The 72,089-nt window shown below is 41.6% G+C and overlaps 1 long non-coding RNA gene across 1 annotated transcript; it reads right to left on the reverse strand.

The window, feature by feature from the left end:
* Positions 1-13,074: 13,074 nt before the first annotated feature.
* On the reverse strand, positions 13,075-42,961 carry LOC128834565 (uncharacterized). Its single transcript, XR_008444450.1, has 3 exons — positions 42,793-42,961; positions 18,203-18,453; positions 13,075-13,148 (listed from the first exon to the last, which is right to left on the reverse strand). It is a non-coding gene; the product is annotated as an uncharacterized LOC128834565 (long non-coding RNA).
* Between the last annotated feature and the right edge of the window lie 29,128 nt (positions 42,962-72,089).

Consider the following 72,089-nt stretch of genomic DNA (forward strand, 5'->3'; position numbering starts at 1 on the left):
CACAATTTTGTACATTAAGATGGTCTTAAAACAAATCTGCCTTCTCAGGCCAAAAAAATATGCTTTTTTATTTAAAGTTATTTTGTTGGCATTAAATAATAATAAATATTTCCAGAAATTGAAGGCCCCACATCTATTATGAGATGCTGTAATTGGTTAAGTATCCTCTGTTATATAGAAAAAAAATACATTTTTCTTGGCATCATCATCATCATCATTGTTAACTAAGAGGCAAAAAAAAAATCACACTAGGACATTACATGTATTCATAGATGTGTAATTATTTGCTTTTTTTATTTATTGGCATTTCTATGGCATTCATCACCATAGTATCTGTGTCCAGTGCTTGCAATCCTACTGCATTCTGTAAATATGTCAAAGTTGACTCTGAAAAGAACTGAATATAGAGTTATATGCAAAAAACTGCAGTTAAATATAAACCAGAGACCTTGTTGTTCTTCCAAAAAAGAGGAAGGGAAAAACAACTCTTTTCACTAATGCAGTTCTTTACAGTTTCATAAGAAAATCCCTAAAGTATACATCATTTAATATTTGAATAGAAATTTTAAGAATAAAAATCCTAATCCTACAAACACATATGCACAGGAGTAACTTTACTCCTGTGAGTAGCCCCACTGAAGCCAGGAACTGGCCCAAATTCATAGTGATAGGAGTATATCAATAGGGTTGACGAAGCACATCAGAACTAGGATGCTCCTTGGGATCCACAAAACCGGGTTGGAAATCTCAAGAAACTAGCCTCCCTTTCTTTGATGTTAGTATTCTTTATATCATGATTCTTATGATTATTATCCTTATGATGCTTCAACTGAGACTGGAGCCCCATTGTGCGAGGTGCTGTACAAACATTAAGAGACTGTCCCTGCCCCGAAAGAGATTAGGGTCATTCTCCTTCCAGTAGGAATTAGACTGGAAAGTATTTTTACATGTTTTACAGTTGTGATATGGTATCCACCCCACACAAGGCAGAGCAGGTTAAGTTAGGTCAATTAACCTCATATGCATCTGGCGGGGAGCCAAGGATCTATAAAGCCTAATGGAAGATGAAGTTCAGCTGGGAAGGAGCAGGTTGGGCCTGTATAAAGAGATGAAGTTGAGAACAAAAAGGGGCTATAGAAGTAGTAGTCTGCAGTCACTCCCTGGGAGGAGGAAGTTTGGGGTGGAAAACCAAGAGGAGTGACCCAGAAGAGAGAGAAGGGAGTAGAAAGGGGCCCAGGGAAATAGCAACAGGATCTGGGAAGCAAGCAGACCATAGTTGCTGGACATAGGGTCCCTGGGCTGGAACTTGAAGTAGTGGGTGAGCCTGGGTTCTCCCACCAGCAGCTGGGAAAGTGGCACAGGACCTGGCCTTGGACTGGAAGACTGTCTGGAATGGCATGTGGACAGCTGACCCAGTGGGACTTTGATACCCCAGAAGGGGAGGACTATACAGCAGCCTGTCCAGAAGGCTGAGTCACGAATAGGGAGAACTGCTAGTCCTGGAGAGTGAGGAGAGACGTGTGAGCAACTCTCAGAAGGGGGATGACTGACCTGAAAGGAGCCAATCTGCCACAAGGAGATGCCCCAATGATGAATGAAACCCATTACAATAGTATAGTCTGTTGTATCTTTACTAGATCAATATGGAGATGGAAATGAAGGTCTGAGGAAACCGGGAAGCTACTGTGACACATTGACTGTGTGGCTGTCTCATCCCAGTCTCATATTGTTGACATTGGGAATGATTTGCAGTCACTGAACAATCCTGTCAATGCTGAAGTCAATGGGATTTTTTCTATGGCTGATTCTACCATACACAGCCCTGTCCTAGTGTAACCCACACACCTTCTGGGTGTGGTGCTCTGTCCCATCTAGTGGCACTGAGACCACTTAGAGAGCGAGATTAATGAGTCTGCTCTACAGCCTTAGCTAACAATGAGTTGGCTTTTAGCTCATGCAGTAGAGGCTCGTGCACTAAGCTCCAGAGATCCCAGGTTCAATCCTGCCTGCCGACAACCGGGGCTTGTCCGTGTTACATTAGCTACCCATCCCCAAATAACACAGAATTCCCAGCTAGGAGTAGTAATGTGGCTGTGGAATCAGGCATGTGGAGACCAGATAGGTAATATAGGCTTAAAATCATAACTACCAGTACTATTGGTCCCTCAATTTCATGAGAACTACATTTACTCACACACTGAAAAAAGCTTCAGGGCATTGACCATTGAATTTCTCAAGTATATCACCATTCCTGAAACACCTGAGCTAAATAACTTTGTGTTAAGCCCCTGTAAAAATTCAATAGTGTTCATTATACCTCAAAATTTCTCATTTCCTATTTGTGGTGAAGTGCTGGTTGCACACTGGGTTGCAGTCTGGAACATGTAATGACAATGGTTCAAGGCCTGTTAAAGGATTTTTTTTTTTTTTTTTTTTTTGGTGTTCTTTTTTACAATGCCAGCAAGGTAGTGGCAGTAAAAGAAAAAGCTGAATGCATAACAAGATTGTTGAATGAGAAGCATATGTGCTGACAGAGAAGTGAGTTCTATTTGAATCACTGAGACTTTAAATATGTTTACAGAAGGAACAGGGAAATCAAGGCAGGAGAAGGGTGACAGGAAACAGCAGTAAGAATGAATGTTTTATGAGCAAAAGGGTATATTACTGTTTTTGGCTAATACAGCAGGGACTATTTTGGGTTCAAATTCAGGGTAAAAAAGGGGAGCAGAGGTGGGGAGAGGTGATGCTTGTTGCTCTGGAATTCTTGGACTCTACATAAACTAGACTAGGGGTAACATTTTCAAAAGAGCCTAAGTGATTTAGAAACCTACATCCTATTTTCAAAAGTGACTTAAGCAATGAAGAGTCTGATCCTACTGAGTTTCAATGAGACTTAGGCTTCTAAGTACTTTAGAAAATTTGACTATATAATTTAAAAAAATAATAATAAAGCAGGCCCATGAAAAGCCCAGTAGAATTGTTACCCAAATACCAGTTACAAAAGCTAAAGGGAAAGGGGTTTGTCTTCATGGAAATAGTATGGGGTGGTTTACTTAGACCAGTGGTTCTCAACAAGTGACCCAGGGCTCCCTGGGGAGCCGTAAACAAGTTTCAGACGGTCCACCAAGCAGAACTAGCATTAGACTCGCTGGGGCCCTGGGCAATTGCCCGGCTTGCTACCCCCTAATGCCGCCCTGGCTTTTATATGCAGAAAACCAGTTATTGTGGCACAGGTGGGCCATGGAGTTTTTATAGTATTTTGCGGGGCCTCAGAAAGAAAAAGGTTCAGAACCCCTGACTTAGACAACAGACTAAACAACCAAAGAATTCTGTGATTGCTTGAAATAAGACAGGTGTGGTATATGGGGACCAGGTTAGAAATTACCAGGGGGACTATTAAGTCCTCATACCATCTTTTAGAAAACATCCTGGAGTCGCCATAATGAAAAAGGTAAAAGTTTTAGAAATACTATAAACCACCAAAGTCAGAACTCACAGGTATTGTTTGTATGTAACAACCTGACATTTCCATTTTTGAGCACAGATACACAAAATGATGAATGAGAACAGAGTAGAAAGATTTGAAAAAATATTTGATTAGATAGGAAAGATTAGATTAAATCATTTGAGATTAGATACAATAGATTACATTACATTTAATACATTAGGTTAGACTAAACCAGATTAGATAGGTTAGGTTAAATTAATTTTTATGGCAATCACATGAATAATCCTTACACCATCAAACATTCCCACCATTCTGGTCATGTTTCCCTCCTACTCTACTTGAGCTTTTGCATTAGTCTCCACCCTTCACCTGAGTACAGTCCCCTTCCTTTCAGAACCCTCCAGTACTTAACTTTTGCTTATATTTCTCCCCTTGTTTCCTTTCTCCTCTTCCCTGTGCCATGCAAATTTCATGCCTTCAGCTCAGTTCCCATTCCTGACTTCTCAATTCCTTTTCACACTACATGGTAATTTCAGAGCAACACCGTGGGCAATATATGCTAAATTTCCCCATTTCGGTTTCTCTTTTTCAAATGACTTCTAAAAATACACTTGCTCCAGAAAACAGTCTCAGAATAACATCCACGTGATGCTCTTTGTTTACTGTGCGGTACCCAGTCACACCTCTGGACGGTAAATTCTTCAGGCCATGGAGCTTTCTTTGAGATTTTGCTGGGCATATTCTACCTATTATAAAATCCATGTACAACTTTGAGACTATTTGTCTGTCTAGCAATATAGATCCAATTCATCCCCATGGTGTCTGTCTTACATCATTACACAAATCCATTAGGTAGTCTAAACATAGTGTATCTTAGACACTCACTTTGATTCTCTCCCCCACTTTCATTTCTTATTAGATGTCTGCACAATGCAAACAACTATTCGTGTTTGAAAATAGTTACTACTCTGTTACTAGGACTACCAAAAGACTACTCATTTTGCCTTTGTGAAACAGGACTTAAAACAAGATTTTCAAGTTCTACTCTCAATCTAGAGCAGGGATCGGCAACCTTTGGCATGCAGCCCATCAAGGAAATCCGCTGGCAGGCCGGGACAGTTTGTTGACCTGTGGCATTTGCAGGTTCGGCCGATCACAGCTCCCACTGGCCGCAGTTCGCCGTTCCAGGCCAATGGGGGCTGCGGGAAGCGGTGGCCAGCACATCCCTTGGCCCGCGCCGCTTCCCGCAGCCCCCATTGGCCTGGAACTCATCTCCATATTCTCCTGAGCATCTTTTGGTCCCAGATAGCTGTAGGTATCATGCTGCTGACATATGTCACAGAGAAGATACCTTTTGAACTGGCATACTTAGAGCTCAAGTTCAGAGGTGCTGAGCATCTACAAATCCAGCTGTAGTCAATAGGACCTACTTTTAATGGAAAATTGGGGTTTCTTCTATGGAAAATGAGGATTTTGACTAAACAAATTTTCATAGAAAGTGTCTGCTTTCCTTGAAAATTCCCAGATTTTGGCTACCAACAATGAAAAAAAAATATTTTGATGAAAAGTCAAAATTCTGTTAAAAATTACACAAATACAATGTTTTGTTTTAACAAAATATTCTGGGGGGCGGGGGGAGAAATAGTTTTCCAAACTGCTCTAGAGGATACTCTTTACAATGAGTTAGTGGCTAGAAGGAGCTAGAGAGCTGGTGGAGAAGCCAAAAAGGTATACCAACCACTGTGCTTTCAGTCACCCTAAGAACATGGACCTCAACTGAGCAAGGCACTTAAGCATGTAAGACTACTCAGATGCTTACAGATGAACACAGGCTTAATGCTTAAGTGTTTTGCTGAATCCGGTCAATGGGTAGCACCTGGTTCTCTCACTAAGGAGATCAAGGAGAAAGGGGAACTCAATAGTAGTTGTTCTAGCATCTCCGAACTTTTTTCTTCCTGTGCTACACCCCTGTCCTTACACGTTATGGTTAGCTAATAACTTTTATGTCAAACTCATGGTTTTTTGGTCTGTCTTCATATTTCTATGGCAATGCTGGGAATGCTTAGATCCCAGAGAGAATAGCAAAGTGTATGAGAACTGCCTTTTTTTTTCAGCCACATTTTTCCAGTGTGCAAATGGAGCTTTTATTTGGAGCACCAGGGAATAAAAGCTGTTAAACAGTCATTTTCCCTTTGTCTTAGAGGAAGAAGGTGGGGTGACGCTCTGACTAAGCTATGGATCAATTTTCCAGAGACAAAGGAAAGCCAGATAGTATACAGTTGAAACCAGAATTTATTAAAAATGTTTTCATGAGCTTTAATAAAAGTCATGAAATTAACATGACATTCTTAGAAAGGAGGGGACATGCCTGATGATTAGAAAGTGGCAAATAAAACTCCATTAGCTTAAAAAGGGTCAAGAGATTAAAGGCCAAGAAACTAGAGACCAGTGAGTTTAACATCTGTTGTAGGGTATGCCTTGGAAACTTTAAAGTATGTGGTGGGAAGAACACCTGGGAAAGCAGTTTGGTTAAGTGTCAGCAGCATGGAATCAGGCAGGTTATGTTTAACTATAAAGTCCTATATTAAATAAATGATAGACCTGATCTGCTGGAGTTCCTTGAAGGCATCACAAGCATGGTAGGAAAAGGGAAACATAGTTAATGTTCACAGCAAAAATGAATGAAACAGAAGGCAAAATAGGATGGTGTACAAAAAATTGGCTTATGAATATGAAAAAGGGTTGTAGGCTGCAAAGGGTCTACAAGTAGGGAAGCTCTTGTGTTTTAGGTGGTCTTCTATGTACAATATAGCTATGACATATTATTAGAATGAAGTTATTTAAAATGAAGGTCCCAATGTTAACTGAATCTAAGGCTGGGTCTACACTACCCGCCTGAATCAGCGGGTAGAAATCGACCTCTCGGGGATCGATTTATCGCGTCCTGTCGGGTCGCGACAATCGATCCCCGAATCGATGCTCTTACTCCACCAGCGGAGGTGGGAGTAAGCGCCGTCGACGGGAAGCCGCAGAGGTCGATTTTGCTGCCGTCCCTACAGCGGGGTAAGTCGGCTGTGATATGTCGAATTCAGCTACGCTATTTGCATAGCTGAATTTGCGTATCTTAAATCGACCCCCCCCCCCCCCGGCCCCGTAGTGAAGATGTAGCCTAAGTGGAGTGTAAGCTGGTATTACTAGTACCTTCCCATCATAATGTGATGTAATGTATTACACCAACCTAGCTCATTTCATTCATTTTTAAAATATAAGTTGACCTGGAACCATCAAGCTGAGCAAGAACAAACATACGTGAGCAAATGTTCTTACTTCCACAACCCACAGGCACCCTTCCCGCTTCCCTCCTTCTGAGTTTTATCTCAGTATAGGCTGTAAGCTTTTTGGACCAGGGACTGTATCTAGCTATGTGTTTGTACAGAGCACATTGGGCCTATTCAGGAGTGGGGCCTCTGTAAACCATTATAGTACAAATAATAAAACTCAGACACACTCTAGAGTTCCTTGGACTTCCTCACTTAGACTCATTTTCAATGCTTAACTCATACTCTCACACACACCCTTATACCTCACAACCTGAATGCGGTCCATAGCTAACTGACCAAGGGAGTCTAAGATGGTGTAACTCACAACAGACTTCCATTGGTTTTAACAAGCTTTAGATGAGGCAGTAAGTGGTCAGGTCTAAGGGAATGTATCTTGTGCCACATAACATATTGTGGTCCACATTCTTAGCTCCATTGAAGTCAATGGAACCATGTTAATTGACACCAGCTGATGATCTGACCCCAGCTCTGAATTTTGCCTCCTATTTCTTTGGAAGATCAGTTCCTGTAAGTGCTTCATGAACAAATCTCCAATGAATTAATGGGAGTTCTTTACAGAGCACTAACCAAATCGAGTTAGTTTTCAGAAAATATTGAAAACAGAGGCGGAAAACACAATGAGGAGGGGGAAAAAATCAACCATATTCAGAAGACTGTGAATTATTTAGGTAAGAAGCCAGTAGATGACAAACACAGTTCAGTGATGACAAATATAAATGTATTGGTCTGGGAGTGAGTAACCAGTCAAGGGAGTTTGTGCTTACTGTAATAGTCCCTCAACACTGCTAATCAGAGGGGGGGGGGGGGGAATCAGGGGATTATGTGGAAAATGTACTGAAAAAAATCAACACAGTAAACAGCTGTGGATTTTTAACAAAGCTTGCAGTGAACAGATACAAAAAATACATAGGGGTTGAACTGAAATACTGAAAACTAAATAGGTCATACTGGAGGCATTTCACAATAATATAAAGATAATCTTCCTTCTTTGGCAGCCAAAATATGCTTTTCTGGGAATTCCATAACATTCCTTCTTTAGAACAGACTTGCTGGGCCCGATTCACCTTTCAAACTGGTATAATGCCTGATTTAAATGTTGATCTAACTCTTATTGAAGTCCATGGAAAGACTTCCCTTTCACTGTTAGAAGGACTAGGGTTTTATACTACTGAGACATTTGGGCCCTTGGACTGTCAGGTCCAATTTCCAGGTATGCCAGTTGCAGTGTTTGAGCATAATGGTGAGGGAACCTAATGGGTGACTGGGCTTTCCCTAACTGGCTTAACATTGAGGCCAATGGAACCTCAATATGCCAACTAGACCTGGTTGGGAAAAAGTCTGACAAAACCCTTTTCTGTCTGAATGTATCAGTGTTGACAACAATTTTGTTTAAGTTTTCTCAGGTGCAAGTATAACCCACACACCTTCTGGGTGTGGTGTTGTGTCCCATCTAGTGGCACCGAGACCACTTAGAGAGAGATAAAAAGAGTTTGCTCTAGAGCCTTTGCTAACAGCCAGCTGGCTTTTAGCTCATGCAATAAAGCAGGGATCGGCAACCTTTGGCACGCGGCCAACCAGGGTAAGCACCCTGGCGGGCCGGGCCGGTTTGTTTACCTGCTGCGTCCGCAGGTTCAGCCGATCGTGACGCCCACTGGCCACGGTTCGCCACTCCAGGCCAATGGGGGCTGCAGGAAGCAGCGCGGGCCGAGGGATGTGCTGGCCAGTGGGAGTCGCGATCGGCTGAACCTGCGGATGCGGCAGATAAAGAAACCGGCCTGGTCCACCAGGGTGTTTACCCTGGCGAGCCACGTGCCAAAGGTTGCCGATTCCTGCAATAGAGGCTCATGCACTAAGCTCCAGAGGTCCCCGGTTTGATCCCACCCAACAACAACCGGAGTCTGTCGGTGTTACACGAGCAAAAATAGTGTAACTACAAGCTGCTGGTTAGGACTTTGCTCAAGGAGGTTTCAGACTCTGGTTCAAGCCACTACTCCAGAGCAGGGTGTGCAACCAGTGCTGGTTGGGAAAGTGTCTTTTCTTACAGAAAATGTTGATGAAAATGAAAAAAAAAATCCCTTGTCTACATTTTCCATGGAAAAAAAATGTTTCTTTTTCAACAAAAATTTGAAAATTCTACTATTCTGGTCCCAAAAGGAGGGCTGTTCTGCCTGATTTGGAGCAGGCATTTAAACCTGGGTCTCTTACATCCCCAGCCAGTGCCCTAACTGCCAGGCTATAGGGAGTCTCTTTTGCTTTGTGATCCCTTCTGGAAGATCCCTTTTTGTTCTGCAATAAAATAAAAGCAAATTTCAAAACTTTAAAGTATTCCGTGAAACAGAATTGTTGTTTTCCAACCAGACCTAACGCCAACCATTTGTTTCCCCTACTGTCAATAGGATAAGAAGTGAAAAGTGTCAATCTTAATTGGTATTCATTTGTTGATTTCAATAATGTTCCTATTAACAATGATAAAAACATTAAGGGTTCAAACATGATCCAAAAACAGATTCCTTCCTAACTCTTGTTATAAATTGGCATATGCCCTTAAGCATGAGCAGCCCCATTACCTATGTAATATGGATGGGCAGAAATTCTCAACAAAAATGGACTTTTTTTAATTAAAACCAGCTCTAAATATAACTATGAATACACTGATGGTCCACTGCTATTGAGATTTCCTTCTGTAGCCCAGTAGGCTAGAAATATTTCTTGCTGGATAATACTTTACTCTTCTCTAGTACCTTACAGCCCCGGCTTTCAAAGCACTTCACAAATCTTAATTAGCCTCACAAAAAACCCACTGTTTAATTATACCCATGTTGCAGAGTGAGAAATGGAAACAAAGAGATTAAGAAACTTGTTCATAGTCTGACAGGGCTGGGAACAGAACCCAGCTCCTTTGAGTCCCAAGTCATTCACAAGATAATCCTTCTCACTACATTTGCTAGGAGGAAATTTTAAGAAATTAGTCTCATTGGAGAAAAGGAGAATTACCAGTGATGTTTGGGAAATAGGGTGTATGTTTTGGTTTTTTCCCCTAGAAACAAAAAAATTTCCACAGAAAATTTTTATTTTTTTCAGCAAAAAATTGAGAACATTTGAGAATTTGACAAATTGAGAAACTGTCTGAAAACCAAAATATTTTGATTTAGAAATATTTCTGCAGTGCCTCACAGGAGTTGTAGTTCTGATGCCTCATGCTCCCATTCTCTCATATAGACTGGGTTTTCTGGTTAGACTCCAAAACTCACCATGGCCGTTGACACCCATAATGTATGTGGGTCCCCCCATGTTGGGAAAAGGAAAGCAGTGCATCAAAGGAGATGTAGTCCAGCTGGGGAGATCAGCCCATATAGGAAAATGGGGACATGAGACAACGGAATTACAACTCCCATGAGACATTGCAGCAGCATAGCCAAATAAAGATATTATGTCTTTTTCACTTTTTTTAAATCAAAATTTTGATGCAAAATGGAAAAAATTATACAGATGTAAACCCAATTTTTTACTGAAAAAAACAGTTTAGACAGAAAAATTTTGACCAGCTCTAGGAGAAACCCAATAGAAATGTTTTAAATGATGTGAGTGATTGATAAAGCTGATGGACAAAGGTTAAGTGCTCAGAAGGGGTTGAATTCTGTACTCACTTACTGTTATACACTGGTGTAAGTCAAATGTTTTCAATGGCATTACTCCTGATTTACAACAGAATAAGAAGAGAATCAGGCCCAAAGAGTGCAGACACTATGGACTGGCTGTTGACCTTGTAGTTGCTACTCTGTACTACTGTAAAAGAGACCCACATTTTATTTCTACATCTGGTTATTTGATCTCTGAGTCTCTGGAGGAGGCAGTGGCAAAGGAGCAGGAGGAGTAAGTGGGTAACTGTGAAGTGACTCTCCTGCTTCAGCAGGATTCGCATGAGGACGGTGCTGTTTTTAAAACACCCTACATCTATTAACAAAAAGAAGACATGGTAAAGTAAACTTCAGGGAGTTCTTAAACTTATTGGGCAAGATCCTCCCCTGGGGTGGGGAGGCTTCAATGGAGCTATGCTGATTTACAGGAGCTAAGAATCTGGTCCATTATACAGAAAGTAAAACTTGTGACAGTCTGAGCACAAGATTAGAAACCAGGAACTCCTAAGTTGGGCAAATCATGGACTCTTCATGCCTCAGTTTCCCAACCTGTGAAATGGGGAGGATAACACCTATGAACCTCAAAGTAGTGTTGTAAGGATTTTAAGTCAGTATCTACAGACAAACTAATCAGCATGTCTGCTGAGAAATTTTTTACATTTCTTATTAAAGAAAGTAGTGAAATAACACCCAGAAGCTGTTTAGCTTCTAGTGGTTCAGTATTTCTTAGGAACAACCACAGGGGGAAAAAAAAATCAGAGGTTTGAAAGGCTAGACTACTAAATTTCCTGAAGACATTACGCCACTTACCCAGTGAAATAATCACCCAGAATAAGCATTACCTTACCAATTTGTATGTTGTTATATAGCCAAATAATGAAAATTTGATAAAACACAATTTTAAAAAAAATCTAATTTACATTCCAGATGTCAAAATCTGAGAAAATGGGCAATGAAATGGTAGAAGAGGGGTGAGACCAGCCAAAGCCTTACTTGTTCTTCCAAGACTGAGCTAGAGTTTTTTTAAAAAGTGTGATTCAAACATTTGTAGACACAGAAACACTCAAACAGAATTAATGCTTCTCAAATTTGGCAAGCCAAAAAAGAAGAGGGTTAGTGTGTAAATAACAGCCAGACTTTTTATTAGTTGTCTCCAAATTTTCCAGTTTTCAGGAATTATAAATTGAGATTTGTTTTTTTAGGTGTTAATGAAAATAAGATCCTGCTCCTGATTATTTCTAAGGGGAAATTTAAAACTCAAAACATAACTATATATTTTCAAAATATAATATATCCAAAGTTTGTCCTGATTTCAATGCCCTTTGATTCCATTGGGGAATGTAAATCAGGACAGAATTAGATTCCTTTTATTCATAATGCTCAAGGAAAGATTGTGTGGGAAGGGGAGCTAGTTGACATTCTTAAAGTTTGAAGAATCATTAGCTGTCTTAGTGTCTGTTGTGAGCTGTTCCAGACAGTATTTATTGCATGGCATTTCCATACGGTTGTGGGAAAAACCAGAATTGCATTACAGTTACTGCAAGCAACACAACACTTGACCTAACAGCACATGGCAAATATAGTAGAGGACAAATACAGTTCAGTGTAGACAAATGTCACCTAGTTTGTATGGGAGTAAGGAGCCGCAAGTACTCCTCGTTCTTTTTGAGAATTTGTGCTAACAGCCATCTGCAGGGGAAAGACATGGGGATTAGACTTGCATGCTGAAGATCATAAGGGAAATGAATATCACACTTCTGTTTACTGCATTCGGTGTACAGGGAGGTGAGATGGGACCTGCATGACTTGTTTGCAACCAATCAATATTAGACTTGTATGCAAGTCTCCAAGGAAGGATAGGAGAGCCACGCCAGAGGATTCAGAAGGGAAGCTGCTGTCTATGGACAAGCAACAATCTGTAAGAGATTGTTAGGATCTGGGTTTCTCTGAGTATGTAGTGTTAGTTCATCTATGTGCACATTTTATTGCAAGACACAGGCACATATATTCAAATAATCTGAACAGGACTCTTAACCTGCTAGACAAAAAACCTCAAGATGGTGAATATACTACAGCTCCATTCTTTTTTGACAGTTCTGCAAATCTAGCAGCAAATTTTAGATTGATTTTTATTTGATCTTCACATCCAATGATAAATTCGTGCCAGCACAGACTCCAAAGTAAGGATTATTTGCTTCCTTTTCAGATCAAGAGACATTAAATTCCACATATATCACACATTTAGAGCAGATGTTCCTGAAGACAAACCAGGTGCTAAACATATTTTATTCTGATGGGCAATTTTTGAAATTATTGCAATCAATGAGCTAATAATAATGATGGTAATGATGAAGCCAAGTTATTATTACCCATTACATTTAATCATTGACAGCAAGTTAATTGGACCGAATTAGAGAAATCATCGTAAATAACAGAGCAGATGGCAGACGTTTGTTTTTCCACTTCTAAATCTATGTAACAGAGTTATAGATAAAAATGAAGTGAACCAATGTTGAAATATGACTATCCAATACACTTGTCCATATATAGCAGTTTAAATTCACACTTGGAATTTTCTAAATCTACTACCCACAGACAACAATGATATGGATGGAGTGAGTAAACTCATCTTGCTAACCTTTGAGCACGGGTCTCAGTCCTTTTATTCACTGTGCATTGCCTGGAGTCACCTTGGTCACAGCAGTGCAGGTTCAGGCGTTACTGGTGTAAAACAGGTGTAAATGAAAGAAGGTTTGTTGCATACCAAGGAATGCAAAGCCTTGTTTCTAGAGGAACAAATTGTACATCTCTTTTCTTGCGTATCCTTCATAATATATCTTTTAATTCATGAACATCAACTCCATGTTTATCATGCCACTTCAGCTCCTCTTCCTTTCCATCAACTGTTCCCTGCTTGTGGTCTTTAAATGGGAACATTCTTTCCTACTTACGATTTCTAAAGTTACAAGTAAAACATCAGTATAACATTGTGAGATGACTGCATTATGAACTAAGACCCATTATTGTACCTCTTACAACAGCAATATTATTTTTTCTACTTATTTCGGTGCTCTTGCCAATGCACATGGCTGTAGTGTAAGATACCTCCATGTAAAAACTACCTTGTAGAGGGCCATGTGCTATCTTCAGTCCACATTCAGAACTGCCGTTAAAGTCAATAGTAAGATATGCCAAAGCTGCTGACAGGATACGTGCTTCTGCTTCTATAATTTAATCAGATGCAACTTTAAAACTTATTTTCCACCTGTAAAATCTGCCAAATATAAATGCCATAAAACGAACATGGTGTCTTCTTGGACAATGCATGGCTTACTTACGCTGATAAGAATACATACAGGCCAGTATCTTGCTTCCAGCAGTGGACAGTACCAATTGCTTCAGGAAAAAGGGTAAGAAACCCTGTAACAGGCACTTATGGGAAAACTTTACCTTTTACCCCCAATAGTTTAAAAGAGAACTGGATAAATTCATGGAGGTTAAGTCCATTAATAGCTATTAGCCACAATGGGTAAGGAATGGTGTCCGTAGCCTCTGTTTGTCAGAGGGTGGTGATGGACGGCAGGAGAGAGATTACTTGATCATTACCTGTTAGGTTCACTCCCTCTGGGGCACCTGGCATTGGCCTCTGTCAGTAGACAGGATACTGGGCTGGATGGACCTTTGGTCTGACCCAGTATGGCCACTCTTATGGTCTTATGTTCTAGTTGAAGGGTTATGCAATAGTTTAATGTCCAATCACTAGACTACACTTAGAAGGTGAAATATTTTGAAGACTATTGAACACTGAAGTTTTCTTAGTAACTCAGTCCAAGGCTATTTGGCACATCAAACTGCGAGTTTATTATTAAAAAAGGTATCCAAATAACTCATGAAACCATTTTAAAATTTAGAGTGGTTAATATAAAAAATAGGAACAAATACAATAAATTAAGGTTATTTTTTCCATTCCCTACAAGCGTATGTCAAACTATATTCTCCTTTCCCCAGACAACTGCCTCCAGCTTTATTCTTCTCCAGTTCTCTAACCCAAATATCCTTTTGATCCAAACATAATATCTTATCTTTAATCTAGCTCTCCCAGTTCAATCTCCACTGTGTTCTGCTCTTTAGCCTGTGCTCAGGCATCCTCAACTCCTCCCCACTGCAAAATACACTCCACTTTTTCATGATCGTCTCCTGTTCCTTATGATCAGTCTTAATCGGAATCCAAATGTATGCAGGTTTACTTACACATTTACTTAGCTTCAAGTTCTACTGAGGGGTTATGAACCCATCATTATATTTAAAACAAGTACCATTGTAATGGATTGGAAAAGTTTGAAGCTTCAGACATGCAATCTGCTTGTTTTTTCCAGTTTGAGTGGGTTTGGTATTTGCATTTACACATAGCATATTTTATAAAGAGAAAACTAGTTTTTACAAACTGAGTTTTGAACTTGCAAATCGTTCACATTATAATGAAAAGGATTGGAATCCCTACCCTTGGACATATTTCATCCTAGATGAAATTCACCTATCAGGGAAGATAGTCAGACTCGGAAGCATACTAGGGGACCCATTCATCCTAATGTACTCTGCGTCTATTTGGGTTGCTAACATGTCAGTCAAAGGTACGCTATAAAAGCCAGGAGTACTTGTGGCACCTTAGAGACTAACAAATTTATTTGAGCATAAGCTTTCATGGGCTACAGCCCACTTCATCAGATGCATAGAATGGAACATATTGTGAGGAGATATATATACATATAGAGAACATGAAAAGGTGGGAGTTCCCCTGCCAACTCTAAGAGGCTAATTAATTAAGATGAGCTATTGTCAGCAGGAGAAAAAAACTTTTGTAGTGATAATCAAGATAGCCCATTTAAGACAGTTTGACAAGAAGATGTGAGGATACTTAACATGGGGAAATAGATTCAATGTGTGTAATGGCTCAGCCATTCCCAGTCTCTATTTAAGCCTAAGTACATAGTATCTAGTTTGCATATTAATTCAAGTTCAGCCAGGCACTAAAATGTGAATGCAAGACCTGCAAAGACAGCTCAGCATCCACAACAGAGTCATGTAGCACCTGCTACATATTTAAGAATGTTTTATTGTAGTGTCAACATAGGGGTATTTTATTTAATAAAATAAGAATCCACCCCAATTCCCACTCTTCACCTGCTCTTACAGTCAAATGCAAATCAAAACCTTTTTTGAAATTTTTGGATACCTGTTTTTCCACTTCCAAGTTCCAATCAGGAACAGAACTGAGGAACCTGAGTTCCCACAACAGCAGACGCTCTCATGGCATTTCCAGTTGGGACCAGAAGAAGTAGTGCTGGAAAATTAATTAGAAATCTTGTTCTTACAAGATTGCTATCCAAAACTTGTAGACTCTAGAGACTCAGATACTTTGGATAGTTGCCCCATGGACCCCAAGCTCTACCTTTTGAAGGTTCAATCATCCACACTTTAAGAATATGTTCAAAAAATGAGGATCTTTCTCTCTTGAAGACAATAAAACAGGCTTGAATAAGACAGGTTTGAAATAGGCTTTAACCTAGAGATGAAGTGCACTCCAGAAGTAGACATTATAGAAAGTATATAACTAGAACTGAAACCAGTTCATTTTACATAGAACATAGGCTAAACAACTGTCATATGGTAGCAACTTTGATCACAAAGACAGACCAATAGATAACCTAGAAGTGAGAGTTCATATCTAATTATGTCTTCCAAGCCATCCAGAGACTACAATTTAATTTCTTTAAAAGGCAGTTTTTTTAAAAACTCAGTAGCATTTGCCTAGGTGGAGCTTTCACTAATGCTTCAGCTGCACTTTCAGACATTTTTACTTTCTCTTTTTTACAAGGAACACTAAATGGAAAGCTTTAATCAGCTGCCAATTTATTTATTTAATTTTCATAAAAACTAAAGTGAAGTGTGAACAGGCCACTGGTAAAGCGCTATTAGTCGATATTAAGGAAAGAAACCAGAGACCGGATGAGTTTTGGAAGGAAAAGACAGTTGGGAATCCTAGACTAATAGAAATCAGATATGGAAAAGATCTATTAAGTCATCCAATCAATGCCCCAGCCAATAAAAAATTGTTCCCTGCAGTGCATTTTGTAGTGCTCTGTCCAGTCTCGTTTTAAATGTCACAAGCAATGGGGCTCCTTCCACTTCCCCACAGTCCTGTATATCTCACTGCCAGGATATTTTTCCATGATATTCAGCCTATGTTTGTCTTTTCTTGCTGTTCTGTGTACATTAACAATTTCCAAGTATTCCCTTGCTTCCTTTTTATCGGTAGCTATTTTTACAAGCTTTTCATTAGTCTTAATTGTCCAAACTGCTTCTCTTTATTTTTCCTGTTAAAACAGATTTAATAGGAAAAATAGAGACAGGGCTATATACTCCTCAATTCAGGGCAGCTTGGAATCTAAATCCAACTCTGGATCTGAATTTCACAACTAGTCTGTAATGGGTTGAACCAACCCCCCTTGAGCCAAACCTTTGGGGGTGTTTAATTCTTTAGCTGGGCTTGAATTTTACAGTGTTTGAACTTTTAGTGGACATTAATCACATTCCCCATTTTGTTTGCTTTCTTATAGTTCCTGATTTTCTCTGATAGTATTGGTGAAATATTCCTGGTGAACATTCCTGTTACAATTAACCCCTTTGGCTAGTGTTAACTTAATATGCGTCTTTGCTGTTCTTTATCCCTTTCCCATCAAGGCTTAGCCAAGTCTTAATATTCTTCTTCGGTTTCCTCCCTACTACTCTTTTCCAGAAAATATATTTTGGGGGGCAAAGGGTGAGACCCTATCTTTCTTTGAATAGTCCCTTATTTGACCACCTTGGCAATTTCTTGAGCCTTTGCTTTCTTCTTTTCCACAGGAACTGAGATCTGTTTCACCTTAATTAGGATGTCCCTTAGATTCTTCCATGCCAATAGATCTACTTCTTCCCATTGCCTCAATACTGCAATCAGAGATGTGCAGGTGGACACATGCACATGAATGAAGCCCATTGAAGTCAATGGGCCCAAGGGTCTTGTTACACAGATACAGTTGCAGGATCAGGTCAAGATTTTTAAAAATGGGGGCCCAAAGTAAGGTTCCTATATCATAAGAACATAAGAACAGCCGTACTTGGTCAGACCAAAGGTCCATCTAGCCCAGAATCCTGTCCACCAATAGTGGCTAATGCCAGGTGCCCCAGAGGGAGTGAACCTAACAGGTAGTGATCAAGTGATCTCTCTCCTGCCATCCATCTCCACCCTCTGACAGAGGCTAGGGACACCATTCCTTACCCATTGTGGCTAATAGCCATTAATGGACTTAACCTCCATGAATTTATCCAGTTCTCTTTTAAACGCTGTTATAGTCCAAGCCAAATTTACACACATATACAAGAACCTGATTTTCAAAGGTCTTGGGCACTTGGCAACTCACATGGACTTCAACCCTGCAAGGTGCTGTCCCTTTGCAAGCAAAGAAGGCCCAATCATTTACTATTTTGTTTAATGCGCTTGAAATCTGGACTGTGGGATAGAAAGCCTTAGATTTTTAAAGTCTCCTATTATCCAATGCCATACGTGACTGAGAGGGAGTCCCAACTATATAGTCTTATAATAGATGTCTTGTTAATCCAACAGAATAAGGCATAATGAGAGCCAATAAGTAGAAGATGAAGCTAGACAAAGTTCAAACTAGAAATAAAGTGCCAATTTTTAACAGTGAAGGTAATTAACTATTGGAACAACTTACCTTGGGATGTGGTGAGGTTTTTTATATCAAGACTGGATGTCTTTCAAGACGAGATGATGTAACTCAATCAGAAATCATAGGCTTCTTCCAGAGTACATGTTATAGTCTGTATTATGCATATTTTGACATGGAATTTTGACAATTTGTATTTGAATGGTTACAAAGCTTTAACTGTTTGAATCTCAACATCTACTGCCATTAAAAAAGAATTGTCGACGCCTATGTTTTCTTTCAACTGTGAAAATATAAACCTATAAAAATGAGAAAATGCTTAGAACCCATAATTTTGCATGATTGTGAACATTTAAATTGATGATTTAAAAAACGCTTAAAATAAACCGATATTATCTGTCAAAATTATATATAAAAAAATTACATTCTGCCAAGTTGAGTTGTGCAGGAGGTCAGCCTAGATGATCAGAATGGTCCCTTCTGGCCTTAAGATCTATGAAGCTATGAATAAATTATTACTTATATCAAAGCCTGGAGTAGCTAACAAAACAAACAAAATGCAGGAAGAATAAGTAGGCCTATCCAATCTCCATAACGTCTAACCAGATGGCAGCCTTCATGCTTAAGAAAGGTAAAAGAGTCTGGTTACTCTAACCATGTACCCTAAAATTTTACCTTGACTTTACATCAGCAATGCATGATAAATCAATCTGTTTCCACTAGGTAAGCCTGAAGCAGTTGTACAGCTTGTTCCAATGAAAAGTTGTCTTGGCCTGGTGGCAGATTACCATTGCAAATTATCTGCCAGGTGCAGGACACAGGAAAGGTGGGTTCAAAGTTCCATGCATCTCAGAATACAACAATATAACATTTCAGCAAAGATAAACACTGGCACTTTCCAGCAGCCTGGAAATATACTCTGATTTAATAACATTTTGCCTTGAAATAAACTAATTGTTTCTTTATATGTAAAGAGTAATAAAATTTACCTTGCACTTCTGAAAACTAATTTTTGATCACCTCATGCCAAATGAAAACAACAGAGTTAAGGGACTACCACAGCCTGTGGGGAGAATGCTGTACATTTAAGACAATTTATTGACTTCTGACAGTCCCCTCTAGGGTTGGAACAATTGTGCATATGGCTTAAACAGACAATGTCAGATTTTATATCTATTGAAACAACACATACACACATAGCATCCCCTGGCCCCAGCGCTGAGTAGGGAAGATCCCTGCACACACCCTGCTAATCTGGGGGCACTGGGAGCCAGGTGGGTGCCTCCTTTCCCTCCCTCCTGAGTCCCCAGTGTGGCTTTTGGGGAGAACTGCAGAAAAGAGCCAGCCAGAGATGTCAATGGATTCCAGAAGCAGCAGAACAGGGACCGCTGGACATTTGGAGAACTGTCTACGGTTTTTGAGTGGACTTTCTCTGTCCTTTGCTGATTGGCTGCTTGCTCGAAACCTCCCCCTCCCTCAGACTCTTCACCTTAGTTTTACTCCACACCTGCCCCTCTTCTCCTTTGCCCTGTCCCCTCCCTTTTCTTTCCATTCAGCTTATCTCCTCCTAACAACCTTGCTCCAACCAAAACAATAATAATTAATGGAGATATCCCATCTCCTAGAGCTGGAAGGGACCTTGCAAGGTCATCAAGTCCAGCCCCCTGCCTTCACTAGCAGGACCAAGTGCTGATTTTTGCCCCCGATCCCTAAGTGGCCCCCTCAAGGATTGAACTCACAACACTGGGTTTAGCAGGCCAATACTCAAACCACTGAGCTATCTCTCCCCCTATAGAAATAGTGTAATAGTTGCTGCCTTCACATTGTTCATTCTGCTTTTGTGTTATACCCCTTTCCCCCAACCCAGTGCCTCTCTTGTCTACTTAGGCCTGGTCTACACTAGGGGGGAGATCGAGCTAAGTTACAACTTAAGCTACGTGAACAACGTAGCTGAAGTCGACATACTTAGATAGACTTACCATGGTGTCTTCACTGCAGTGAGTCGACTGCTGCCACTCCCCATCGAGTCCGCCTGCGCCTCTCGCGGCGGTGGCATACAGGAGTCGACAGGAGAGCGCTCGGGGGTTGATTTATCGCGTCTAGACTAGACACGATAAATCGACCCCCGCTGGATCGATTGTTGCCTGCCGATCAGGCAGGTAGTGTAGACATACCCTCAGATTGTCAGTTCTTTGGGATGGGGTCATCTACTACTCCATTTGCGCAGTGCCTAGCACAGTGGGGCCCTATTCTTGTTTGGCCTATAGGCACTACCATAATAAACATGATAACTATTATTACTAATCAACACGGATTGCCTCACTGGTGCTACTTTAGATTAATACTGAAATAACTTTAAAGTGTAGCTTACTGTACCAGGAAAAAAAGGATTTTGGTGATAGCACTAAACAGACTTGGGAAAGCGTGGGTTCAGTTCCTGGCTCTGACACAGACTTCCTGGGTAACCTCATGCTAGTCACTTAAACTCCCAATACCTCGGATCCCTGTGATAGAAATGCTTCCTTTCTCCAAACCGTTGTTTGTCTTTGCAGGCTTGAAGCAGAGGCCATCTGCTGCCACATGTTCATATAGTACCTAGTGCAATGGGGTCTCTGTCTGGGGTGGGCATTGTAGGCACTAGAGGAATATTAGTAACAATAAATATTTCACTAGACTTAGGGCTTGGCTACACTTGCGAGTTACAGCGCAATAAAGGAGTTCCGGCCACCCTAGCTCACTCCCCATCCACACGGCAAGGCACGTAGAGCGCTCTGACTCCGCGGCTACAGCTCTGCTGGTACTCCACCTCGGCGAGTGGAATAACGTTTGCTGCGCCCCCGCTGGAGCGCTGCGGCGCCAGTGTGGATAAGGTGTTGCATTACTGCACTGTGATCGACCTCTGGAAACATCCCATAATCCCCTTAAGTTAAGTGGCCACTCTTGTCATTGTTTTGAATCACTGTAGGAATGCGGATATGCTGTTTGAAAGCTCTGTTTCTGACAGCTGAGAATGCTGTGTGTGTGAGAGAGAGAGAGAGAGAGAGGCGGAGGGGAGGGGGAGGTCTGCTGCTGTCTGAACTTACAAGACAGCATGCTGACATGCTCTCAGCCCCCCAAAAACCCACTCTCTCTCCCTCCACATACACACAACACATTCCCTGTCACACTCCACCCCACCCCACCCACCCCATTTGAAAAACACATTGCAGTCACTTGCATGCTGGGATAGTTGGCCATAATACACCGCTCCCAATGCTGCTGCAAGTGCCACAAATGTGGCCACGCCAGTGTGCAAACAGCTGTCAGTGTGGACAGACTGCAGCGCTTTCCCTACTGCGCTCTCCGAAGGCGGGTTTAACGCACAGCGCTGTACAGCTGCAAGTGTAGCCATGCCCTTACTTTTTATACTTTACTCAGCTTGAACAATGAACACTTTACTCAACTGCACATTTTGTAATTAGTTTCAGTTTCCTATTCTTATACACCAGCAAAATTCTGCAACATTTTAGTTGCAAATCTAGCTGTGGCAATGGGACCACTTATATAAGCCTTTCTCTCTTTCTGCACTTCAATCTAACTCTTACCTAGAACTCCTATGGCAAAAGCCTACTGAATTTAATATAAAGTAAGCAATTTCAACAGAAGTATTAAACCAACCTCCAGAATTCTATTAATTGTTTTAGGCTAGAGTAAAATGCTATAGAAATCCAGTAACTGCTAACAAGGGAACACAAACTTTCAGTTCTTTCCAATGGGTCTTCAAGTACAGTATATGCTATAAACATTCCCCATTACGACTTTCATAAGCACCTCTCATTCTCTTTCCATTTTTCAAACATTTCACCGTCTCTAACTAGGATAATGTTAACAAATATTGACTTAACGCACTATTAAACAAAGTATCCAAAGCACTTTAAACAAAGAGAGAAAACATAATAAGTTATCTCAGTGGCTTTCAACCTTTCCAGACTACTGTACCCCTTTCAGGAGTCTGATTTGTCCTGTGTAACCCCAAGTTACTTAAAAACTACCTGCTTACAAAATCAGACATAAAAATACAAAAGTGTCATAGAACACTATTACTGAAGAATTGCTTACTTTCTCATTTTTACCATATAATTATAAAAATAAATCAATTGGAATATAAATATTGTACTTACATTTCAGTGTATAGTATATAGAGCAGTATAAACAAGTCATTGTCTGTATGAAATTTTAGTTTGTACTGACTTTGCTAATGCTTTTTATGTAGGCGGTTGTAAAACTAAGCAAATATCTAGATGAGTTGCTATATACCGTGGAAGACCTCTGTGTACCCCCAGGGGTACGTGTACCCCATTGAGAACAACTGACCTATCTGACTTGAGGATTCAGGTAGACTGTCATTCTCTATGTTAAACAAAATTATTCTGGTCTGCCCCCACTTGTAAGTCTCTATGATGGTCTGGTTTTCCTGACCACTTTTCTGGTTTTGGTCTCAGGACTTGAAGAATAATCAGTTACTGTCAATCCTCTGATGATCGTGAGACATTTGCAAAACTGTCTGTATGGCTGATTCTGTCTTTTAGCTCTAGTGTAATAGGGGGCCAATTATCTCATTAGTTATAAGCATGGAACTCTGATTAAAGCCAATGGCAGTTGCACACACACACACGTACCACCACAGGGGTAAGTGTCCACTAACTCGTTTGGCTGCTCTCACACAGTTCTCTGGTCACATTCCTTTTATCAGAGTGAGATTTTTAATTGCATCTTTGTCAGCCCTTCCCCCCCCTTTTTTTTTTAAGGTCTGGCTATCTAGGAAATAATTTACATTCCCAAGCAGCATTTGAGCACATCCCCAGTTGTTTCAAAATCAACTGCAACTGATATGGGTTGCACAATATGGTATATTTTTGGAGTGGTGCTATAAATAAGCAAAGTCAGCTTGTTTCAGGAAATTTTTCAGACTGTACATTCCTCTGAGCCTCCCCATTAGTCTGAGGATAGCATAGCCTAGTTGCAATGTGTTAAAAACTTATATTTGTCCATAAATTAAATATATTCTTCCCTGTCAAATAGTGGGCCTCCAACTGTGATATTTTCATCTGGACTGATCCACTTGATCACCATATTCTTTGGCTGATTTATGACACTTGAGCTATAAGTGTGTGATCTCTAAATAGCTGGCCAAGTAGCCAACTGCAACCAAGTACCTTCTTCATTTATCTCACAGACATCAGTCTCTACTTTCTTAAGGGTCTGAGTGGTTATTAATGGTTGCTTATGTTGGGTTGCTTGACAAAACTCACAACTGGCTATAATCATCTAATAAATGTTTTCCAGTCCCTGGCCACAAAATAGACACCTTTGCGTCATAACACTTAGTAGTACCCAAATACCCATCTTGAGGTCTCAGAAAAAGATATTGTGATGCATTTCTGTTGGGGAAAATGAACTAATCTCAAAATAACTTTGCATTAGGCTCTATAAGACTTTATCTCTAAGAAGTTCAGATTCTCTTATGTACATTTTAACATATTTAGGCCAGGATTTTTCCATGTATTATGACACTCTCTGGACAGCTAATTCTTCATCAGTGGTCTGTCTCATAGTGTAATAATACTAGACATTGCCTTTGTGGTTTGCACAACTCTTTCAAGGTTCTATTTCCTCAGTCACTGTCAAATTTCATGGTATCAGCCATCACCAAGACCTTACCAAGCACACAGTCTGACCTCAGATTGTACCCCACCATTCATAGCAGTAGTTTTGACATCTTACTGGCATATGAGTGTCTGCTATTTATCAGGTGTACAAACATTTAGTGGTTAGTGAAAAGTTTAAAGTTGATTTTTTTTCATATGCCCTGACAGCAATATAAGAAGGCATAGCATTAGTATATATCCTGGAATGGTATGCAATGGATTTCAGCTGACCATCATCATAATACTCTCTTTACTGGCATAGAAGTACTGGGGCTTTGGAGAGGAGTTTGTTCTTTCTGTTGTCTGCCTATTTTTGTGCCTTCCTTCCACACCAGGAGCTTTCACTTTTCAGACTGTAGTATTTCTGGCAGGATTGTTATATATTTGCTTAGATGCTGAATGAAACCTACAATTTTTTTCTAATTCTGGAATGGATTTAGAAACCTGTACTTCCTAATGTCTTACTTTCTCAAATCCAGGCATGGGGCTTATCTGTTTATAATGTGTACAAGTAGTCTATCCACCTCTGACACAGCAGGCACTTCTCTTAATATTGAACTTTATCTGCAGACTTGATTACTGGAATAATGGATCGTTATGTTCCTCTGAGTGGACACTATTTTTATTGTTTATTTTATTTTTACCTTCATGTGCCAGCAATGCCACTCTGCCATGTACATTGGCCAAACCAGACAGTCCTTATGTAAAAGAATAAATGGACACAAATCGGACATCAGGAATGGTAACATACAAAAGCCAGTAGGTGAACACTTCAATCTCCCTGGACATTCTATAACAGATTTAAAAGTAACTATCCTTGAACAAAAAAACTTCAGAAACAGACTTCAAAGAGAAACAGCAGAACTAAAATTCATTTACAAATTTAACACCAATAATCTGGGCTTGAATAGGGACTGGGAGTGGCTGGCTCATTACAAAAGCAGCTTTGCCTCTCCTGGAATTGACACCTCCTCATCTATTATTGGGAGTGGACTACATCCACCCTGATCGAATTGGCCCTGTCAACACTGGTTCTCCACTTGCAAACTAACTCCCTGCTCTCCATGTGTCAGTATATAATGCCTGCATCTGTAACTTTCACTCCATGCATCTGAAGAAGTGAGGTTTTTTACCCACAAAAGCTTATGCCCAAATAAATCTATTAGTCTTTAAGGTGCCACCGGACTCCTTGTTGTTTTTGTGGATACAGACTAACACGGCTACCCCCGATACTATTTTTATTATTTATCAAGAGCTGATATTGTGATCAATGCTGCACAAGACAGTCACTGCCCCACACAGGCTACCATTTAGAAGACAGACACAGAACAACAAGATGCACTGGGAGATCCAGAGGAAGGAGTCACCTTAGATATATTTTCCCCCTCTTCATCTGGTAATTATTCATTCATTACTTCTATGGACATTGAGGAGGGATTTGAATCAAGAGAGAATGGAGGCCAGATGTTAAAATGTCATTCAAGTGTGTGTCTATCCTTTGAATTTTCTGCACTATGATCATCATTTTCCTCTGGAAAATTTTGTTTATCTAGTATTCCTTCAATTCAACTAGAATTTAAATTCCTCTGAATGTACGCCAAAGGTTTTTGGCATCTTAATTAGAAATCAATGTAGTAACTTGGTTCCCTCGAACATCAGTATACTTTTCTTTTTAGTTTTTCAATGATATAAAGCATTACTAATACTGGCTGCTAAAATAATGGTAGAGCTGAAGTGGCAAAGGAAAAAAGTAGGACAGTAATCCTGAGATACATCTTCAGTGCAGATTTTGCTCAAGGAATCTACACTTGAGTTAACGCCTCTTGAATTAGCCTAGCTTGAGTGAGTGTAGCCACACTGTACACTAACACTTGAGCTGCACAGAGAGATGGGATGTGGATACTCTGTGGCACTAATCCACACTGCATTACTAGCTTAAGTATCAGCAGCATTCCCCCTTCTCTCTCACATCAAACATAAGCTATTTGCATTCACTTTCAAGGCCCTTCATGGCCAATTTCCACCCATTTCTGTTGGGCTGTCAGTCCTCGCCTCCAGTCAGCCCATGATGCCAGCCTCCATTGCCCACTTGTAAAATTTTCAAACAAGCACCTTTGTCCCCTCTCCTAGGCTTCCCCATGTGCTTGGGAGGCTCTCCCTGTAAACAACTGCAACTTGTTCATTATCTTCCTGCAAACCTCCCCTCAAAACTCTCCTTTGCCTTGATGCCTGCAAAAAAATAACAAACAAGCTATCATGCTGACCCATATTATATCAGCGTTTTCCCTGTATTCCCCCATCTGGCTGGCTGTATCCATCTGATGTCACTTGTCTTATGCTTGACTTGTAAGCTCGTTGGGGCAGGAATTGTCTTTTTACTCTGCGTTTGTACAGCACCTCACACAATGGGGTCCTGGTCCATGACTGGGCCTCACAGGCATTGTGGTAATACACATAATAAATAAGAATAACCCATGCACCCTGATGGGACAGATAGGTGGTGCATTAAACTTGAGCTAGAGAATTTTGTGTATGCACAGGAGTTGGGTTGGGGCAACATTGAGTAATACCTTAAGCTAACACTGCAGTGAAGACAAGCCCCAATTTATCTGGTTTTATTCCAAGGTTACCCTTTGGGATCATGAAGCTTGGGGCCACAGGCCACAGTTTACATCTGGGGACCTTGAAATTCTCATTTACGTTTTCAGGTTTCATTGTTTAAAAAAAAAAAAGTCTCAAGCCCTTTCCTTGGGTGGCTACACTTTCTATGGGAATAAGCGCATCAAATGTAGACCAATCTCTATGGGTATGTGTGTTCTGCAACCAGTAGGTACGATTGCAGCACATACAGATCTCCCCAAGCTGGCTTTGATCTATCTTGAGTAACAATAGCAGTGAAACTGTGGCAGCTTTGGTGGCTAGCCCCACCCGCCCAGGAACCTAGATACATGCTCAAGCAGCCCCTATCTGTGCTACCACAGCTTTACTACTATCGTTACTCAAGCTAGCAATGCTCAAGCTAGATCAAAGTTAGCTCGGGTATATTTACACGTGCAGCAATCACCCAATTGCAGTATAGACATAGCCTAAGCAGCTTGTCACTGATTTTTCTCTAAAGGTCACTGGTTGTTCAGAGCTGCCATTGCACTCCCTCACCCCACCCCAGGACTGGCGTTGGGATCAACAAAAAGCAGGTCTAAAAGTCTCTCTGTTTTCGGGAGAACCTCAGCTAAGTTTGTGAAGTATTTAGGGGTGAAGAGTTCCACCTAATTTTGGACTCTTAATATACCACCACTACATGTTTTTGTTTTTGTTTGGTGGGCTCTGAATATTTGTATTTATATTTTTGCTGAAGTAATTGTGGTATGGTATTGCGACTACTGATCTAGTCTTCGTGTATTTGATAGGGTGGCAATGAAAAGCTCACATCACACATGCAAACAAATTACACCCGTGAAAATTATTTTTGTATTGCTGAGCCAGGAGACAACATTGTTTAAATGGTTGTGTCCTGGCTTGGCTCAAAGAAATCCTGAAATGGATTTACAGCCAGCCTTTTTCACCAGCTAATAGCAGTGTGAGAAGCCTGGGGAAAGGATGAAGATTAATTAAATATTAGAAAGGGGGGTGGGGAATAAAATTTTGATTTATCAATGCTATTTTTCATGTTTTCTGGCTGAAGCAGAATTCATGGAATATGTAATCGGGTTGACAAATATATCATGAAGCAGAGGTTAAATAAACAACCTCTGGTGAAAACCATCTAGACTAACTTAACATAAGAAAATGTTGCATGAAGCAGAAAATTTTATGACAGTTTGGTATACGGGGTATTCATTCTCTTTCAGTAAGAGGACATTTATTACCCACTAACTGTGTCTTGGTGCTCAAGCAAGACAGATGATGTGGTGACAGATATTCAAGATTGTGAACTAATATTCAGTCTTTTATAGAGAACAAGGCAAGGCGGCAGAAAGCGGCGTCTCTTTATTATTTGCTAACAACTTGCTGGTTTTATTACTCTCTAGGAATGGAGTTGTGCAGTTGTTGCTGAAGTGTCAGAATGGGGGAGGGGACGCTAGAGACTTTACCCCCTACCTTGAATATTTATTTCATTCCTGACATGGCTCAAATCCACGAGAATGCCAAAGCAATTTTTCCTGCCTTTACTATTATCCCAAGATATATGTAGACTTTTCAAAGACCTATTCAGTGACCATATCATTCTATCTCAGTTCAATGCAGGACAAGAAGTGTGTTGTACTTATTTGAAATGTTGGTATTTGTGAGAGGTTACCTTATATTTTAATAGAATGTAGTCATCGTAAAGGCACCAACTCCTCCTAGACTATTAGGAGCCGAAGAATGTGTCCATACAATATGTCACTCTACAAGGATGTGCAATAAAGTGACAGAGAGGAACTAGATGATACAAGATATTAATTACCTCTATACAGACAGGAAAAGAGAATATGACTTTATAGAATACTGGCCTGAATTTTGTACATTTACATGGAAAAGCTCAGTTAGAGGAATGATTCATGTCTCAAATGAGTCTTGTTTTGGATACATATATGTTTTTTTGCAGACAGGTGCTTACATAGGAGTCTGAGCCATTGAAGTCAATGAGAGTCTATCCAAGGACTTCAATGGGCATTGGATACGTTTCCTAATCATTCTCTTTATGCATAGACCCTATCCACATTTTAACTACCAGCAAAACTGCATAGTCTGTGGATGCTCCAGAAACCTTCCAAGCGTCACAACAATCAAGGCTGGTCTATTTAACCCCCTTGGGATTTCACCTTATATGACAGCTTAATGTATTGGTTGTGACATTCAGGGTCTAGAAAATATCAGAGGTACGTGTTCAGTGAATGCTGCCCTGGCTGACTGATAGATCAGAAGAGAAGATACTTAAAGGGGCTTATAACAGAAAGATGACATCTCCTTTGCTAATAGTTCTGTTATGATGGCTTCATTGGGTGGAAGATTTCTTCCCCAAGTCACTGGAAATTTAAAGAGGAGAGAAGGAAGGGTCAGATAAGCCCCTCTGATATGAGAGTGGATGGAAGATGCCCACTACCGTGATCAGGTGATTGGGGGATTTGAGCAACTCCCAACAAGAAGCTGGGGAGGGAAGAGATCACATAAATTCAAAACCATTGTTATTATGGATACTGAAGAACACCTGTTAAGACTCATCCCCACTATAAGCACTTCACTCAGACAATATGCCCATATAAGGATGAGGATGTACTGAGAACTGGAAGAAATTATGTAAACAAGCAGACACATGCTCTGTGGAAGCAGCATAACTTTTCAGAGGACCGGGGCCAATTGTTACCACACTTCATTTCTTTAACTGATGAAAGCAACATTAACAGCAAATGTTTACAGCTGCCTCACACACGTAGCATTCAGAAAAACAAAAATAGCCCACTTAATGTAAGGGAATACAGACGGGGCTTAAACAAGTAGGTGAACAAACTGAACAACGTTTTAGCACCATTGCAGCAATGAGTGAGATTGGAACAAGAGCACAAGGCATGAGGAGGAGGAAAAGGGTACAAGTAGCCTTCATCCTACCTTTTGTATGGGTCAGACATAGTTTTGGTCCTTGCACACAATAAGTGCAAAGGGCAACACCAGTCCTTCTACATTAGCCTCTGCATGGCCAGTGAGAAGAGCATGTGCACCACTTGCATAAGGTTCTAACAAGGGCTTCTCTGCACCTTGCTCCCTGAAAATCCCCATAGGAATTGTGCCTCCCGGTGCCACAACTTTTCCAGCAGATCCCCTCTGCACGGGAGACCACCTAGAGTGAACAGTGTTCCCAAAACACAGCTGCTAGGCATTGTGTTGCCAAGCAGGAGGTACCCCAGGATCCTCTCATTCCTTAGGCTGCCAGAGACCACAGTAAGCAGAATGGTGATCATATTCTTCTCCAGAAGGTGCTGATATTTGAGCTGGGGAAGGGAAATTCATCCATTTAGTACACTTCTACAAAAGCTTGTGGTTTACTGACTGGCCTGTAGTAGGAATCCTAAATCAAGTTTCCACCCCTCGTTGTGGCAAGTGAGGAATCTATTCTGCCAACTCATGTCCTTAAAGAAATTTGAAGTTGGCGGGAAGACATACATTGCACAGAGAAAGGATTGCATGCAGTGTGTGTGTGTGTGGGTATCATAGCTTGGCACTGGTGTGATTCCTCTCCTGGGAAGTGCACTATGTGGTGGCCTCTCTCAAGCTGTACAGAAGTCTATGTATAAGAAAGAAGAACAGGAGTACTTGTGGCACCTTAGAGACTAACAAATTTATTAGAGCATAAGCTTTCGTGGACTACAGCCCACTTCTTCGGATGCATATAGAATGGAACATATATTGAGGAGATATATATACACACATACAGAGAGCATAAACAGGTGGGAGTTGTCTTACCAACTCTGAGAGGCCAATTAATTAAGAGAAAAAAAACTTTTGAAGTGATAATCAAGCTAGCCCAGTACTGTCTGTACTGGGCTAGCTTGATTATCACTTCAAAAGTGTTTTTTCTCTTAATTAATTGGCCTCTCAGAGTTGGTAAGACAACTCCCACCTGTTTATGCTCTCTGTATGTGTGTATATATATCTCCTCAATATATGTTCCATTCTATATGCATCCGAAGAAGTGGGCTGTAGTCCACGAAAGCTTATGCTCTAATAAATTTGTTAGTCTCTAAGGTGCCACAAGTACTCCTGTTCTTCTTTTTGCGGATACAGACTAACACGGCTGTTACTCTGAAACCTATGTATAAGAAAGGTGGTGTATAAGAAGGAGCAGAATCATATGCAGCAATTTCAGAGCTTCATGGTTAGTTTCGATGTCAGTTAAAGAGAAAAGCAAGCGTAGCAGACAGTATTTTAGCAAACTGCAATCAGAGGTGGCCCCAAACCCATACTCTGGATCCCATCACCACAAACTTTGGAGCACTTGAAATCTGGAACTGGATCTGAATTTTTGCCCTCACAGAAAATGCACAGCAGCAGCTCCTGGCCCACAGGGCTGGGCCTCGTTCCCTGCTCTGGGCATTGCAACCAGGGAGGGAACAATCATCTATAGCAGCACCTTCAGCCCATGCCCCATAACCCTAATACAGCCTGGGTGAGGAGGGGAGTGTGACGGATTAGATCACAGAAACCCTCTTGGGAGCTGCCACCTGAGGTGCCAAGACTACTTCTGCCCCTGCTTTCCCTGCCAGCTCGGGATCCCAGCACCCCGTCTTGCTGAGCCAGACACGCCTGTCTGCTCCAACACAGACCCAGGGTCTGAATTACTTGCCCCACAGCAGCAGACTTAACTGAAAGCAGCTTACAGAAGTATGCTTGTCTTTAACACTCAGATGCCCAACTCCCAATGGGGTCTAAAACCCAAATAAATCCGTTATACCCTGTATAAGCTTTATACATAAACTCATAAATTGTTCGCCCTCTATAACACTGCCCTCCAGGTATTAATTCATACTCTGAGTTAATTAATAAGTAAAAAGTGATTTTATTAAATACAGAAAGTAGGATTTAAGTGGTTCCAAGTAGTAACAGACAGAACAAAGTGAATTACCAAGCAAACTAAAATAAAACACGCAAATCTAAGCCTAATACAGTAATACAACTGAATACAGACAAGATCTCACCCTGAGAGATGTTTCAATACGTTTCTTTCACAGACTGGATCCCTTCCTAGTCTGGGCACAATCCTTTCCCCTGGTACAGCCCTTATTCCAGCTCAGGTGGTAGCTATGGGATTCTTCATGATGGCTCCTCTCTTTGTTCTGTTCCACTCATTTATATATCTTCTGCATAAGGCGGGAATCCTTTGTCCCTCTCTGGGTTCCCACCCCCTGCTTCTCAATGGAAAGACACCAGGTTAAAGATGGATTCCAGTTCAGGTGACATGATCACATGTCATTGTAAGACTTCATTACCCACTTGCCAGCACACAGGTATACAGAAAGACTTACAGGTAAAACAGAGCCATCTGCAGTCAATTGTCCTGGTTAATGGGAGTCATCAAGATTCCAAACCACCATTAATGGCCCACACTTTGCATAATTACAATAGGCCCTCAGAGTTATATTTCATATTTCTAGTTTCAGATACAAGAGTGGTACATTTATACAAATAGGATGATCACACTCAGTAGATTATAAGCTTTGTAATGATACCTTACAAGAGACCTTTTGCATGAAGTATATTCCAGTTACATTAGCATATTTTCATAAAATCATATAGAGTGCAACATCACAGGGAGACCCTCTGGAGACCGGGAGAGGACTGGAGAGTGAGCCCAGCTGGAGAGCAAGCTCACCCTGCACTCACCCTGCAGTGAGGAACTGAGCCACCCCTCATGGGCCAGGAGCTGCTGCTGTGGGATGAGTAGGGACAGGTTTACTCTCCATCCCTACCCCCAGACTGGGATTAGGGGTGCAGTGCTTGGGGGTGCTGTTGCCATGCCCCCTCGGCAGAGCAAGGAGAACAAGGTAACAGAAGGGGAGGAGTGCACCCACATAATTGGGAGGCTCCATACACCACTGTTTTGGGCCCATCTCTAATTTAAATTTAATAAATCATTAATTAAACCCATTTTGGAATCTCCAGTGGAAAAAGTGAACACTGACATTAAGAAGAAATGTATTCCTCTCCATCATAACCTCTTTATCTACAATACCCTAGTGGTAGCATTGGGATCCCTGGCTAACGGAGAGAAATTCTCAAGATAAAGCCCAGGATTTGGATGACTCTCTCCTCTGACTGTTGTCCCATCACATACTGTATCATCCTTACTTCTAAGTTCACCAGCCGTGAGGAAAACAGCTCTTTACATCACTTCCAGCAGTGCAGACAAGGAAAAGCAATCTTGTAGTTATGGTACACAGTGAGCTCAATTGTGTCTTTCAAGCCCAGCCCCACTTTGAGGGCAGGGAAGATCTCCACCATCCAAGTGGGAGTTCCAGGAAGAATTCTTCCTCAGAAGCATGAGTTCCACCGTGCACAAATGAAGTGTTTTTTACTCTCTCATAATACAAGAACTAGGGGTCACCAAATGAAATTAATAATCAGCAGGTTTAAAACAAACAAAAGGAAGCATTTCTTCACACAACCCACAGTCAACCTGTGGAACTCTTTACCAGAGGATGTTGTGAAGGCCAAGACTATAACAGGATTCAAAAAACAACTAGATAAATTGACGGAGGATAGGTCCATCAATGGCTATTAGCCAGGATGGGCAGGGTTGGTGCCCCTAGCCTCTGTTTGCCAGAAGCTGGGAATGGGCGGCAGGGAATGGGTCATTTGATGATTACCTGTTCTGTTCATTCCCTCTGGAGCACCTGGCATTGGCCACTGTTGGAAGACAGGATACTGGGCTAGATGGACCTTTGGTCTGACCCAGTATGGCCGTTCTTATGTTCCTCCCCCACTGCCACAACCATATCCTGTCGGTTGGTGAAGTTTATCTAATGACCACAGCAGAGCTAGCCAGGGCCCCAGTTCCTCCTTGCTCTTTTTGAATCACAGGGCTCCTGGAGGGGCCAGTATCTGTGTTCTGGAAAGGGCAGAGGATGCACTTGTGACTAGAGGGATAAGGGTAGAGGGTTTTGTGTCATCACCTCCCTTACAGCCCTTGGGAAGCATAGAACAGCAGTGCACAGGATGGCTCTCCCAAACTGAAATTCTTAATGGCAGTGAGAGCATGTGACCGTTCCACAGTGCTTACCCATTAGAGAATAATGCCACATTATTGCACACGTAAGTCGTATCTTACACCTTTTTGATTACACAAGGTGAAGGGTAGATTGATCCTTCTGCCAGAAGTTTGAATCTACTCCCTCATAGAAGGAGGCTTATCTCAGCCAACTACTGATTTTTTTTTCACCTGTGTGTCTTCCCACAAGCAGGCCCTCTAGAGACCTTGCCAGCCAGCTCCACCTCCTTGAGAGACTTCAAGAGCATGGAGGAGATGATTAGCCCAGGGACTTTTACATGTGACTTGAATTTACTGTGCTTTTGTCCCCACCCCACTAATGACAATGTGTCTACATAGGAACTTGGGGGAAAATTAGAAACTGAGACAACCTAGTGACTTTGGAATTGTGCTTGACACTGAGACATCTCCTAGAGTAGACTATAGCAGAGGGCCTACAGCAGACCTGGGCATAAGAACAGAGGAATTGGTATACTGGATAGAGTGGCCCATCTAGATCAGTATCCTGCTGTCATGCTGTCTGTGCCTACCTCAGTACAGACTGTCAAAAAGAGAGCAGACACCCCAAACTGGTGGTATGTTCTATAATTAAATTTCACCAACCCAGTAACAAGTAACAAAGACACATTGTAACTCCTGTCTATGTTGGCACCCCAGCAAGCTGGACTTAGTGATCAATGGTTACTTACATCATGGATTCTCAACCTTTTGCTTTCTGAGCCCCCCTGCCCAACATGCTATTAAAAACTCCACGCTCACCTGTGCCACAATAACTGGTTTTCTGCATATAAAAGCCAGGGCCAGTGTTAGGGGGTAGCAAGCAGGGCAATTGCCTGGGGCCCCATGGGCCCATGCAAAGCTACATTGCTCAGGCTTCAGCTTCAGCCCTAGGTGGTGGGGCTCAGGGCCCTGGGCTTCAACACTGTGTGGTGGGACTTCAGCTTTCTGCCCTGGGCCCCAGCGAATGTAACGCTGGCCCTGCTTGATGGACCCCCTGAAACCTGTTGGTGGCCCCTCAGGGGGCCCCAGACCCCTGGTTGAGAACCACTGACTTACACCAAAAAAATCAAACTACTCACATTGCTTCCCGTCCCAAGAGACCAGTCACTTACCCCAGATCAATTGATACCCTAGATCTTACACCACAGATACTGCCTATAGCCAACCCTGTAATAAATTACCTATGTTCTATTAACTAGGAAAAAGAAATAGAGTCCTTCACAGGTTAAAGCAAGCAAACATATACACACAAATGACTTGCAATCTAAATCCTCAGAGCAAGAGAGTTGAAGCGGTCTGGCAATTAAAAGTATTTTTCGGAGCGGACCCAGAAGTAATCCCTGGAGAGCTCTGCCTTAATTTAACGTCTCTGGCCCCATGAGAGTTCAAACAGTAAAGAGATGAAAAATATTCATGTCAACTATTTCTATTTCCCTCTTCCAGCATTCAAACTGATGGGTCGAGGCCTTCTGCATGCTTTTCTCCACAGGTGGATGGGACAATTAATAAAGCTTCTGTTTTATAATGGCCCACTTAATTTTTAATAGTCTTCCTGTATGGGTGGGGGTAGGGGCGATTCCTATGCCTGGGTTCACAAGCTCAGAGCAAACTTTTTCAAAGTTATAAACAAAAAACTTACATATTTCCTTATAGCCTGGAATACAAGTGCAATTAATGCAGGCAGCAACTTACAAGCATTTCATAGAGTCTAAACTCTAAATACATTCTTATGACTAATACCTATTTTGAACAAAACTAACATACAGATGAGCTGGTTTGGTTTCCAGCTATGAGTTTGTCAGTTCTTAGCTAATGCCTATGGCCTTGGCCAGAGCTGGCACTTAGTTTACCAGCATCACACCTGTCTCTGATTACAGGTTGAGAACCTCTGAAATAACAAATGCTATAGAAAAGGCAAGTCAGCACACCTGCTGACCCTCTTGTAAGGCAAGACTAAAGGAATTTTTCATGAAATATAAAGGGAATACATTAAAAATATGAAAGGGTTTTTTTTAATTTAATACAGTGCATAAATTACCTGTGGGATTTATTGCCCTGAAATATCACTGAGACCAAGATCTTGGTAGAAGTCTAATGGTTATATAAATGTATATAGAGAATGAGAACATCTACACTTACATTTAATTTAAGTAAAATAAATCCTCATCCATCAAGGCACAAAGCTGCCACTAACTGACAGACATCAGGACAAAGCTGGCTTTATGAGCAGGTTATTCCATAATTGTCCATTGCATGGTTTCTTGAACCTTCATCTAAACCATCTGACACTGGCCTGTGTAGGAAACAGAATACCAAACTAGTTGGATCACTGGTCTAATCCAGCATGGCAGATCATATGTTCTCAATACTTTTAAGGCCAGTGTTTCCACAATTGGTTGAAGGTTCATGATCAGTCCAAAGGCATCCGTTAGTTTGGCTACAAAAACTAACGAAGAGTCTCAGAACAGCCCTGCAATCAGTTGTAGCCAAAGTTCAATGAATTGCAATGATTTACAGTTGATCCAACTCCAAAGAACATTAAAACAGACATTTGAGCTGGAAAAAGCCTATTTGTTCATCCTGTCTGCCCCTCTGCCCCCTGGTGTAAATTCTCAGTGTTATGTTTTTGAAATGTCTCAGCCGTTTTGGATTATAATAATTCAGTAATAATCAGACTACTAAGGAGGAGTCTTTATCTTTTTACTACATATTCCATTCTGAAAGCTTTTTTTATTTTTAAAGAGAAATACAAACATGCACTTATGAAGGCATTTTTTGCAGTCACTTTTGCTATGCTACATCTTTAACCACTTTGCTGTCCCACTTTTTTCTGTGGCCGAAGGATGCATTCTGACAAACAAACAGTGGTAAATGTTCCTCTGAGAAATTCTTCCGCCAATCCTGAATTGCAAAGGGTTGGTCCCCGTCACAGTTGAAAAAGCCACACACACACAGACTAAAACAAAGAAAGTAAAAGCATATGGACGGCTTGGGCCTGCTGTTCCATTCTGAAAGATCTAAATAACTGATATGTTTCTTGTGAAGGAACAGAATGTTTTGACACCTGTGCCAGCCGAGTACCAGTCCAAGACGTTTCATAATCATACCTATTTATGGAATCAGAATCAGATGCCAAGTCAGGTGGGAAAATAAGAGTTGGAGGTTAAGTCATAAATACTGCCGGGGAGGGGAAAGTAATGCTGTTGTCAAGTTGTGAGTGGGGCATGTGAGGAGTGGGAGAAGGAAATTTGGGAGGGAGATTAGATCCCACAAATAGCCAGAGGAGTCAGCAGGGAGATGGCTGTGGTGGAAGAAAAATGGAAGGTTTGCTAAAAGCCAGGGGTAAAGGAAATAAACTGTACACCAGAAAAACAGCTAGTGTAGTCACAGCTTTTCAAAGCTGCACCAGCAGTAAGTGAAAACCATCAGCGTTAACCTCCACAAGCATAGATGGGTGCCACAAGAGCGAATGCAAAAGAAAACACCAACCTGGCCTGTAGGAAAATGATGAGGTATCCTATCTGCTTTCTGGATTTCATGTGAATGTTGTTCAAAGGTGAGAGAAGGGAAGCACCTGGACACCTGGCTGACTTAAGTCTTGGAATCTCATTTACTAGGGAAAGAGTCGCTGGAGAGAGGGAAACCAACAGAGTAATAAATGACTAGTAAATGAAAGGCTGAAACAGGAGAGGAAGAGCCTAGAAATAGGGATGCATTCAAACACAGCCTTTCACCTCATGTATTGTCCATAAGACTCTTCCAGATTCCTCTGAGTCCTGCCTGTTCAGTCTTCCTTCGACATCTTTGCCAATCTATGTTTCCTAACTTCCATTCCCTTTCTTGACATCCTGGCCAAATCCAGGCACTTTCTATCTTTCACTGCTCCCTTCCCTACATGACATACTAGTGCATTATTTTCACAGCCTCGAGGTGCCAGTTCTGTGCTGTGCATTAAAATTACATCAAAGATTGTATGGATCAACAGAAGCTAGATTTTTTTATTGGGTTTTGCACATAGTTCCTCAGTAAATATCTTATAAAAAAGAACCATCTGATATTGTAATCATGGTGGGTATTTGACTGATTCTAGCCAACTTTTTTTTCCCATTGGTGACATATCCCAGTCTTACGCTGCACTTCCCTGAGATAGATGGAGTATACAGGAAGTGAGGGGGACACAAAAAGCAAGAAACAGAAATGCTACATTTGGGAGTGACCCCTTCACATTGTCTTTTTCACAGAGATCCTCAGTGAGGTCCCTGAGATGGCTAACATTTAAACCAAAGCCCCCTGAATTCAAACATATTTCATAAAATGTATTTCCAGTACTGCTGAGGTTCAGACATTTAATCATATACTGTACATATAGCAGCTGATAATATAATAGATAGCATATAGTATCATTTCATGTGTTTAAGTGACCTGAGTGTGGAAAATGGAGGGGGGAAGCCTTACATTTAAGAGTGAAAATTAAACAGAAAAAACCCCAATGTGAGTCACATCACAGTGTTTATGATTAACATTAGATATTGTGGGGGAACTGTAGCCTGTAGATATAATGCAGGAAAAAAAGGGGATGGGGGGGATGCGAGGGGAGATAGGTTGGAAAGTTGTGCAAGTGGCTGCAAATGGAACAAAGAGCCAGGAAGGAGGAGCCCTTTAAAAGAAGACATAATAAAAAATGATTATTGCAGCTGATTGAAAATTTTCGGATAATTTGTTTGTTACAATTGCTCATTTTCTGACATTTTCCTAAATGAAAAAAAAATTAATAAGAAAATTTGAGGAAATTTTCACTTAAAAAAAGAAAGAAAGAACTTGTGGGTTTCTTTTCTTAATTTTCTTTCTATTTTCCAGCTTTTGCCACACTTTTGACAACTGCCCACTTGCTCACATTATTGTTGATGTTCCCAAGCTGGAAACGTTTGGGAAGCAAAAAGTGTGGGAAATTAGGAAAAAACTACTCACAAATTTTGGAATTTCTCTCAGGAAAACCAGCATTTCTCAATGGGAAAATTGCAAAGATTTTTTTCTGTGAAAACTATTAATGGGAAAATCCAGTTTTCTGGCTAGCTCTACCGGTTACATTTTGTCTAAACCCATCACAGTTTGTGGCAAAGGAAAGATCTAACATGATTGTATTTTTTTACAGCTCTGATGCTACAATGAATACCATGAAGACTGACTGAGGAATCCCATTATATGGAGCTCATTGTAGGATCGGGTCTCACTTCGTCTCAATCCCAAACCTCTGCTAAGAAAAGCTACACTTAGATCCCCTGACTCTCCTTTAAAAAAAATCATCTTGTTTACCCACTTTACTTTATTGGCCCTACTTAGTAACATATCAGTTTTAAATTTGGACCCCAAAATGCCAGAAGAGAAAGAGACCATTTGAAATGTTACTGTGTTTGTTTAACATTCCGGAATGAATACATGTTATGTGGACAAAGGCTATGTTTTACAAGTTTTCACATCACATTCCGAAATAAGTGTTTTCTTTATAATCTATGTATCTTTATATAGGCTGTAGGCCAGATTAAGCAGTGTGGTGCAAATGCTGGGCATCGGGCTCTTGTTCACAAAGGAACACTTATTTCGCTACATTTTAGATAGCTATGTGTAAGGCTAAGCTCACTCTCTCTATATGTTTTCTATACATCACCCAATATAATGTGGTGCTGCGACATCCATCCTGTGTCTTTACCACACTTGTGTAAACTCATAGCAAGTAAAGGTGCCTACAGCAGCAGCCATGGAGCACAAGGCAACGTGTGGAGAAGAGCCTGAACCAATACTGATTAGAATTATGTTAGATATTTAGCAAAAACACGGTCAATTGCAAGTTTCTGATATTTCTTGGCTTATGACATATCTGATATGTCTATACCTCAAAATCCTCCCTTGTGGTGCTTCAGTATTTTAGCTCCCAATCCCGGACAGGTAGAAGAGGAAATATAGACCTGTGGTTAGGGTTCTAGTTGATTACCTGGAAGTCCCAAGCTCAACATCCTCTCTACCACAGGCATCCTGCATGATCTTAGATACATTGCTTAATCTCCCGGTGCCTCAGTTCCCGGTCTGTAAAATAGCGATACTAGCGCTTCCCTGCCTCACACAGATGTGTGGTTGTCAGGAGCTCATACCCTAAGTAATGGAAGCACATCAATACCCGAGGCAGACAGATATGAACGGGGGTTGGCGTGGGAGGGATACAATTAATGGAACTTCTTCACACCTGAAACAAGTTTGGCTCAAGTTTGGATTAACCAGTTCTCCTGCCCATAACTATGTAGGAAAGGATGCTATAGAAAGGGAAGCATAGTCCAGTGGTTGGAACTCAGGACTAAAAGAGTTCTGTCACAAACTTCCTAAAAGACCTCAGAAAAACAACCTAACATCTTTGTGCCTCAATTTCCCCATCTCTCTCAGGTGTTGCAATCCTTAATTTATGTTTTTAAAATCCTTTAAGATCTCAGATAAAAGATATTATTTGAAGGGCCAAGTCTTTTATTTCAGGAAAGTCCATTCCCTCTTAAGAACTATAGATCATAGAAAAAATATTTACTTTGTTCCATTCCAGAGAGGTAACTACTCTGTCAGGCCAGAGTCTCATTCCTGTAAATTGTGTGTAGTGTGAACACAGTACTTCTCAAAGTTTGGTTAAATAAGAATTAGATTACTACTTTTTATCTTCGGTACATTTTCTTCTTCATTTGGGACCAAGTTCTGCTTCTACTGAAGTCAGTGGGAGATTTGTTGTTGACTTCAATAGAAGCAGGATTTGGTCTTTGCTGAATAAATTGTATTTTTATTATTCTTATATGAAAAATCCTATAGAATTCAATAGGGATGAAATATTTTTCTCTATTAATGTTATAAGTTTTCCAGGGTAATTTCTAGAGAATGAGATCTTTTCTAGAGAATGTTCCTGAACTCTGTTAGAAAATAACCTTTTTATACAATTCTATTAAATTATTAAAGAATGGTTCAAAAACCCAGTGGAGAGAATTTCATTCTCTATTCATTTCTATAGCACTTTTCCAACAGAGTCTATACTAATTAATTCATACTCATTTTAGAAAGTGTTAGAGAGAGTACAGCATTCTGCATTCTCACAGAATCACTCTCAGAATTATCACCTTTGTACAATCAGAACATCCAAAAACGATGTAAGGATCATTGGCTTAGAGCATCTGCCAATAAGATGGGACTTTGGAGAATGCATCCATACACCTAGGCAACTAACTAAGCAGACTCAGTCATTGATACCAAGGCCAGAAGGAACTATTGTGATCAATTAGGCTCAACTTCTTGAATCTCTCTGCTTTATAAAGTTCATCTCTGCTACTAACCAAAAATAAACAAAATGAGCTCTATGTAGGTCTCTCCACATTGAATTACATTATACAATGCCACTCATTTTCATAAATTATATCTTCATATACAATTATCCTGTTTTCTAGTTGATATATTTCATGGATTGCACATGATTTTTAAAAAGAGAAAACGAACTGAATAAAATTAATGTCCAAAATGTTCCTCTGCCAGCCAACATATTTATTTTTACATGTTAGACTTACACACACACAAGTCAGATTTCAAGACAGTTAAGGAATAGGCTATTGCTGACAAGTAGAATTGTAGCATTACATGGCACTCAAGCAGTCAAAAGCCAAGAAAAAAAGAAATATATTTAAGAATTAAATATAGACAAACTAGTTTGGAATAAAACTGGAATTCCCCTGAACTTTCGGCCATTACTAAGATTGAACCCAAAGAAAACAATTATGATTCTATTTATTACAGAAACCCCAACCAGAATTGGGCTCTACAGTGCTAGGAGCTGTACGTTCACATAATAAAAGATAATCACCTCCCCAAATAGCTTAAAGACTAAATATATAATTACAACATCTTGCTCATATGTAGCACTTTTCATCCATAGTTCTCAGAGCACTTTACAAAGGAGGCCAATATCATTATCCCTATTTTACAGATGGGAAACCAAGGCTCAGAGCAAGGATGTGACCTGCCAAAGGTCACCCAGCAGCCCACTGACTGAGCCACAAGTAGAACCCAAGTCTCCAGCTAGTGGTCTATCCTCTACGTCAAATGGCCTAGACAGACAATGGGTGGGAGAAAGTGTATTATATTATAGTCCCCAGGCGACTTCAGTGGGAACAGTTAGGGCAATACTGAGTGCTTTTTGAATATCTCACCTGTATAGTACACTGTGCAGATAGAGATATAGGCAAAAGTCTCACAGTTATGAGGGATGTAGTGCAAGGTATACTTCACTGCGGTGGTCCTATTTTATTTACTTCATAAAGACTGTACAATGCATGCATCAATTCAGTGCAAAGACTTAGAAAAGCAAATGTTAATTAATGGTCCTAACTGAAATTTGGAGAAAAAAACTCAAAAATGTAAATGGGCACAATCTCTACATCTTATATAAAGACTCATATATCAGTGTCATCTATTACAGTGAATAACTCTTAATTTATCCCAAGCACTGATTTTTTGTTATATGTATGTACAGGATGATATTGAAGTTAGGACTTGGGCCAATGATGAACACTATTATAAAGCAGGTCTACAATTGTGATACATTGAGAGAGAAGGAGGAGGAAAAAAGAAGGTCTTGATGAAAGCTGATCAGAGCAGATTAATTCATATTTGTACAGAGTTTTGAAAATTGCCAGATTAAGTTTAGCCAGGGTTCAAATTCAATGCTGAATGAGGGCTCAGTGAATGCTGAAATCTCACAACCTTTCGTCATGACAATTTCTCCATTTGGGGCTGAAATCTAGTGAGACCAGTTCTACCTAGAATGCTGAAAATGCTAGGAGAGCTGCTGTTCCCATAAGATTGGAGTCTCATTATCTAGGAGCCTGAAAATCAGCACTTCCACTTTTAGATCCAATTCAGAATTGAAATTGCAAGTCTGAATCAGGGAATTCATACCCCCATCCCTTCTTTGACTCTGGAAGATATGTGAATCTGCCATCTCTCAAAATATTATTTACCCATCTCTCAGCGATTCTGTGAGATTTAATTTTTGTAATGTGCTTTGAGATCCCTGTCTGAAAGGTTATACATAAGTCACTATAATTACAAAGAGTTTTTAAAACATAAATAATTATTACACTTAAATATAAATTTGCTACATTCACATTTACATAGGTGAGATGAAGGAAGCTTACCGAATGTGCATCCTAGCATGTATTTGCTCCATTCCATCCCTGTGAGGGTTAACTGTATGCACAGGAGTTCTGCTAAATGTCACGGTAGTTAGTATGTTCTAATCCTGATCCCCAACCTACTGTAGCTGCTGTAAAATATATAGTAATAATTTCCTGAGGCAGGGTAATGTACAAGGAATGTCAGACCAGACTCTGGGCATATTTGCCTTAGCTCTGTTTTATTAAAGTGAAACTTTTATTAAGGCATGTGGTGAATTGAGCAATCTGCATGATTCATGCAGTTATAAACCTATTGCTACACTCGCAATAAATCAATGATCCATTGTCATATGTTCACCGTAAAGTAGATTAAAAATAAGGAAAAAAATCAATGTGGAAATATTTAGGCCATATGAAAGTATTAAATGCATTCAAGGTGTATTAAATGAACCAAATTGTATTTCAGATCGATTTTTTTCAGTAAATGTATTTACTTGTATATAGGGTATTTATTTACTCCTGGCCTACATACAAGTCAATATAGTTAAATAATTTAAATGAAAGATTTCAAGGCTACTACATTGTTTCTGATGGGAACATACTGTTAATGATTCATATAGTAAACTATGGGCCCAGAGTCTGACTTAACCTGTACATATCCTAAAATCCATTGCTGTGGAGAAACATAAGAGGGAACTATTCCCCTCCTGATTGTGGCTCTCACAAACCCCACAAAGATGCTGATTTATAGCTCCTTGGATGCCAGAGCTGCAAAGAGACATTATGGGCTGGGGCTAGGAGCAATGGCTGTGGTGCCTACATTAATATCCAGACACCCCTATCTACTCTCAACCCTATTTATATTCTCATCTGCCGTGGTCAAAATGAATCTGTGCAAAGAATGGGTGGATTTTACCTAGATGATCAGAATACAATAGCCTAATAATACTGTTCATTTCTTTTCACAAAGGATTAGGGAAGGGGGGGTAGGGAAGAGGAAAGAATTTTGCTAGTTGCTGGCTGGATACAGAATATGTCTTGCACTGATTCAAAGCAATGGAGAGAACTGTGTAGCAATGTTTCATTGATAGCGATGCAAAATAAAGTAAGAAATAATCATCCAAAATGTAACACACAATTTTAAAATTGGCATGCAATAGATTTCATCCCTACAGCATGCAAAAGCAGAATAATGTGATTCAGCAATACAGGGTGGTAACAAATTAAATGTGGCTTCTCTTTTAGTCTGATTTATCCAGTTGATCAGTTATTTGCTTGACATTTGAAAATAATATCTATTTTAATTGCAGCCATATCCAGCAGAACCATTATGGTTTAGGCCCCATTCCCATTATTATCCTACCACTGACATTAACAAGGGTTTTGATATCCATTTATTCAAATGGAAATTTAAGAAGTTTTCTGTTAAATCATTTCACACTCCACCCCCCCAAAAAACCTAAATGAGATTCAGTTAACACAATACAACTTCATTTTCTCCATTGTTTTATGTGCAAATTGTCAGCTAAAATGCTATTAAGTTGTTTTGTAAGTTGACCTGATCCTGATCTGAGATACCTGCTCATCATCAAAGAATGGAATGATCTGTGTGTTCCGGAAGCTAGAAGCAGCCTACACACTAACTACAGTTCTCCAGAATCATAGCATACACCAAAATATGCCGGAGAAGTCTTTAGCCTCTTTACTGGATAATCCCCTCAAGGCAGAGTGGTTTGGAAGCAAAAGCAGGAGGTTTTAGCTCTCAACTCCACTTATTCATATCCTAGCCTCTTAAACAGCCATCGTAAGAACACATTTCTTGAGTGTAAGTTATTCCATACACACAACCTCCTTCGATGTGCGGTCAACAGGGAGCTGTCTGGCTGAATGTCATTTTGCCCATCTTTCAGCAAACACAGAAATCCAAATGCAAAATCCAGCACTCGGGGACATCATGTGGATTTGTGACTCTCTTTGGGGGACTCAGGGTCCATAAATCAATGAATGGATTACACTCAGCCATCTATGCAGTTTTCTCATCTGGTGGCTGCTAGAATAGGGATAATATTTTTCATTTATGAAGTAATGCAGGTACTCTCCAAACAAATTACTAATAGGAGCCTCTGACAGTCGGTTTTACTTAACTGTTGCAGACCACCATATGTGAAGGAGCCCAATCCTATGGAGATTGCTGATACAGAATGTAGCAAAGGGTTGCAGACAATTTTCTGGTATGTGACATGCCTGTCTCAGTGACGGCCCACTAATCCCAGCCACAAACATCCTACCAGTCCCTCTTGTCCACAACAGTCTTCAGACCCAAGAGCGTTCCCTAGCTACATACCATTCAAGCCTATAAGGATCTGAGCAAGAATAAAAATACTTGTAAGGCATTTGCCCTCCCATGGAGAGTTCAGCATCCACATTTCCAACCCAATACAGCCTAATCTCTTCTTGAGTTTGTTGAGCTGGAGCATGACTGGACTCTCTGGCCAGATCCTCCAAGCTATTTAGGTACTTAACTCCCATTGACTTCAAATAGGAACTAGGCACCTAAACACCTTTGAGGATCTGGGCCTCCATGACTTGACTATGGCCATAAGACAGGTCAGCGGCAGAACCAGGAGTAAAGCTCTGAAGGATTTCAAATCTGGGCTGCATCCCTAATCCATTCTTCTTTCCCAAGCCATACACCCAGCTCTGCGGTGCCCCTGATATCTATTACCCAGGGGCAGAGCTGTCTAACATATCCTTATATCTTAGGGCTGCTCCCAAGCCACTAGCCTCCTTACATTTCTAAATCCATATTTCCCATTTTTCAAGATACACATAATGAAGCTTGACCATGGAATTTGTCATCTAAATTATTTAAAGCTGAAAAGGGTAATCCCAAAATGCACAGCATTTTGGATATGTAGACAATACTGTAGATTTGTGTTCATCCAAAAACTCAATGCTGACAGACTTACGAGTATTTGGATGTTGTCTTTCTCCATCTCTTAAATAATCTTTTCAGAAGGAAATGAAAAATAGTTCCTTTTTCCCTAAATGCATTAGTTACTAGGGAGACAAGAATCTGAAACTGCACTGATACTCTAATCCTCTAGCCACTAGCATAGACACAGTAGTTACTTTATTAAAACTAATGATTGGCCTGAACCAAAACTCAGGATCACAATACCTCAAAGTTTATAAACTTCAGATAGACCCAAACACCTCAAACTTTGACTTGGAGTAAAATTTTGTAGGGTGCCCAAGTGATTTAGGAACCCAACTCCCATTGACTTTCAATAAGATTTAGACTCTCTAAGCATGTAAGTCACTTTTAAAAATGGGATTTAAGTGCTTAAGGTGCTTAGATGCTTTAAAAACTTTTACCTTGAGGCCTCTCTCTAATTAAACCCCTTACTGAGTTTTCATAGAAAGAAAGTAGAAGTAGTAAAATGCAACTGCTCCAACAATGTACAAGTTGTTCCCTCCTATGAATTATATGGGAATGATGCTAAAAAAAGTTTGCCTCCCTGGAATAACCTCTATGACAATCTACTAGATTTAATGGAATTTGAAGGGTTAAGAGGTATGAAACAAGAATAGACATAAATAACAGCAGCAATAAGATAGCATCTTTCTTCCTTATATGATTCCACTTGTATAGCACCATACAGTAATGCACTTATAGAGCACCTTTCCCACATAGATCTCAAAATGCTCTGCAAAGAGGACAAAAGTTTTCACAGATGGGGAATACTGAGGCACTGAAAAGTTTAGTATTTGCTCAAGGTCAGGCAATTAGTCAATGCTAGAGCTAGGAACAGAACCTTAGTCTCCTAGCTCCCAGTCCAAAGCCCTCTCTGTTGGACTGCAATTCCTCCTCTTATATTTGTATTGTATCTTATTTTATCCATTAAGTGTTTTATGAATTTGTTTGCTTTCAACATGGCAAATGCCAAATATAGAACTAGAGAACACTGAATTAAGGAAAAATAACTAGGAATGATGGCTACAGAGGGTGGAGGTTAAAAAACAGACACATGAAAAACTTGGCTGCATCAGTTCCCAAGGGTTTGAGCAATTTGTCCTCCAGTTTCTCTTTACAAGGGCTTGCACCCTCTTTGCCCAAACCACCAAGTTTTATCTGGTTTTGGGGCAAACCACTATATTGTACATGGCTTACACTTGAAAGACTAACTCACTTACAACTCAGCCCAGCTTAGTTCAAACAGAATTGTGAGCTGTGATGAACCTTTCAGCAAACTTGACATGAGGTTCAGGTTTGTAATGAAGCCCAAACCCAGGCAAGTTTTGCGTTTCATTACAAAAGTTTTGCACAGCTTTCCTAAAAACTCAAACTTGATTTCCTAAAAGCACCTGTTGTATGTATGCTGGGGAAGCACACTGGGAACTATACTTAATAAGAACTTAAGTAGGAGAGCTAATGTAGCTGTGTAAAAATCATTTTCAAAACTTTGGAGATTTTATGAAGAAACATCTTTAAAAAGCAAGATGGAAATTAAAGGTACAAGGGCCAACCTTTACTTGTGAGAGCTGTCCCACTGAAGCCCCTGGGACTGTTTGCATTAAGTGCTACCCAGTGAGAGTTAGAAGTGCAGAATCAGGGAAAGTGGGATCCAAAAATAATTCAGTGCTTCCTAACCTTCACAGAACAAAAGGAGTAACTTGTTTTTAGCAGATATGGTGGACATACTTTTTCTCCCCTTGACTTCAAAAGGAGCAGGAGCAGAGCCTTTTTCTGGCCTATTGTAGCATTGTTTCACTCTTCAGAGTTACTCTATTCCATCTCTATAACACAGACCAGTTTTCATTTATAAGCAAATGCAAGGAAATGCAGGCACAGCCAAAAGTATCCTTCATTCTTGTAGGAAACAGCTTCCAAAACATACAGACTTACAGAAATTCTCTTTATTTCCCACCTTGTGGCCCAGTGCTGCTGAGCATCTCCTGGAAGTGTTGAAAGCCCGGCAATCCCATTGAAGAGATCGGGAGTTTTGTTTAAGAAAAAGCAGCACTAAATCTTTCCATTCTCTGTACGGCATCGAGCACAATGAGGTCGGGATCCAGGTCCATGACTAGGGCTTCTAGGTTCTATGGTAATGCAACTAATAATTTAATTTAAGAGGGTTTCCAAACATATGGGAGAGTGATATGAAAGAAGTTACCAGCAAGGAACTAAAGTACGTAGAAGAGACTACTCACATGTTTAAAATTTGGCATATGCTTAAATAATTTGATGAATCGGGTCCAAAGGAGATAATAGGATGTGACCAAGAGAAAAGTTCTGGTGGAGTGTAGGAAATAGGAGAGGAGGTGTACGGCAAGGTCAAGGCAGAGGCAGAGTTTTGAACACACTTTGAAACCAGGTGAAAAAGCTTGAATTTAATGCAAAAGGAGAGGGTAGTCAGGTCTGAGATCCGAGTATGGGGAGACAGAGAGGCAGGGAAGGAAGTGGGTGTTAGCAGTGGCATTTTGGATGGAGGAAGAAAGAGGCCAGAAATCAGAAGGATCCAGCAATAGTTAAGAATGGAAATTACCAGAGAATGGTTAACATCATGCAGCTGCTTCCAATGTGCTAAACATACAAAAATGAACATTGATAAGTAAAGACGCTCAAGACTGGCCTGGACAGTTTTGTTTTGTTTGAAAGAAACAATTTTATGCATCTTCAACCAGCTGTGCTATGTTTTACGCTGCAGTCCAAATTGCAACCCATTGACTTTTGTATCTAAAGAACAGGCCATTTCACTGTCCCTTTTCTCAGAGGATCAGCACAGACATTTAGCACAACTGTTTCTGCAATTGTTTGACATTGAGAAATTTCACTATTTAATGACCCTCCAATGGATACATACACCTCTGAAATGGTATGGTGATGTAATTGTCTAAAGGCATTATATTGGACAATAATATACAATATGTAGGAATATTGGCTGGGTCAACACCTGCTAAACATTTTGGTTCTTCACCATCTGTAAATATTAATCCGGATGGGGTTTTTTAATTTTACATTTATTTTAAAAACACATTTTTTAAAAATTTTATTTAAGTAAGCATCTGACCAAGTCCACCAGCAAAGTGTCAGCATGCCATGAGGTTAAATCACACTATTTAACTATCTGTAAAAAAAATCATTGAGCATACACAACATTTGCACACCATCACTTGGGTCACATGTTATAGCCTTTTCTCTACCCTCGGTCTGTCTTGTCTATTTGGATTATAAACTGTTCAGGGCAGAGACTGTATTATTGTATGTTGTACATAGGCCCTTCATTTTTGGTTTTTATTTAATTTATTTTTTCCCAGGAATTTATCAGTGTTTATGACTACTACCACAAAAAAAGGTGAAAATCAGTGCAAAAAACTACTAATAATTTTTCTGGGTAAATATCGGGGTTTATTTTGGTGGATGGAAGGACGGGGGGGGGGAAATATTCAGTCGATTAATGCTTTGATAAAGGGAATTCAATGTGGCTGGCTGTAGAACTAAAAAGGAACTCAAAACACAATGCCACTTCTGAATTTAAGAAAACAATATAGCTCTAATCCCCAAGTAAAACTTTTCATTTGAATAAACAGTTTATTGTTGTAGACTTAGAACTATTAGCCTATAAATATTTACATTTAATAATTGGGCCACACCATTTGCAGTGCATACACTCAACTTCATGCTTTTCTCATGTTTTTGTTTTTTTAAAACTTTTGAATACTTCCTTGTGTTCTGAAACATATTCTGATACAGATTTTTGTTTTCTTCCCATATCAATGTGTCAAATCTTTAAACAATTTCTACTAACAGCTTGAAATGTGTACGTGGTGAGCCTGAGATTCATCAGTACGTTCAGTTGTGCATGCACTTCAAAACTTGCATGTGTGCCTGTTTGTTTATTGGATGTATCTTCTCGACTAATACATAGCCTTACTTCAACAGGCAGCTTTGCATATACGCACAAAGTAATGTATTATTGTAATACATATATCTCATGCAATGTATTGTATTTTCCTAATAAAATGCGTTATTTTTTATATACTTGAATGATACAAAAATAGGGTGAAAATCGGAAAAACAAAAAATATTTTTTAAAAACCCGGGATTTTTTTGGTAAAAATCAGTTTAAACTGAAAACGAAGGGGCTTAATTGTACAGTATCTATCACAATTGGGACCCTTTCTCAGGTGGACCCTAGGCACTACTTTATTCCAAACGATAAATAAAAATAAGTAGTAGAAGCAGACAGAGAGCTGGGTGGAAATCCACCTCCATTCATTGGTAGTATAAGTTACTGCAGTCCAAATGGCTATCAGTCATCACATTTGTAAATTAAATAAGTAGCCTACACATATTATGCAAAAATACTAGAAATGTTTTTACAGTAGCAGAAGTGGCTATTGATTTTCCACATCAGACCCAAAATATTGGAAATTTCTTACATGGGAAATATGAATTACCCTATGGGCCAAAATGTTCTGGGCCCAATTTTGTGCTGATATATACATTATGCAACTCCACTGGGCCTCAGAAAAAAATTTGGCCCCATACACACATAGCTGCTGTAATTTTACAGAAGTTGGACTTTATTACATTGATTTAAGTCTCCCCAGATTATGAGACTGTCAACTGCCAAAAGTGTCATGAATTAAATCATTCATTGATTTAGGCCAGGGTACATTAGGGCTTTGAGGCAAGACCCACTGAATTAGTGTAACCAACTTCTTTAGATTTGAAGTGTGGTCTGTGTGATGAAAAGTCAGAGTTGTACATGCTAAGATATAGTACTCTGTTTACTTTTCACCACTTTTGCGGAAAGGTGGCATTAGTAGAGACATGGGCTTTTTCACTTAAGATCTTGTGACTCCCCTTTCCTTTGTGCGCAGGTTAATTAGCTATGGAGGAGGGTGAGGAGGAGGAGGAGACAAGAAACACCGGTTTCCATCTGTTCTGCAGCTGCCACAGCTGAGGTTGAGATTGCTGGAGTTTTTTCCAATGTCATGCTAAACAGTAGGTGTGCTGGTTGGGAAGCACTATGTGGCTACTAGAATGAGCCCCCTTGCTCTCTTAAAAATGCTTTAGAAGAAGCCTGAGATGTCTGTTCGGCTCTAGAAACGTCTATTCATTCTCTTCTGTATATTAGGCATATCCATTTTAACCATTTAGTTTAATGTCTTATTAAATAGTTCTAGTTATTCAGCTATTCTTGTAGAGCGGCAGCCTTAGCAGGCATTTCAGAGTTTACAGAAATGTTCTTCTTTGTGCTCAGAGGAAATTTGACAATTTCCAAACCACTTTTTCAAGACAAAGTTATAAAGTGGTACAAATAAAGCCTTATAATGGAAGCTGGTGGACAGCATAATTGTGTAGAGACTATTACTTCTTAATAATCAGTTTGTAAAACAATCAGCATCTTTCAGAATAAAATGTGAGTTTTTGTTACTAATTATGCTAGACACACACACACACACACACACACACAAACACGTATTGTAACAGTGGTTGAGTGCAGAAACATTATTTGTCATAACAAATAAGCTCATGCTTCCTATTAAGAAGGTCAGATCTATGCTTTAACTTTGAAACTAGACAATTTTTAAAATTAAACTGTCGTAAATGTTTTCACTTTCTATTATTTCTATAATGGGAGGGGGAAATAATCTGCTTCTTAGAATTCAATTATTTCCTAACACCAATGCTGGGATTGAAGTCAGTTCTGAGTGTTGGCCAAGCAGAATCTTTTCTCCATATTGCCTACGGAAGACAGATAAACAGAGAAGTACATTGTGGCCAGTGGTTTGTTCAACAGGCCAGTTGAAGCAGGAAAAAATTCTGTACATCCCAGAGGAGTTTAAAACATCACCCTGGCATAATTGTATTGTGAAAAGGAATCTATAAATGTAAAGAATATCTGGTCTTTTAAGGATTAAACAAATATACAGCCAAATATAACATATGGGGCACTCTGCCACCCTGAAGAGAAGAAGATACAGAGGGAAAGGAAGAAACAGGAACCTTTTCCCCATTCCTTCCCTCCCCCAAATTCTTCTCAGCATCAACCTTATTCCTAGGCCCTGTCTATACTCTGAAGGCTTACAGCTGTGTAGCTAAAGCAAAGTAGCTCCACCAGTCCAACCCCTTCCCGCACCCCATAGATATGCTGCCCTGATGTATGGGAATCCTTCTGCTAGGAAAAAGGGCTGGATTCAATTTTCTAAGGTTTCTTCTAAGGAGTTAAATAAACTTCATTTCTCACCCAGAAACCTGTGACACTATACCTACCACCCTGGATGCCTTTGATGGGCAATACTTCCCCACTTGTATGCACGGAGTTCAGGAGTTTTCAAACAAAAAGAACTGTATTAAGGGGTAAAGGGGACAGCAGAATGAACTTGGGAAAGGCAGCAATTAACAAATTCTAAGAGATAAGGTTCCCCTCCCCCGAGGTATCTTAATAGTTGTCCCAACTTCAGTCCTCCTTTTGCAGTTGTGAGTGGCTAATGCACTCTAGCCACTTCCCTCCTCCCCAGGTACCCACTCACAGTTTGCTGTCCTAGGTTGCTGAAATCCAAGGCTTCCTGCAGCTCCATGCTGCCTAGGCCGTACTGGGGGCTCTACCACCTGACACAGCTGAAGTGATTTCAGATTTAATTGTTGAGAAGGGAACCCTACACCAGAGTCCTTTAAATAGGCTTCTCCTCTCTTTATGATTTCAGCCCAAGTCACCTCATTTAGAGCCATCCATTGCCACAGAACCACCTCAGCTCTACACTACCCATTGCTGTAAAGCCACAACAAGTTAGCTCTTTAAAGAGAAATTACTGATATCTAGATCTCTTAATGGAATCCTTACAGCTAACGAGGCACTCCAGGCCCCCATATCACATTGTAGTCTCAGTCAGGGTGACCCTTGGCACATACAGTGTGATCTCTTGTCCCTTCATTTCTCAGCAGGTTCAATAGCACTTCATTACCCCCAGACTCAAAATGTAACTGTATTTTAACCACAATGACCCAAACTGTCATGAAATTGAAATGCAAATGAGGCCTGGCTCATTCAGTCATTTACCCTTGCTCACCAACAGATGCCAGCAGAGAACTCTCTCCCCTAGGGAGCTGTGTCAAACTGGCATTCTCAAGCAGCTCTGGCCTGCTCTTTTTTGTGTTCACCAACAGGTGTCAACAGTGAGCTCCCTATGCTATGGGGCTTCAGGCCACAGGGCTTTCAGTAAGATGTTATTTGCACTGGTGTACCTTACCCTTGTAAGATACCACAGTAAGGTCCACTAGTATAGAGTGTCTACACTAAGGATTTGGCTGGTGCAAATTCTACAAGTCTAAACAAGCCCTCAGAAATTTTTCCTATCCCAATGGTCATTTCTGATCTCAGCACACCTTATAGTATTCTGGGGAAAATTCATTCATTCCCCACAGCTTTCCCATCTAGCCACAGAGAGAGAGAGAGAGTTGAGGTCTTTAAACCACGATTTGAGGACTTCAATAACTCAGACATAGGTTAGGGGTTTGTTACAGGAGTGGGTGGGTGAGAGTCTATGGCCTGCATGTGCAGGAGGTCAGACTAGATGATCATAATGGTCCCTTCTGACCTTAAAGTCTGTGAGTCTATGAGAGAGAGAGAGAGAGAGAGAGAGAGAGAGAGAGATTTAACCCCTTCCCTGCCATTCTATGTTGACAGGTTCTTCACACCCCTAAACAGTACTACATTCATCTTCTTTTATCAAGCAATATTTCAGTCATCTTCTCTGTTTTTTATGATCAGTTACACAGTTGTCCATAATTTAAAGGTGAATGTACAGTAACTGCCGACTGTAGTAGTGCAACACAGCGTGTCTTTCATTTGTACTATGCAGTCGGTAGAAGTACTACATGTTCTTGGCAGGAAAAATAGCTAGAAACCTCAGGAATGTGCGATTTCTAATTTCAACAGAGTGGTAGTTGATTATATGTATTAGCATAACTTAACTTTATCCATTATCCAAACTTAATATTATCCTTTGTTTAATACACTGATAGAAAAAAATGTACTCTCCTCTGTATGACTGTATTGTTTTCATTTGCTGAGGCCAAATTCAGGGCTGACATAAGCAGGCACAACTCAGTTGAACTGAATGAAGTAACACCCCTTTATGCCAGCAGTGAAATTTGGCCTAGGCAGCCATGCTAATTACAGTTTGTTTTTTGTCAATTATTCAACCTAAGTTTAACTTCTGTAGGCATGTAAAAAATCAACACAGAGTTAAATGGAAAACATGGGTAAGTTCCCTTACATCACCATGAGAGGGCCAGATGACTTGTCAGAGGTAATGTATGACTGGAACTTTTGCTCACAAATATTAAGAGCCAGTTTCCACGAGGGTGCAAATGATAACCTAGGCCCCAGAGGTTGCACAGAGGAGATTATAAAACCATACAAAACAAAATTGGCCTCTGAAGCTACCAGTAGATACTGAAAAGAAATTACCATTAGTTTACCAGACATTTCCCTTTGTTGTCTGCCCATTATCTCCATTAGTAGAAGACTCCGCTAAGAGCTGTGGTTTCCTTACTTCTATGACCAAATGCCAATGTTCAAGATAAAGGGGACTTCGCTCTGAATAACATTCATGTACCTAAAGATACTTTAAAATAGTTTAATAAATGAGTAGTTCCTGATAAAAGGCACAAATATGGTCCCAGTCAAGGACTCTGGCACATGCATTGCATGGTTGTGGTGTAAAGAAGCCATCAAGTTAAGAAAGTTGTTTCTGCTCCCTATAGATGAGAATTGAGCTTTAACTCAAACAAACTGATTAGAGAAATCAAAAGCTGTAGTTAATACCCCGATGCTCTGAAAAGTGTCTCGAGATCTTTAATGACCACAGAGTGGTCAGGATCTTGGTTTTATATTTCAGTCAGTCAGGAGCTCCTAGGAGTTCAGCTCAAGTACATCAAATCCAGGGAGGGCCAGTTCAATCCATCAAGTGTGCACAAAGAATGATCAGGACCTAAAGGGAATTTAGAGGATAAAGTGAATTTAGTTTCAGGGAAAACAAAGGGGCAAACTGCCAATACGAGTTCTGGTTTTGAAGGAGTGGTCAAAAGAACATCTGGCCTTTAGATTGTAGGGAGAAGTTGGGCAGGTGGGTCCCTTCATTCTCCCCCCAACTATGTCTTAACTGCTCCCAAGGAAGAGAAGAATGGCAAGCAGTTTTTAAGAGAGAAGTAAGCTGGAAACATTCACCAAGCAAGCACTTCGATTTTGGCCATTCTGAGGAAGCAGGTTTGGCAGTTGTACAGTCGAAACTAGAAAGGAGGTTCCGGCTGCCCTTCCACGTATTTTGCACCAGGATGTGGGGAGGAGGACATGAATTAGGTGATGCATGGATGTTTGGATGCAATTACAGTACCAATGCCAACCTCCCTTCAATGGAGAGCAATCTGCTTTGCAAGTGGGTCAGCTATCTTCATGCCCTGTAGTTAAGGTTATGGATTATTAGTTTAGGATTCATGAATCTTCGAAGATGATAGAACTGCTAATAGATGTGAGAATGATAGAAGTATCACCTGTGCGTGACCAGCTAAAAAAATGGGCAATGGAACACCGCTTTCCATTAAAAAGCAACACTGGCACATGAAAACCATTAGGAAAAAGGTAGAGATGGTTCCATACAGTTTTTTAAAGGAGTCTCTTTACTGGAGAAAAGAGATCATAGTGAAATGGTGTTTTCCAGTGAGACTTAAGTTATGTTTCCTGTAATGGCATATGAGGGTGAGCCATAGGTTGGTGTGGGGGATTTTTTTTGGGGGGGTGGGGGTAGTGGGGCAGGTTTCCTACCCCGTTAAGAGACAGGCTTTTTATCAGCTCCTGGAAAATTGCAAAAGTTTTTGCTTTAACATCTGAAAAAAATATATCTTTGAATTAAATCTAAGACTTTGCATATGAAGTGTCTTGATTAAAATCTTGTAAAATGTAATTCTCTAGAAGCAATGTAATTCAGTCAGCACTGGCCAGCAACCAACATTTTAAGGTAAAAATTACAGAGTTAGCTAGGAAGATTAGGGAAATTAGAAAAGAAAACAGAATGAGGAGTAAAAGATCTTAAGTTAAATCTACCAACCAGAAAAACTATGGAAAAGAGTTTATAATATAGTAATTTACAAGCCTTCTGGTAGTACTGGATCACCAAAGGACATCTGTGTAACATTTTCATCAGCCTGACAACGGAGCCAATATCAACATTTGTCCACAGGAACCAACCTAAATATTTAAAGGTGAACTGCACAGCTAAAATGAAAATACAGTTAATCCCACAAATATGCACTGAATGGCCACACTAACCAGGTTGTTAGAGGGAATTCATCATAGAAATAAGTTGTAGCTAATATTTATCATGACTTTTTTTTCCTTTTGTGAAATCTTCCTGAGATTTCCTATTTCACTGAAGATATCAAAGAAAGCAGGATTCGGTGGTGCAAAGGTATCAAGTCTTGTTGTAATACATGCAGTGAGTGTGGTCACAGAATAATGCACCGTGACATTGTCAGTAAACCAGGAGATTTTTTAGAAAAAATGAAGGAGAACAAGATGGCAGCTTCCAGAAAATGTACTGGTTCATTGAAACACCACCAGCCAGCACACACATGCATTCTCCCCCCTAACCCGCCACCCTCAAAATGGGCTTGATTTAGTTCCATTATTTTTGAATAGGGAAGTGGATTACAGACTTTTTGTATAAGATTTTGTATACCATGTATTCAATGTAACTGTGGCATTTTGATGTCTCAGTTTCTACCAGCAGTTATGTTATCATTAGATTTTCTTTATTTGAAGCTAGAAGGGGTTCTTCAAATAAGGTATTTGTTACAGGGAAATTACAAGAAAAGCCTGACAATTCTTTGTTACAAGTATCAAAATGGTTTAAAAGTGGGATTTCATATTCACTTAAAATAGGCCCCTGTGATTCGATTCTTGCATTTATTGGCACTTTTGGGACTTACATTATTCTTATGGCTATAGAGCTCCCTATAAACTTTTCCCCCTGTATTCCAGCAGCAGCATCCAGCTGATGGCACACGCAACAACTGCCACATAGTACGCACTCAGTCCAGCTAGCATTACATCCTCCTCCTCCCTGCAAAAGAGTGGAAACATAGAGAAATAAAGATGCACCACACACACTGGTTCAGAAAGTTTTGAGTACTAAAGACACAGGGTTATACGTATAGGAGACTAAAAGCTTATTCCAAAGACCAGTGAAGTAAATAGGAATCGCTACACTGATTTCAATGGGGTTTGGATCAGACCCAAAGTTAGAGGTGTGGTTCTCTATCAGTACACTAAACAACTTTGGAGTACCCCTACCAAAACTGAAGGGAAAACCCTAACACCTAGGGAGACTACGGTTATAGCTGTGTTGTAAAAGATTGGACCCGGACTTCTACAATAGCAGCAGGGAACAAAAAAATCTTATCTAACCTTACACCCTTTTCTACAACACAGCTTTCATCATTGCTGCCACTGGTGGAGTTGCATCTGATTTTTAACATCAAGTGTAGATAAGAACTAAAGGAGTATAGCTGACTGAGAATTAGATCTATGTGAAACTTCATCACAAAACTTGAAACCAAGCAGAACCTCACCGGATTTCAGTAAAAACCTGAAACTTCGGCCAGGCTTGCCAGAACGCTAGCGCTAGTCAGTCAAAATTTGGCAAACTGGGCCATGATTTGAGGGAAGGTGGGCAGAATGATGGTTTCGGGTGGAAAATTTCTGAAACCTCACTTATTTGGCGCTAAACCAAGGCAGAAGTTGGTTGTTTCAACTGAGTTTTACTAATCGTTCTTTTTTTATTCATTTGGAATTGAAATGCAATTGAAACTCTAAGGATGTTACCTGACACCAAAAGAAAGATTCACATGAATCTCTGTGAAATGAAATATTCAAAGGCATCTAAATGACTTAGGAGCCTACAGCCCAGAAAATGTTGACCACAAAAATTGTTTCCATCCAAGTTTTCCATGGAAAATATGTATTTTCTGACCACCTCTATAGTAGGAACACTCCTTACACTTCATTTCACTGAATCACAACACAATAGACTATTAGCTACCTCGAAGCTTCTCATCTAATCTCATTCCGGTTCCTTGGCTTGGCCTTGGCCTTGCATTCGATGGTGCATTTCCAGTAAGTTTGTTTCCTCAACCCATTGCTTCCCAGAGCTACTCATTAACCAAGCTCAGTCTCAAAAACACTATTTAAAATGTAATATCACAAAAGACAATATTGATCTCACTCATATGACACTACTCATTCTAAGGCCAGGGATGTCATTTGCTATGGTGCAGGGTGGGCAGTTCCCCCCTCTCCTCCAGACCTTGATTTGCCCCCGCCCCAACTTTTCATAGCTCCTCATCAGCCAGCACTGCAGTGTCTCCTTTGGGCCTGTGGGGGCAGCTTGGGGGCAGGCTAGGCTGGAAACCCTAATCAGCACGTTGTCAGCACTGACCCTTCTCTCCACTGGCCAGACCAGAAGCAGCAGTTGAGCCCTGGGCTTGAGCTGAGCGTGGAGCAAGATGGGCCCCGATCCCTGCCCCAAGGCTGGTCATTGGTGAGACACGTACCCCTCGGCCTGCTGGCCCCCTTCACTCTCCGGTATAGGACCAGCACGTCACCTCCCCGCCCTGCTGCAGGATGGGACTAGCCTGCTAACCCGTCACGAGCAGCTGCGGCCTCAGCGGGGCAGCAGAAACGGGGATGATGACATTACTTTGCTCCCCCATCACCTAAGAATTTTCCCAACATTTCCTGTCTCAGACTCCTGTACTTATCAGCCAAATCACGGTTAAAGGGGAAAGCTACCTCTACCTTCTCCCCTCCAGCTGGCTTGATCCATGATCATAAGAAAAGTCTTTGGGAAAAGAAACACAAGAGCACCTACTGACAAAGAGCTTGGTGACAAGCCTAGATGTAACCAGAGCAACAGCAGGGGCAGCCATCTAGGAAAAGGTTGACACTTGCTCTGCGTACCAGACAAAATTCAGAGTTTGCAGATCTTTACATGTAGAGCAGCTATGTTCTAGTCCACACCCTCATAATTCAAGCCACAAAAATTCTCTAAATAACCATAAAAAAAAAAAGAACCTGAGTATTAAGGAAGCTGAAGTTAGTACTGTGGAGCAGCTGATTTAACCTGTGCCCTGCTTAATCTGAGATTTTATTCCTGCTCAACAGCACTACTAAAAGGGAATAAAGTATTGCAGAGAAAAAGGCAACATCTTTAATCTTCTGTAGCATCACTGCACAGGACAGCATTGATTGTCAAAGACTAGCAAAACTGCACAAAGTCTTGGCCCTAAAAATCAGATATGCTCCAAATAGCATTAAAATAAGGGAACTCCAAGGCTCATCTTCAGATTGGATCACATCCACTTTTTTTTTCCTGGAGAACAATCATATTTAGCTCCACTGCTATGTTACTTTTTGGAGAGTGAAGAAAGAAAGAAAGAAAGAAAGAAAGAAAGAAAGAAAGAAAGAAAGAAAGAAAGAAAGAAAGAAAGAAAGAAAGAAAGAAAGAAAGAAAAACTCCTACTTAGTTTTATGAAGCCTAACACATAATAGTGTGCATGATCAAAATGTGGTGTGTGTGTGTTTGTGTTTATAACCATGTACATATCCCCAGTGATATGTGGGAGTCAAACAGTGAACTGCAGTGAGTCACAGTAATGAATCTCAGGCACATCAGGTAGGGTTACAATCCAATACCCCTCTCCAAATCCTGCTAGTTAAGTTCCATTATTCAACTTTATCCATTATAAAAGTGTTGTTCAAAGAAACTCTGTGGCCAAGCAGGTGTAGCAATTACACCACCACTTGCCTTGTGAGTTCTCAAATCTAAGCCTTGGATTCACTGTATCTGACAATTATGCCAATACGAAAACTGTTCACTGCAGACTACCTGCTGTGCATTTTGTTTAAACTTGCTTAAGTAATCAGTAACTTCTTTGATAATAATTACAAGAAAGGAAAGCATTAAAGGTGGCTAGGGAGAAAAATATCATCTTCAAACATTTTTTCCTTTCTCTGACAGCTAGAAAATCCCTCACCCAATTTGCTGGGTGGGAAGTGGGGAAACCTGCTCAAAACTGGCAAGTTTTGATACTTTGGAACACTGTGTTGTTTATGCTTGGAAGGTTGTGGAACAGCACCAGGCTATGAAAACATACATTGGCCCAATCAGGACGGTAACTCAAGAAGCCAGATATTGCTTTCAGAGCTACACACATTTCAGTTAAAATTTGCCAACTCTCTTGAACAGGCTATTGTGGAAGCCAGTGGTGACAATGCATATATAAAGTTCTGCACTGCTTCTTATGAAGTAGATGAACTTTTGGCTGGAAAAATAATGATTTGTGAATTGAAAGGAAAGGAGGCAAGAGGACAGTCTGGAGAAATGTCCAGTTGAACAGAAGTACTACAGAGAGAAAAAAGGGTTCCCGAGGAAAATCCTTCTCTAGTGACAGGTTCTCACACAGGAATTACCTTACTTGAGATGAAAGATCTTCAGATGATGGTATTTTACCATCAACAGAACTTAAATAGGACCTTTTGCCATGGAGATTTTCTACAGGACACTCCCCTTAGTATTTCTCAGACTCCCTCTTCCTAGAAAAAACAAATGATAGAGCATCAGCAAATTTTGAATAGTTCAACCCAGCAGAGGCATTACCCTACATAAAAGAGAGTGTTAGAAAAGCAACAATTTCCTCTTTAGATTATTTTTTTCTCTCTCTCTTTTTCTTTTTTCAAAATGCAGCACTGAAAGATGAGACATTCTGCAGCAGATAGCTGATTGGAAGTAGAGTTTTCAGCTTTTTGGAAACCTAAGTGAAAATGATAGAAATAAAAAGATAGGGGAAAATGCAGTCTAAGCTTTGCATGAGGCCTTGTGTGGGCTTCTCTGTGAATTTTACCCTAAGTAGAGAAAAAACCCAGTAACATAGCACCAAAAAACTCCTTGCTGTTCTCCTCCTACGCTGTCCAACTAATCAACGTGCAGACTCATTAAAGAAAGAATTGCTCTTGATAGAATTATTAGGGAGATATTTGCAGTTCTGTGTGTTTAGTCTTATTTTAAAATGTACAGCTTGTAAGAAAAGACCCAAGTTCAGAGGGCCCACACAAACCCTAGGCACAACTTAAATCGTATGTAAGCTCTTAGAATGAAATTCACCTCCTTGTAGATAGCCAATACATGGCCCATGCACCAGCAATTTCCCACTTAAAGCCTCAGCATATCAGCAGCATTATTTGTGCTCCTCCAAATGTCTGTTGTCTCCTGTCTTATACTTAGATTGCAAACTCTTGGGGCCACAGATCATCTTTTTGTTCTATGTTTTTACAGCAACTAGCAGAGTGGGGTCCCTGTGTATGAACAGGGCTCCTAGGCACTATGATAATACAAATAATAAATAAGTGATGCATTGGTCTTGTGCTGGTCTACTGCACAGAGGCAAATATCACCCTGAATCCAGGTTTTAGATGTGACTTATTTATTACTTGTATTGCGATAGCAACTCATTCATGGACCAGGACCCCACTGTGTTTGATATAATGGGTCAAACCTTGATCACTTTAACTCATGGCAGTAATTCTAATAATTACTAATTTACTGAGAAGAGGAAGGACAGCAGAGTTTGGCCATTCTGATGTGTGTTTTCTTTAGTGCCAGTATTATAGTTCTGATGAGGTGTTTTTGTATTATTTACAATTAATATATTGTGAATGCAGCTCCACAAACAGTCTTGGCACTACAGACATACAAAAGATAATGGTCATGCCTTGAACAGCTTACAGATAAGTTAATACCTCAATAAATAATTAGAGTGCAAAGAGAGGTCATGGACAGTGTATTACAGGGAATTGCGTGTTATACATAACTGAATGGAGACTATGGGTGGGATTTTCAAAGGCACACAGAATTGGCCTAACTCTGCTCCCACTAATGTCAGCATAAGTCTTTCATTGACTTTAGTGGAAGCAGAGTTAGATCACTACTGAGTGCTTCCAAAAATCCCATCTTCCATAACCAGAGATGAACAATAATTCAAGAACTTCATCCCTGGGTCAAAATGACGGTGCTATCACATAGAAGCAATATACTATGTATAGGTTCTGGAAATATAGTGCATTTCTATAACTGCTAAAGCCATAACATCTGGAATGCCATCTTGGAGAGGCTCCAGGTGATTTCCACGAGGAACACTTTGTAAAAGTTGTTACTTTTCTAGGCATTTCAAAATTTTGTAAGTAGAATATGTTCCCAGGCCCTCATAGGAGCAAAGATTGGATTATAAAGTGCTAAATGTTTTTTACAACTGTATAAGCAATGATACTAGATGGATAACTATTCAGGGGAAATTATTTTTACAGACAATTTGAATGGATTTGTTCCAGCCCTCAATTAGTTTCATATTTCAAGAATCCAGAAATGTAGAACAATTTCTCCTGTGTTCATCCCCTTTGTGGAAGTCAGGGAACCCAGCCTGGGGAAGCCTCTGTTCATTCTTCATATTTCTTACTATATTAGGCCCAAATTTTCAAAAGCTTGGAGCAGCAGCAAATAGCCATTTGGGTGCCCATCTGGGGCAGCAAGTGGAAGTCAAGCCCTGAGGGGATTTCCAAAGCTGCTATTCAGTCATTCATTCCCTGGAGTTCTGAGAGCCCAGTAGCTTGAGCACTTCCAGAGGGCGAGGCAGGAACATGGCCCAGCAAATGGGCACCTAAAAAGCACTTTCAAAAGTGGAGGCTTCAAGGTGCTCAAAAGTTAGAGCTCTGCTGTCAGCGAACCCTGAAAACGGGCAGCACACTGGGTAAAAAAGCTTGTCTCTGGGAGGTGGTGGATTTATAGAATTAGTAGAGTGAAGGCGAAGAGTCAGGACAGGAACTGGGGGAGCAAATGAGAGGCGATGGAAAGGGTCGGGGCTGGGTCTCTAGGACAGGCCACAATAATAGTGAGAATTTGAAGTACTGCACTTGACTATGTGGCAGCTGTAGTGTATATCATGAAACAACTCCAGGAATGATGACAACAGGCAAAGGAGGCTGAGGCTCAGAAAAGGAGGTGCTTTTTGCTCTCTTTACAAGGTCTGTGTACTTCAGATGAACTTCTTGTGAGGCACAGGACAGAGACGTGCCAGTTCACCCAGAAGCGATAATTATAAGCTGAAAGTGGAGTTAGAGAGGCCAGTCCAAAAGAACCATGCCCTATCCATACAATTCAGAGTACCACTGCACTGAACATTCTTGCCACTGGGTCCTTTCACAAGCACATGAGGGACAGAACTTGCACCAGCTAGTCTTTTTCCTCTTGAGTGCCTAGGGGACTTCATAAAATATGACCCTCAAGGATACAAAAAACGTTAGCTTCCTAGGGATAGGCAGATCCGACACAAAATTAAATGGGCACTGTGGCTTGCACACACATCCCTCTCAGGGGACCAAGGCAAGATAATGCAGCTTACCGATGCTACAGAGACAGTATGTTACCCGAAAGTAGTGTTCATAGCTGAAAGGTTAGATATCCAGAATAAGGGAGCAAGGGGAAACCTAATGTCACATGAATTGATGCCATCATTACAGAACTGACTCCCCTCAAGGAAGAGCAGCTGGGCAAGTGTTTATGAACTCACTCTGCCAGCACAAAGCAGAGACTGTTGCTAATTTTGTCAGCTGGGTAAATGGTGCCTTTGGAAATGCTATGATGTAGGAGTCAAATAGAAAGAATTGTTCCACTGGACAATATGTTCAGTTACCCAAATTATAATACTGGAAGCATGAAATATAGAAGTAGTAAAGAAAATGTAAGCATTCCTTTCCACATAAAGGATGTCAAAAATATTCTATTTTACTATGCTAAATTCATGGAGGTAAAGTCCATTAATGGCTATTAGCCAAGATAGGTAAGGAATGGTGCCGCTAGCCTCTGTTTGTCAGAGGGTGGAGATGATGGCAGGAGAGAGATCACTTGATCATTACCTGTTAGGTTCACTCCCCCTGGGGCACCTGGCATTGGCCACTGTCGGTAGACAGGATACTGGGCTAGACCCACTATGGCTGTTCTTATGTTCTTATGTTACATTGTAAATGCACTGTTAAAACAGGTCTTCCTTAAAGCAATAGTACTTTTGACTCAGCAGTAAAATCTAGAAATCATTTGGATTGTAGGCCCCACCCCCAAGTAAATAGCATTTACAATTCTGTAGGTAATAAAAATATGTTGTTTTAATTATTTTCCTCCCATTGTTTTTGAGAAATTTACACAAAATAAAATTTCCTGACCATAAAGTCAACAAGGGAGTCCTGTATTTTTCTTTCACATTTGCTTGTCTTGTCTAGTAGCATCAAATCCATGCTAGAACCTCACTGCTAGAACATTGCTAGAACCTGAGGAAATAAAAAATTTGATGATTTTTTTTTCAATTGGCTTCAACTCAGCTTTAAAAAATGAATGATTTTTGTGTCTATAATTTTAGAAGGGCAACGATTTTTGCACAGATAGTACCAGTTAGCCGTCAAACTGTTGGTTTCTGAAAAACTGTGGGTGAAGGTCTAGAAGCTAATAAAACATGAAGACTTTTGTGCCTTTTGTGTATGAAAGACTGAAAGAGTGGTTTCCTCAAGCCCATATAGTAGAGTTTTATCAGGATCCAGTGGGAAAGAGGACCTTGTGTTGTCAAAAGGATTTTTGGCAATGTTTATTTTCCATCTAAAAATGGCAAGGCAGCTCAGTAAAGGGGATTACAACTGAATACTTTAAGAGAAACAACATCAAAAATAAAAATTGCTCAGCTGAGTTGAGCCAAGTTATTGAGTGATCACTCACAAGTGTTTCAAAAATGACTTCACTGAAAGGCTGTCCAATGAGTGTGCCAGATGCCTCCTGTAAGATTCTGAGCACCCACAACTCCTATGGAATTCATCGGAATTTATGTTACGTAGCATCTCAACCAGATCAGGCAAATTATATGCTACATCAAATGTCTATGTGAATTGTCTAGACTATAAATTAAATGTTAAGCACAACAATCATTTTATCTACATTGTCATTCTTGTGCCAGAAAAAAAGGGCTTTGAGTTGGGTGTCTTACCCTCATTCCTATACATTAATGCTCACTGTGCTACGTCAGTCTGCTCAACAGACAAAGGGAAAGAAATGGGGCAAAGATAAAGGAAGACAGAAATATTTCAAGACTAGCCCATGTAGTGTAAATCAGCTTGTGTAACTTCTCTGGGTCACACGAAAACCTCACGCTCACATTTAATTTGCCCATCCTGAAGTATTTTTCCTAGTAATGCCAAATACCATAATGCTCTTTGTCAGTGATTTGAAATTATTGTATAAGCTACATATCGGGTACACTATTGTTAATGAAATGCACACAAGATGATGAACAACTTCCTTTTCCTGCTGGAGCCCAGCTGCAACCAGGCCCTGTATCCTTGATGCTGTAAATCAGGCCTTTGTACTCCGGGAGGATTCAATCAGCTGCAGGTGTGGGCCCGCCAAGGCCCGTCTGGGATTAGGTAGCAGCATTTGATATGAGATCCCAAACAGCACCAGCAATCCACACACCACATGTGGCCAGTCTTTGGAGAAAGCAAAGGAAAAACGCTGATGAAATGTGGCACAGGACCATGGAATGCAATTTCAAACTTCCACATCTGCAGGAAAGAGAGAATGAAAGTTCCTAATTTTACAATGATGATGTCATTGAGAATACATGATGGTGGAAATGATGTGCCAAGGTTTTCATAGATTTAACCATTTAGGATGCTGCTAACTGAGGGTTGAGATTTGTTTGTGACATTGCAGTTCTAAATGCAACACAAGAGAGGTTGCCAGCCCTCAAATGTTGTGTGTATGTATACACACGTCCACACAAGACTTACATCTATCAAGCTGACATTTTGTAAAAATTCACTAACTGAAAACATTGCTACATCTATTTCAATGCATATTCCTAAAAAAAAAAAAAAGAGAGAGAGAGATGTAATTTGGACAAAGTGGTATCTCACACTCAATAAGGAAAAAGCATTTACACTCAACAAGAAAAGAACACTAAGAGTTGTTCTGCTTTCGCCTTCCTCCTCCCCGTACTGTTAAGAGCTGTGAAGAATTTGCTTCTTTACATTTGTCCATGGTATTTAGGGATGAAGAAATATTAAAACAGTCTGGTTTTGTTATTACTGTAAATATAAAATACATTGAAAAGAGCATGCACTCGATTTTTTCTAAATCTGTTTTCCATTAGCTTATCTTGATAGCTGAAGTTAATCATTATTTTTGACCATATATGATTTAGATATGTCATTAATTCATGTACAATCCATCTGAATAATGATTGTGGTTTTCTGCTTTACAAATTCATCTACTTCACTGAGAAACCAAGAGAGTCAAATTCCATGCAACATCTGGTTTCCATTTTATGTAATTGCTATTTTTAGAGTTATAATCATGTGTTATTGTAAGGACCACAGTGTCAATCACTCAGCTAATGGGGAAAATTCAATGCCTAAATACCTGGGAGAACAAGAAGCTGACTGAAACAGGTGCATTTAGACACTTGGTTTTAAGTATAATTCTAGTCTCCCAATTTAAATAAATCATTTTAAGGAGAAACTATATTCTTTCCATTCCTTCTAGGAACCAAAAGTTTAATACAAGGGTGCCACATAATGTACCTGGTCTTGTGCCCAGTGGTTTCAGTAGGAGCAGGATCAGATCTTATATATAAGCTCCAGTACCATTAACTTAATGCATCTGCTAATCTTATAGGTTAGCTTGTAGGAGCTATTGTATGAAGTAGCCCCCATTCATGAAAACTATTTACAGATTTTAGTAAAAGGAAAAGAGTAAACTTTAGCTCCTTCTTAAACAATAAGGTGTGCACACATGGCTAATTCTCCACACATATAAAGAAGGCACAGACCAAAACAGGATAGCTGTCCATGGGAAGAAATGCAACAATTCATATGTCCCAGAGAAATGTACAAAAATAATTCCAACAAAACTGTACGGGTAACATCTCCAGTAATTAACAGCTTTAACTTGTACTTTAAATAGATGTGGACTATTGTAAAGTATTCAGCAAGTACTATGAGCACGTATGCTCTCTGTATGTGTGTATATATATCTCCTCAATATTTATTCCACTCTATATGCATCTGAAGAAGTGGGCTGTAGTCCATGAAAGCTTATGCTCTAATAAATTTGTTAGTCTCTAAGGTGCCACAAGTACTCCTGTTCTTTTTATGAGCACTTAGTCACAGGATACACTAGCAAACAGAATTTCACCTAGAGGGCTCTACTAATAAACAAATCTGTTCTTCTTTGCCCACTTTCATTTTTAAGCTATATTCATACAAACTTTCAGGGCAACCAAATGATGACGAGCACTATGCTAACAAATTCTGGACAGCAAAATCTCAGAACAAATTATACATATCACGCATCTTTTTAGAAATAGAGAGCTGATGATCCTTAGAAAGCTCACAAGGACTAGCATGAGGTCCTTCTTAACAAGGCCCTTCACAGGAGAATCTCAGATTTTTCTTAAAAAGTAGAAATTTCTACCCCGGCTCCTGCTGAGTATAGCCTTGAAAACAAACCAATGTAAACCAGTTGCTTGGGATGAAAAGAACAAGCCACTGGTTTTCACTACTGTAGTAGAAGACTGGTAGGGGAATTCCTAAAGATACACACAGACATACACACTTGATGTCAGTTAAGTGCACCTCAGATTTCAGTTTCCTTACCCTCCCCAAACTCCTCAGGCTGGCCTTACGCATAGTGGTGTGATCATGCAGATAGGAATAAATTACGTTTAGGGAAGTGGCGTTAGAATTGGAATTCTTTTCATGGCAGGACCTAAAATGCTAAGGCTGGCTCTCCTCATTAACTTCTTTCATCCCCCACTGAAGCTGGGACTGAGATGGTTGTTGCTCACTCAAGCAGCTGCCAAGCCAAAAGTTGTGGCTCGTTTTGCCATGGTTGCTGCAACAGGCACACCCCTCTTGTCTCTCCTGCCAGTGCAGAGTTTAAGTATTACATTTTCTCTGGTACATTCTCACAAAGTAATTGTGTGTGCATCTGCAGTCTTAGCTAAGCAGGGTGTGCTCAGATCCTTTTCCAGTATGGATGACTGCCTTTGTGCCAGGATAAGAACATAGCTGCCTTTACTCCTCTGTCATTTTATGTCATTGACACAAAGTAACCGTGTGTGTGAGTACGTATGTGCGCGTGTGGGTTTGTGTGGGGGGGTTTGTGTGCAGGGTGCCTCCACAGGGAATTAAATGAGCTAAACAAGGCTATCTGCCAAAGCTGTGTCATGGGAAGGCTATTGAGAACCCTGTGCTGCTGCTATGCCAACCACATCAAATGCCATATATCATTTCTAATGCACACAGTCAAACTGGTCAGAATACATTGAGGTGAAACTCAAGCATATGAACGTCTGTAGACAACGGAAATGGCCAAAAAGGAACTAGTTTTAAATTTGAGTGCTGGACTCTTTTTGGTGTATGTAGTGAGTCGGTGTGGCTCCCCTCCTGCCCAGAAGAGGGAGCCCACGTGCCGGCACCAGAGTGGGTGGGACCACCACCGCCTGTCCCCGCCCCCCGGAAGTCAAGGGGCGGGACAGGAAGTATAAAGGCCGGCCGCCAGAGCTCAGTTGGCGGCCAGCCACCACAGGGAGCAGACGTGCGGCCGGGAGCTCCCGGCCAGGAGACCGTCGAAGACCCTAGCTGGCCTGAGCTACCCCGGGCCCGCTACGAGGAGGAGCCGCCGGAGCCCGTTCACGCCCGCCACTGGGAGAACCCCTGGGAACCGAACCCCGCTAACCCTGAGGGTGAGACTGGACCCGAACCCCTCAGCCCCTGCTGCTATCCAGAGGAGCCGCCTGAGGACCATTGGCCGGACTTCCCGGCAGAGCTACCAGACTTGCCGCCGAGCCCGGGCAGAGAGGAGCCCATGCAGGTGGACTGGCCCGATCCCGGCGCAACGACCGAGGTAGGCTGTGAGGGGGATCACGGAAGTAGCCCGGGGGTAGCCGACCCCGGTCCGGCTGCAACTGAGTGTGAGCCTATGTCAGTGTGTTGCGGTCTGGATACCCCACTGACCAGCAGCGGCAGCAACCGCTGTTAGGGCCCCGGGCTGGAACGCAGTGGAGTGGGTGGGCCTGCGTTCCCCCCTGCCACCCTCCGTACGGGTGGCAGGCTTCCCCCTCACCCAACGCTCGGCTACAGAAGCCTGGCCTCTGAACTATTTGCTCGCTCAGCCCCTGCAACAAGGGCCTGAGCTAACTGTGTTTGCCCGCCCTGATCCAGGGCCTGGGCTCTGAACTATTTGCTCGCTCAGCTCCCTGCAACAAGGGCCTGAGCTTAACTGTGTTTGCCCCGCCCTGATCCAGGGCCTGGCCTCTGAACTATTTGCTCGCTCAGCCCCTGCAAACAAGGGCCTGAGCTTAACTGTGTTTGCCCCGCCCTGATCCAGGGCCTGGGCTCTGAACTATTTGCTCGCTCAGCTCCCTGCAACAAGGGCCTGAGCTTAACTGTGTTTGCCCCGCCCTGATCCAGGGCCTGGCCTCTGAACTATTTGCTCGCTCAGCCCCTGCAAACAAGGGCCTGAGCTTAACTGTGTTTGCCCCGCCCTGATCCAGGGCCTGGGCTTTGAACTGTTTGCTCGCTCAGCCCCTGCAACAAGGGCCTGAGCCTAACTGTGTTTGCCCCGCCCTGATCCAGGGCCTGGGCTCTGAACTATTTGCCCGCTCAGCCCAGCAAGCAAGGGTCTGAGCTAACTGTGTTTGCCCCGCCCTGATCCAGGGCCTGGGCTCCTGAGCTTTAACTGTGGTTGCTCCGACTCTGCACCAAAGAGCCGGAGTTTCAGGACTAACTGACTGCTTATTCCCAGAGTAGTGAGTCGGTGTGGCTCCCCTCCTGCCCGGAAGGGTCGAGCCCCGGCTAGGACCTACTACATTTGGCGCCCAACGTGGGGCACGAGCCCCTGCCCCTGTGAGAAGGGGCTAGAGGGGGAGTGGCCGTTGCCCCCCCCCCATTCTAAGGAATGGATATGGAGCGGCTGTTTCAGCTGCTCGCGGAGAGCCAGGAGCGGCAGCAGACGGCCCAGCTGCAGCAGCAACAGCAACAGCAGGCCGCTCAGCTCGCACAGCAACAGCAGCGAGATGCCGCCCAACTCCAGTTGCAGCAGGAACAGCACACAGCCCAGCTCGAGCAACAGCAACAGCTGGTGCGGCAGTTGGGAGTCCAGCTGCAGCAGCTGCTGGTCTCGCTCCCTCGCCCCGCACCGGGGCCGGCAGGGGAGGCTGCGGAGATGCCGCGGTTAGCTGCCCCCCTTCGCTTGACTAAGATGAGCCCAGACGACGACCCGGAGGCATTCCTGGTCACGTTTGAGCGGGTAGCCCTCGTCGCCGGGTGGCCCAGGGACCAGTGGGCTACCCTCTTAGCCCCCTACCTGACGGGGGCGGCCCAGGTGGCCTATCGGGGATTGGCGGCTGAGGAAGCACGGGACTACGACCTGGTGAAGGCCGCGATATTGGACGCCCTCGACGTCAGTCCCGAGACTTTCCGACAAAGGTTTCGGGGCCAGACTTACCCCACCAGGGCCCGACCGCGGGTAGTGGCCCAAACCTTAAAAGAAGCTTGCCGACGGTGGCTACAGCCCGGCACCCGGACGGCGGAGGAGGTAACCGAGCAGGTGGTGTTGGAACAGTTCGTGCACACCCTACCCTCCCGAGGGCGCGCCTGGGTGCTTCGCCACCGGCCGACGACGCTGGCCCAGGCAGTGTCACTAATGGAGGACTTCCTGGCCGCCGAAGATGCAGTAGGGCCCACCTTCCGCCGCCCCGGGCCCGAACCAGCCCGCGGCGAAAAGAAAGGGGAACCCCTGAGCGGACCACGACCCCCCGCACCGAGGCCCGACCCCCGCCGCGAGATCCGGACCCGGCACGCGGACCCGACTCCTCGGACCGGACCAGTGGCCCCGGGCCAGGGGCCCCCAAGGGCTCGACGAAGCCCCCCCCGGAGCCCAAGCCGGGAAGGCCCCCGGAGCAGACAACCTGAACTTGGACCCTGCTTCAGTTGTGGGAAGATGGGACACCTCCGGCGAGACTGTCCGGAGATGGATTGCAGCTATGGGCAAGTGTGGGCGGGCCACACTCGAGCCAGGCCAGCCATGAACCCCAAGCTGACCGTCCCGGCAGCCGTCGGAGGACGGACTACGCGGGCCTTGATCGATTCGGGTTGTGGCCAGACGTTGGTCCGTAAGGACCTGGTACCGCCGGGTGATAACCGCCTCGGATGTATTCATCTACAATGCATCCATGGGGATGTCCGACCATACCCCAGCGCCCGGGTCCCCCTAACCATCGCGGGGATCACCCGACACCTGGTGGTTGGGGTAGCTCCCCATCTTGCATACCCTGTGATCCTCGGTCGGGACTGGCCGGCCTTTGAGGAAGTCCTACGGTCCACGCCGGCCCTGGAGGCTGATCGGTTGGGGTCCTCCTCCGAGACCCCCGAGCAGGGTCCAGCGACCGAGATAGACAACACGGACGCAGCGGGACCGCCGCCGGAGCCGGCCCCTCAGCCCCGCTTCGATACCGATTTCTGTCGGGACCAGCGAGAGGATCCCACCCTTAGCCGCTTCTACGAGCAGCTCGCGGCAGTAGACGGGAAGGTTGTGGACCCCCAGCGGGCCACCCTGTGGCCCCATTTTGAGCTACGCCGGGACCGGCTCTACCGCCTGGACCGTGACCCCCGCACCCAGGAACCACAAACCCAACTGTTAGTGCCCCTGTGTCACCGGCGGGCGGTAATGAAGTTGGCCCACAATGTGCCAGCCGCCGGGCACCTGGGGCGAGAGAAGACCCTCGCTCGAATCCTGGCGCGCTTCTTTTGGCCAGGAATCTCTCAGGAGGTGAAAGAATATTGCGCCTCCTGCCCAGAGTGTCAGAGGGTCGCCCCGCCCGGGATCCCCAAGGCACCCCTGGTCCCCATGCCAGTGATGGAGACGCCCTTTGAACGGGTCGCCATGGACCTCGTGGGCCCCCTCCCGAAAAGTGCCGCGGGGTTTCAATACATCCTGGTCTTGGTGGACTATGCCTCTCGGTTCCCCGAAGCCATCCCCCTGCGAAGTATTACCGCCCGGTCTATCGCGGGGGAATTGCTGAAAATCTTCGCCCGAGTAGGACTGCCTAGAGAGATACTGACCGACCAAGGAACGAACTTCACGTCCCAATT

The sequence above is a fragment of the Malaclemys terrapin genome, chromosome 3, assembly GCF_027887155.1.
Source record: "Malaclemys terrapin pileata isolate rMalTer1 chromosome 3, rMalTer1.hap1, whole genome shotgun sequence".
In the NCBI taxonomy this organism is placed as follows: domain Eukaryota; kingdom Metazoa; phylum Chordata; order Testudines; family Emydidae; genus Malaclemys; species Malaclemys terrapin.